The following is a 70577-nucleotide window of genomic DNA, read 5'->3' as shown; positions in this document are numbered from 1 at the left end:
GATCTTCTGGACGCTGCAGTCTTTGCTCAGGACGCACATGGCGTCCTCTGTGGACATAAACTGATTTTGTTTTATTGCAGAATAAAAATAGACAGTTACATTTTTTTTAATTTATATATAAAAGCGACTTTATATTTTGTCTTGCTTCCATAAGTCCCTTAAAAGTAAAATTAAAATTCAAGTAAATGTATTTAGATAAATATGAAATTTAGGATGACAGACAAAAACTTGAAAATGGTCTCTAAATGTATTTGACTTAAAAGTATATAAACCATTTTTGATAAAAACAAGACCTGGAGGGCATTAAACTCATAATGTTTCATCGTGTAGAATAAGCTAAAACTGTTTAGGACATGTCACACTTTACAAGTGATGCATGTTTAAAAAAACATTGAAAGGAATGGAAGAAAATAGGAATAGACTGCTCTGTCTCTTTCTATTATTTCCATTAAGCCAGATTTGAGATTTTCTGCAATAGCGTCTTGATATTTTGGAATGCATTAAGTTCTTTTTAGGAGGTTTTTTTTTGGGGGGGGGGGGTCGGTGCTCCAACAACAACAATCATTAGATGGTTAAACACCCACTCCCATGAAAATAGTGTTTTTAGTGTTGTAACATGTTCTCGTGGAATTTTCCCCATGATAAAGAAAATGAAGCTTAAAATTGTATTTCTGAGTCTTTCTGTTTTAAAGTGGTTGTGATTCAGGAGCAGAAAAAAAAATGCAGTTTGAAAAAGCTTGTAGGTGTGACGTAAAAGCAGCAACAACAACAAGCCACAAGCCCCCTGCTCCACTCCATCCTGATGCATCTACTTGTAGACACTTGCTCTGATATTACTCGCCATTGTTGTTGCACTGGTAATGTTAGCGTGGGGCAGAGCAAATGCATGATGCCAAGTGGGGGCAAGCTTACTCTACACCAGCGGACCTGCCCACAGCTCAGAGGGGAATTTCGAATAAACCACTGCCGTGCAGCAGAAACTATGTCCTTGAAAACGACTCTGGTTTTTAGGTTGTGACTAAAAACGGCACAATCATAACTATCAGACCACTGGAAACGCTTGTACAACTGATCAAAAGATGATCAGGGGGGACTTTAACAAATCAAATGACAATAGTTTGATTGGGGTCAAATCTGCAAGGTTTTGTGCTGCTTCAGATGAAAAGGTTTGACTGAAACATGTGATCCATTCAAAGCAAAAGTAGAACGGTGCTGAAGCAAATCCCAGTTAAATCCAGACGCCACGCAGGCAGACGACTCCGAATAAAAGTCATCTCAGGTGGGTGAGGGATGAGCAAATATTGCAGAGTCATGCTTAGAAACAGACTGAATTCTGATTTTGATATTTAGATCATGTTTACCCCTAGAACACACCAAAGATTTAGTTTGTCTTTACAAGTTTGTTCTGAGCTGAAAAGAAAGAAATGACTTGAGAAAATGTATCTGTGATGGATTATAAGACTCTTTCCTGCCTCATGTGTCACAGCTTTTGCTCTTCCATTTTCTTTTCCGGCTCAGGCACCGTCAGTCCCCCCCCCCCCCCCCCCCCCTCTCTTTAATCCTGCCCCGCCCCTGCAGCACATACTCCCCCACCTCCCTGCACCGCCCCCACACTGGCAGCCTTAATCACGGGGATGACATCTCTCCCTCGCTGTTGCCCTTCATTCCCATCACTAAATCTAATATGATTCAATCAGGGGAAAAAAAAGGAAATCTAATTTCTGATTTCCATGTCATTGCATTACTGGCATGCATGCCGAATATTTAGGAACGGATGAGAGGAAAGGATGTGTGGATCATGAAAGGAACTTGCCTCCTTTTGTATGAACACATGCTTGTTTGAAACTGTGCGTGTTACACCATCCAACAGTGGACTTAGGCCGATGGGATCGTGTGGCGTTATGAACATCGTCCATCAGGATTTAAATCCCCTTATATAAACCATGAACTGGAGCCCAGAGGGCACTGATCCCCAGAACTCTCCATTAACAAATAAGATTCAAAAGGCTTCACCGTTGAAAAAAAAAAAAGATGCATGTTTTGTTTTTTTGTAGAGGTGCGTGGGTCTTAGGGGAATAAAAAGCTGGAAGGCAGCTGTTTCTGTCACAGTTTAATAGCATTACTCTGGATAAATTGCATCTTTAAATTCAGTTGGTTTCTATACAAGCTCTTAAGTAATCTTATTTCTGGAGGAAACCTGGTTACTGGAGAAGCTTTCTGTTGTGGTTTTGGAGAAAGCTGAAGGGAAACTAGCATCTGTCTCTGAAGAGATCTACGAAGCAAGCGCTGACGATTTGAATCGGGCTGATTTGAAGCCAGTTTCATGGCTAAGTCGCCGCCATCTTGGTCAGATTTGATGTCACTAAGCCCTGGCTTTAACACAAACTGTAAGGACTCATGACTCTGACTGATGTTTAAACATGTCATATTAAAGGTGACGATATCAAATCAAAAGATAATTTCACCATTTGTCATGTAGGAGGCTGTCAACATGTGAAATAAGGTAGAAGGAAGTAATGTGAAAACCTACAAAACCTTCAACCTAATTGTATTCACTTCTGTGCTCTGTCATGTAACTTTTATCTACAAAGATGGATGGAAAAATATGTAACTTGTTTCCTGGCTGTGACCCAACATGCAATATTTCAGGGAAGTGTCTCTTATACACCTGCTGTGACTGTTGGGAATCTTTTTATATAATCTGATTTTCGGGGGAGTTTATTCATCTGAATCCATGTTCAGAAAGCTTTTGTCCATCCTTTTTTTTTCAGTCATAATTGTTTTTTTTCTTAGTGGGACAGTTGTATTCAGCCCTGAAGAGAATGACTGGAAAACTGATGCTGTCAGCTGATGCACGGCACTGTTGACAGTAGGAGAACAAGTGAGGCCGGCGCTGCTTCCAGCCTTAGTGGAATGAGTCTGTATTTGACTTGGAGGTGTTCTCTGCCGTTGGTAAACACAGAGTTTACCTCAGAGTCCAGTCCAACCACTTAAAGCAGCAAGGGGAATGGATGTTAACATTGTCCGAGTGCTGTGGGTTGAAGGTGTTCAGGAGATTTACACACAAACTTTTATCTCTGGCATGCGCTATATAACTATTCATGATTCATTTTGCCCCTTTTTTGTTTAAGCGGGTCATACTTCTGTTTGTTTTTGTACCTTGAGCAAATGTTCTGCAGAGGTTTTGCTGTTTCCGCCTAGAAAATTTATAAAAAGCAAGACCTTTTCAAAATAAAAGAAAAGAGATGAGATCCACTTTCTGTAAATTGCCTCTTATATGGATCTCCCACTTTGTATATTAGATATTTTTTCTATTTTTCTAAGTAAACTGAAAACAGAATTTCTATAAAAAATTAAAACGGGAATTGAGAAACATTTTCTTTTAAATGTATTGGTGTAAAAGCAGATGTATTCATAACTAAGATACATTTTCTTCTTGGTTTCTTTCTTTTTGGAGCTATCAAATATATATTGGCAGACGGGTGAACCAATTTTCTGAAATATCATTTTACAGGTAGGTGAGGCTGTTTACTGAGAAACTGAGCTGTAGGGTTTCATTTACAGATCCATGCTGTGGGCTCAGCTGCGACAGTTCTCATCAAACAGGGAGAACTATGAGCCATAGCCCCAGTCATGAGATACACAATCCAATTATCCTGAGATTTTAATTGGAGGAGTGATCTTCACATCTTCAGTTTAGGATCAGGCTAAATGAATAAATGCTGCTTTTATGTTATGTAGCTCAGTTGTCACCATCTTCATTAGGATAGATGCATTTTTACTTTTTAAAAGTATGGAATTCAAGCTGGATGTCAAATTTGAAAACCATTTGTTTTGTGAGAAAGCAGGCAGATTGAACAGTTCTTTAGTAGTTTTGATCTTGTAATACGGAAATCGCCACTAGAGGGCAGCAAAGCTCACTGATGAATAAAAAAAGCACTTGTAGAATTCCTTGTATTTTAATTCTGCAATTTTTACTATTACTGTGGATCTAAAATATTTCTTTTTTGCTTAAATACTTATGTGTTTTCAACAATAATTTAATAATTTAAGTTTGCTGTTGTCATAGGGGAGAAAATGTGTAATCTTCTAGGATATTGAAATTCTCTAAAAGTTTTTTTTTTTAAATTGTGATATAAAAATATAACATAAATGAGGATTATGAATAGTAAAAATAAATGTTATTTAGATGTTGGGGAAAGTGGTTATTTTTATTTTGAAAATATTCAGTTTTACTTTCACGCTGTTGCAGACCTAAACGTAGCACGGGGGGGGGTGCACCCGTGCAGTCGTAAACTTGTGAGAAGAAAAAAACATGAATGGTTTTTAAGTGGGAAAAGAAAACAGCACAAGTGTGTGCGACCCACAATCCACGTAGGGATGTTTAGTGTTTGTTTGTTGTACCCAGGAGCCCCCCCCCCCCCCCCCCCCCCCCCCCCCCCAGGTGCTCCCAAGAGGTTATGGGTCATTATCAACCCGGTGACGAATCTCTCTCGTACGGGGAAAGGTGTGCATGCTCAGAGGGTGTGTGACAATCCACTCACTCATGCCCCCAATCCCCCCCTTTTTTTTTTTTTTTTACATTTTATGCTCTTTGGCCAAAGGTGACATAACAGATCTGGCTTTAAAGACACTAAACGTGTCCAGTTCTTTGTGGATGTGGCTGCAGATTGTCAGTAACATTCCAAACACCTCCTACAAATCATGGCTCACGTGTCAGTGTGTGTCTCCTTTTAATATTCAAACCTTTGCTGCCACACACACACTCCTGGTGAGCTCACAGGCACAGTTGGAGCTCTCAGCCACCTGCAAAGTACAGATGGTGCATCCCGCCTCCACAGACACCTGCTATGGAGCACACTAAATGGCCATTAGTGGAGGGGGGGGTAAGAAAATAACAAAGCAGGCAGTGAAAGTGCGGGCATGTCATATCGTGAGCATTGGCTCAGCCAGATGGTCCGCCTTCTGGATTGAAAGTGACTGTAATCTCTTAATGCGCTGGAGGTGCAGCAAGCGCTTGTGTGTGGATGGATGTGCTGGCCTGGTTTCTTGGTTTCTTAGCACTTTTGACATGAATGTCTTTCTCCACACCTCTTCAAGTTCTGGCCAGCGATGTTGAGTGGATGACAGTAGTCCAAAATGGAGTCACGCTCGCACACTTCTCCTCTTTCTGGGTTTTTGTGCTGTTTCTTTGGGTGACATTTAGCTCTTTGATCACCTCCATTAACAGCGGGCCTCAGGGTCTTTTGTGGATGTAGTGAGTGAGGCACAGTAAAGCCAGGTTTTTGGCTGATGGCTGTTGCCCCCTGGAGTGCTCCTTCCCCTGGCCACACACACACTGTCGATCTTGGTCGCCCTGGAGCCCTCAACTGTCCTGCAGGAATGTGGCTCGCTGTCTGGCCTACAGGGCTATTAAAAGCTCAGAATTGTCCCCCTCCTTTTTTTTTTTTTTTTTACCAGTTTCCCAAACAAACAACAGGCATGGGCACACTCCCTGTCCATGACGTCTGAAGAAAGATTAAGGATATTCTAATACAAGATCAGAAAAACAGAAATGCTTTTCTTTTTGTTCTTGAAATCCTGAATCTTTTCATCCTTAAAGTCCCACTCCAGTTTTTATTGGTGGGGATCTTTTTTAAAAGCATCCCCAGTGGTCGTTTAATTGTGATTATGCTGTTTTAAGCCAAAATGTTTAAACCCTCACACCCCTAATCTAACATTACTGGTTCAACATTGTATTTCATAAGTAACAACAAATTTTGTGTCTGCCCCTGATTCACAACTAATTGAATTAAGAAATACTCAGAAATGCAATGTTTAGTCCAATTTTGATCATACATGTCCTCCATCATGTGAAAATGCCACAAGAACATGTTAAAAACACCATTTTCAGTCAATTCCAAATGTTTCATTTATTGTACTTTTTTCAGGCAAAGTGAAAACTTTCTCTGACCTGGAGGAAGAGATCGATCTCATCGCAAAACAAGAAAAGATCAGGAAGAAACCAACCAAACAGAAACCAGGTAAGAAACACAGTCAGAAAGTCTGTTTTATTAGCAATTAATGCTCAGTTTGTGTAAAAAAAACTTCTTCGGGATTCTTTATAGCCCATAAAACTGCACTTAATGTTGCTGTTACCCATTTATGGATTCTTTTTCTAGTCGCTTGAAATGTGAATCTGTTTTTCTTAAAGGTATTCTGTACCCTGGTTGATCTGTCGTGTACATTTGCTGCTCCTCCTGCAGTTTTCCTCTCCGTTCAAAGAGACCGTGAAGAGGGCTTGACGGACACCTGGAAACTGAAGGACAGACTCTTGGCCGACGTCCTGCTGACCAGCACCGAAGCTCCACGCCACACCACAGCTGACCTTCCAAACAAAACAACTCTTCAGTCCAAGGTCAAGGGGGCCATCGGCCACGGCGGCCCGCATGTCGTGCAGACTTCCAAAAATGACAACATTATCATCAGTGAGTAGAATTATATGTTTGTAGCATAAAGTCAAATCTATTGTTTATCACCTCCTATTTTGTGCCTTCTTAAAGTGTTTCTTCATTTGTAAATGTCACAATTTTCTGAAAGTCTTGCATTATTTTAATGAATACAACACTTATTAACTCAGGGCAACTGCAATTTTGAACCTTTAACTTTGTCTAGCATTAAATTGTAGGATTTCCACACACCTGTAGTTCTGCCTCAAATGTCCTCTTTCTTGTCTACATTTTCCAGTTTTGGTGTCAGTCTTTGTGGTGATGGGCACTGTGGCTGTGATCATGGCTGTCGCCTGTTATGTCAAGTGAGTAAACACTAAAATAAATGAGGATTTATGTAAATATATGAATATTTGTTGGGCTTTAATGTGCATTTTTTGTGGGTTTTGAATTAAAATCTAGATATGCATGTATGTATAATCTAAGAATGCAGCATATAACAGACTGACTGTAAAGATTGCTTTTTGAAATACTTTCAGTAAAAGACTGTTGAATTTGGTGGTTTTAAATTGCATGGGATGTTGTTTTTTGGTGCCCCCTACAGGTTACAAACGGAATCGCGTCTTGCTGAGAAGGTAGATTACCCTGCTTTCAAAGGAACGGGCGTTTCTTCTGCTAAAACCACTGCTACTCCGGTGAGTGACGCACTTTTTTCCACCTGTTGTCCCTTTTAACCTCTTTTTTTTCTTTACACACATGGATATCAGTCCCAACGCGTCCAGGTTTCTGTAAATTTTCTTACTTCCATTTCCTTTTTTATCTGCAGATGGGAGATAACACTCTTGCTAAAAGTGCACAAATGTATCACTATAAACATCAGAAACAACAGATGATCTCCATGGGGAAGTGAGTCCTTTTTCTCCCTTTTGGGTTCCTTGTTTATCTGAATCTTGATACTATAACTTTGTTTTCTGTCTTTAGTAACAAGCCCGAGCAGAAGCCCGTTGACAGTGAATTCACGTCCGATGAGGAGGAAGTGGGAGGTGGCTTCACAGTTTACGAGTGCCCCGGACTTGCCCCGGTGGGTCGACACGCGCCTTCTTGCTCTTTGACGCGCATTTCCGAAACTAACGTGCTTCATTTTCTTCTCCACAGACTGGAGAGATGGAGGTGAAGAACCCTCTGTTTGACGACTCGACTATGGAATATCAGGAGAAGAAAAAGTGAAGACTCAACACTTCACAAATACTACTCACGCACAGACACACATTCATTGAGACACAACATTTGGAAGGAGGGAAGCTCTGTGTTTCACACTGCATGAAATCAAAGATGAAGAGATAGAACGACTGTTTTCTTTCTGTCTTTTAACATATCTGCCCCACTAAAGCTTTTAGGATCACTTCTATAAATCAAGGGTCTCCTGTTAATTTATTTCTCTCACTGTTTTGGAGAAACCCTGTCTTTTAATGTTTATTTGCTCCTGTTACATGTCTTTTGTCGTCTTTCTTGTTTAAATGTTGTGTTTTTCTTTCTTTCTATCTTTTTGCATATTTATGCAGCTGTTTCCAAAGAATGTTATAAAAACCTGACACTCTATATCCCACTGACAAATATAATAGTATTCCTAATTCTTTTTTATTTTTATTCTTATGGCTCAACCACATTCCAAACCAGGAAATATTCCAGATCAAATCTGGAATGCCTTTCTGAAAAAAAAAAGTCCCAATCTCTGCATAAGAATTAGCAAATTCTTGTTGCTGTTTTGCTCCTCCAGAGGTCAGAGGAGCTGCTCCTGAACATTGTAGGATGATAGTTTATTGATGTGTCATTACAGATTAAAATGGAAGTGCTTACTCATGACTGTTGCATGGTTTGACTGTAATATGTTGAAATCATGCCAAAGGAACTATTCTCTATGTGTTGCTTGTATCCTGTCGTACACAGGAACAATATTCAGTAAAGGTGGCTCCTGATGGATGAATGTTTTGCTGTGATCATGTATTACTAACCCCCTTAAATTCTCACTGTCCCCAAGCTATCGTTGTGCTGCAAGATGTACATACAGAAGAGTGATGGTGTTCACTTTTTATAGATATTTGTACATGCAGACTAAAGATTGGAAATAAATTTTTACCACATACGAGTAAAAGAGACTCCAGTTCCTCTTTTGATATATTTATGCGACAGATACAAATATATATGCACCTTCCTTAACATCCAAAGAAAAAAGGAAGATTAAAAAGGTTACTGATTCTTCTTGCTTATGTTGAAGGATATATTTTTTTTTTATCTGCCTCATTTAAAGAAACAGATTAATTCACCTTTTTATTTTTAACGTCACATTTAAGGTCTAAATCTAGTTGGTTTATATAAAAAAAGTACATTTTCATGTGGAAAAATCAGAACATTTAACTGTGGCCAAACTTTTTAAAATGAACTTTTAAAAATGCCCAAAACACATGAGAGGAATTTAATTAATAATCTAGTCGTGACAATTATTTCTCCGAGCTAAAGCAAAATGTGGCACAGTTGAAAAGGAAATCAAGAATAATAAAGCCATCTAACAGATGTTTGCTCCCCGACTTTGTTTTTATTCCAGTAAAACTTTTTCTTTCATGTATTTTACGTCAAATTAGTATTTTCTAGTGTTTGGTGTGGATGCGGTCAGCAGAAACTGCCTTCGTCTTCCTCCGTGTACTTTTGTGAGCTCGTGTGTGCTGGGGAGGGGACGCATCGGCCTTCTGCCCCCATTGAGCCTAATGCCAAAGGCCATTAAAGGCCTTTGTGCTGGCGGACAGTGGAAGGAAGGCAGCCATTGGGCCCCAGTTGAAGACCTGGGTGGGTGGAGTGCCTGTGAAGGTGGGTGTCAAAGGCAGGATCGTTGGGAGCAAAATCAAGAAGCCATCAGACTTGTTTGTGGGGGACGACTGTGCTGCTCTACAGGGGGGGTGGAATTTTGATGTTGGTACTTTATCAGATCAGCTAAAACAAGTGTGTGTGATATGCAATTACATATTATTTACTTTGCCAGCAGACATTACACTTGAACAAAGTTTAAATGTTTTTTTTTTAAATCAAAAATAGTTTTGTTTGAACTAAAATTGACAGTTACAGCTAAACGTACATTTATGGTTAAATTTGTTTTGTTTTTTTTATGTGAGATTTTATACATAACTTTTAAAATCAAGTTGTGTTCCTGCCAACAAAATAAAAACAACAAATTTAAAAAGAAAGTCCTTGTAGGGAATCAGGGCAGAATTCCCCTCATAAATCCTAGGAATTCAAGTGATTTAATTAGGCAGAGAAGTGTGTTTCTGACTATTCCAACCTAAATACATTCATTCTATAACACAATTACTGCAAATGAAAAAGTGTCAAAAAAAGGAGAACATCCAAGTACATGTTGCATTAAGTGTTGTGCTTTAATAGAATAATACAGATTACATTTGTTCAAAAGTAATCGCTCACATTAAAATGTTGCTTTCCCAGATCAGTGTTGACAGTTATAGCTGAATGCTAATATGACACTTGTTGAAATGAAGGGAGGGGACATCATGCTACCAGAGTTACAAACAATACAACATTGGATGGCAGATGGAAAAAGGATTTTCTTGTAATATCACTAAATACCATTAGTCTAGGGCTGTAGGGGGGTGTAGGTCAGCGCCGTTGCCTCATAGTGAGAAGACCCTTGTTCAAATCTGGATTGGGTCCTTGCTGTGTGCAGTTGCATGCTTTTCTTCCGGCATTCTTAAAAAAAAAACATTCATTCATTCACAAACATTGGTGATTCTAAATTGCCCCTACGTGAGAATCCGGCCCTGCAACAGGCAACCTGTCCAGGGTGAACCCTGCCTTTGCCCAAAAGTAGCCAGGGTAGCTCCAGCAACTCCATAACTCCCAAGGAGATTGAGCGAGTTCTGAAGATGGATAGAAGTTGAGTCAGATTTATTAGACAGGTATAAAAGAGTCTGAGTCTGCAAAGCCAAACAGGAAAATTAGTTCAGTCATTTAAGTCAAAATAATAAAAGTTATACTCAGTAAGAGCAAATAAATAGATTTTAACTAATTTATTCATTCATTTTTTTAAATTTATTTTTGTGTGGTAAGTCTGTTATAATACTCTGTACTCAGTGAGAATTGCAAACATTTAAGAAGTAATACTATACACATGCTATGTTACAGCAAAAGCAATCTATTACTGTTAAATCTAGAACTGGTACCACCAGGTCCCCCTTTGGTCTGACTTTCTATCTGAGCTTGAAAAGTTTTCCTCATTTCTGGAAGATCCTCGAAGAAGAGGTCACTTGAAAAGAACAAAAAAAAACCTGCAGAAGACAAGATCTGAGCCATCTGTGGGGGTTTCAGCCAAATCCTCCTCTCAACATCTCCCCCCTGACTGTACCAAAGCCATTCAAAGCTGACCCCCTCCTCCCTTCTTCAGGCTCTGTTGTCCCTTTCTCTCAGGCCCAGCCTGCAGTCTGTATCTCTATTCCCTTTTGCATGACAATTCTTCTCTCAAGTCCATGGCCCAGGATAATGCTTGTGTGGATGGAGTCAGATCTCTGTAAAGCTAGAAGGTTCTCTGCTTGTGAGTCTGGATTTTCGGTGAAGAGAAAAACTCTGGCAGGTTTCAGGAAACCCACCTGAGTTTCCCTTTTGGACATCTCTAATCTGGAATCAACTGCCGTCATGTGGTAAAAATGTGAACAATCCAACACTTTCAGACACATTCCAGAAGACCTGGCTGCGACACCTGCAGAAATGTTGCTCCACAGACCAGTTTTGGACCTTCAGGCCATTTGGGACTGGATGCCAGGGCAGGACCAGAGCGAAACTCCAGTCAGATGGAGAGGGGAGGGGGTAGAGGGGTCGTCGGTGTAGGCCGGAATCAAAGGGTTGAGACTTATTGTTCTGATGTGAAAAGGAGCTAATGGTCGACCATCGCAACTCGGGATCTGAGAGCCACGGGGTGCCCCGGGGCCTCGTCGTACAATGGCACCCCCTCTCCTGTCCCGCAGTGCGTCTTCCTGCCGCAATCTGCGCCCAAGTATTCACGCCGGGGGAGCGCATCTGCACCGCGGCCACGCAGGCCACTGAATGGCTGCCGATCAAAAGGTGAATGAGCTTCACCTGAAAGCAGAAGGGTTTCCGTGATGGTCCATGCCACCAACAGATAATGGAAAAAAACAAAACAGCATGGTAAAAAAAAAAAACAGAGGCTGAAAAGAGACCAACTTTTGTATCAAATGTTTTATTTTAGGAAAAAAACAGGAAAAAAAGCATAAATTTGGGTAAATGAAACCACTATTTAAATAAATGAATGAATGACCTAAGAATTTGGTTAAAGAAATAAAAAGCGTTTGAACAGTGCAAGAATTTAAGCGCCTCAGATATTAATGTATGATTTACCTATTTTTTTGTCACTTTGTAATTTTGTGGCTTTGGTTACTTAAAATAACTAGTGTTTAATAAACAGAAAAATGATTATAGAAAGATAAAAACACATTTAACTTTTATTCTTAGTTTATCTTCAATTTTCAAAATAAAAGCCATTTCCTTCTCCATAAACTTTCTGAGCCAAAACCTCAAATTCCCCACTGGTTATGGCATCTTAACTAATTAGGTAAATGTCTCTGATAACAGGACAATGTTATTATTTAATGGGTTGATTCAGACTAAAGCTCAGACCTGAAGAGATTTTCATTTCAAAGCCATGACAGATGAATAATTTAAACAAACGCATCATTATAATTCATGACAAGGTGAGCAATTTAGTGTTAGAAAATGTATTTATAGAAGTAGGGCCTGTTTAGCAATGTAAATATGTTTTCAAAATGAATTATTAAAGTCTGTGATGTTTGTTCGGTATACATCCCATAAAAAACATTAAAAGATCTGCTCATGAGAAAGATCTCTGGGAGGAATCAAGGTCATTCACAAACTCGTAATCAGCTGTGCGCAATTGTCTGCGTCAGCCAATGAGAGAGGAGAAATGGGGACCTCACGCTCCCTCCGTCCTGATTGGGAAAACCTGTGGGGCCAGAAGCTCAGATGATCATTTGAGCTTGAAGGTGAGCTGCATCTTATGGGCTTAATGGAGTCCGCCGCAGCTTTGGTTATGTCTCACTAAAAAGCTGCGCCATTTTCAGGTATGTTTGTGCGTAATTTTTGCGATTTAAAAAACGGGTAAACACTGAATAATGACAAAGAAAGTTTGTAACATTTTGCTTTTCTGGAATTCTCCTCAGAAACTGCAGGGGAGATGTCTGACAGGCCGCACAGCCCCGGGTCCAAAGTCCGGACCTACGACTTCAGCCGGGCTTGCAACCAGGTTTTGGATCAGGAAAGTTTGGGCAACTCCTCGTCTTTCCACTTCTCTCCTATGCTAACGGATCCGGGCCTGCTCTACAACAAGCCCACTTATGGCGGCATCACGCCCGCATCCACGCAGGGCTTTTTCCCGTTTCCCCACGTCACTAGTGACTACCGGGGATCCGAGCTGCAGGCTGGGGAGTTCGGCCAACCGAAGCATTGGTATCCGTTCGCTGCGCCCGAGTACACTGGCCAGGTACCCGGCGCGACTGCAGCCACCCAGCCCTCTAACCTCAGCCCCCCAATAGCCCAGACCCGAGAACAGATCAAAATGCCCGAAATCAAGATTGAGAAGGACACGGATGAGGAGTATTCAACGGAGATGAGGGTTCAGCAGTACCCCACGTCCTCTGCGCCCATGCCCCATGGGGTCTTCTACCCTGCGGCCTGGAATCCGTCCTTGTGGCCCGGGATCACCCACATTGCGCCACCTGGAAGCAGCAACCAGCTCCCCACGATGTCCTCCATACCCTCCCCATCCATGTCTCCTTCGCCCCCAAACAACGCGGCCCCAGGGGCCCCGGCTTTCTTTGGCGTAAACTCGTCTCAAGGAGCCGCGGAGCCGCAAGCGCAGAACCCAACCTCCACGCGGAGCAGCGGGTCATCCAGTGGGGGCTGCAGCGACTCTGAGGAGGTACAGGTCAATACATACAACTAGTCATGACCAACTTCTGATTATAGGATCATTCTAAAGAGCCAAATCTCTAAAACTCTGTGATTGTCTCGTTTATCAGGAGAACCTTTCAACAGAGGAGCTGGAGCAGTTCGCCAAGGAGCTGAAACACAAAAGGATCACTTTGGGTTTTACGCAAGCAGATGTTGGCCTTGCATTGGGGAATCTATATGGTGGGACCCAGAGTGTTGCTGCTATGTTCCAATCTACAAGCATAAGCTCGAGAATGAGCAGCATCTACACCATTTTTCTGGGGGGAAAATGTGACAATCTTTCCTTTTTTCACAGGTAAGATGTTCAGCCAGACAACAATTTGCCGCTTTGAGGCTTTACAGCTGAGCTTCAAGAACATGTGCAAGCTGAAGCCCCTTCTCCAGAGATGGCTAGATGAAGCAGAGACTTCAGAAAATCCCCAGGACGTAAGTTACTTTTTTTTTGTTTTTGACGCCAGCAAACTAATTTAAAAGACAAGAGAACATGACCAGGCTTGATGGAGCTGGCCTTTTCAAGCTTTGGCTGGCTGAACTTCCAGCTGGGCTAATTCAAATAACCTGTTTTTGTGAAACGCCACCTAGTGGCAAATATATCACAGCTAAAATGCGTGTTTACAATTTTAACTGTTCAATCTGTTTGCTTAGATGTACAAAATTGAGCGCGTATTTGCTGACACCAGGAAGAGGAAGCGGAGGACCAGTCTGGAGGGAGCGGTGCGTTCTGCTCTGGAGGCGTACTTCATCAAGTGCCCTAAACCAAATACTCAGGAGATCACACACATATCAGACGATCTGGGTTTGGAGAGAGACGTAAGAAAATTGATTTCTGCTCAAAACATTCAAAAACTTGCTGCATGTTATTAAAAACGCTGTTCCTGGTAGGTGGTGCGTGTTTGGTTCTGCAACCGGAGACAAAAAGGAAAGCGTTTGGCCTTGCCCCTAGATGAGGAGGGCGATATCCAGTACTATGAGCAGAGTGCGTCTCCACTCAACCTGGCACATTCTCCCATTACCACTCAAGGCTACCCACCGTCTGGCTATCCCGGAGCCCCCCCACAACTCTACATGCCCCAGCTTCACCGACCTGATGTAATGAAACCAGGCCTGCATCCTGGACTGGTAGGTCACCTGACAGGATGATGGGAGACACTGCAGGCCTCCACCCATTCACTCGAGCTGGGAGGGAGACCCGCTTTTAGCTCATACAACACTCGAGGGGGAAAAAAAGAGTGGAAAGATGTTTTAATCGTGGAGCATGAATCAGAAAATATCAGCTGTGACCCACCTCAACACTGCAAAACTCTAAACCATCTGCTTTGATTTAGAACTTTCTCCATAAAAGCACATTTCCTCCCAAAATGTGCTGAATTCAGCTCGTAGTGGGACCGAGGCTGCTTGTGTTCATGCTGTGCAAATCAAGAACATTCCGATTTATTGAAAACAAAAGACTCCTATGCTTTTATTTTTATTTTTTGACAGTTGAGTCAATCTCTGTGCAATACTTGTGTAGCTGCCACAAAACTGAAATAAGATGAAGAAAAAAATTCAGTGACATCACTTTTTAGTGAAGATGTTAAAAATTGTTGGCATATTGATGAATCACTAGTAAAATGTCTGAAAAAACACCATGAGGTGTTTTTATCCTGCAGTATTAGAATTCATTTTAAAGTTTACAAATCTTTACCATTTACTTGCTCCAATCTTTGAAAACGTTAAGTTCAAACTTGTCTCCTTTTATTCAGTATTTCTTGTATTTATAAGAACTTCCACACGTTGCTTACTTGACAACTTGCTGTCAGAGTGCAATCAGAACCGTTACTCTAGCTATTAGTTTGAGATTTTAAAATGGATTATAATATATTGAAATGTAACCACAATATTTTCACTCATTCAAAGCATTAATTCAATTTTGTCATGTATTTTTTTTTTCTTGTTTTGTTTTTTTTTGTACTTGCAAGTGACTAATTATTGCCATCTTTTTAGTAAATGTGTTCAAACTTCATTCCAAGTTTTTGCTGTCATTCGTTTCTGCTTTTCAGTCCTAAACCCTCGGTTTGGCACGCTCTTGGGACTCCTAAAGTTTGGAGAACAAACTTTTTGTGTCTTTTTGTGCATTTGTTGCTCGGTCAAGATAAAACATTTGAATAAACACTTAATCAAATTTACCCGGTTGTGGTGATTTGTGTAAAGTCTTAAGAATAAATTGCAAACCCCAATATTAATGAATCCAGCTTCCCTAGTCATTGGGTAAATTTTCAGTGTCGTCAATTTAGATTTTTTTTTTTCTTTCTTTTGCATACAATGACTTTGGTAAAAACAAAACATTAACATAAATGCATTACATTATTTTTTTATTTTAAAGACATTTAAATCAATCCAACTTATTGCTTCTTAGTGTTAACACTAAACCAGAACTTTCAAAATCTGTTGCTTGAGTAAAATCAGCTACCTAAGTTTATTTTTTCTTCTGTCTGAAACCAAGGCATTACTGTCTTTCAGGACATGATTTCTTAAAAGTTCTCTTTTTATTAAAGAATTTAGCAAGTGTCTTGTACATTTTTTTTTAAACCTTTCCAGTGATCAGTAACGTTCTCTCTTATACTAGTCTATAAATAACTAGTATTGCTGCAGTGGAGTGTCTGTTCCATATAAATCCAGCAAGCAACAATGTACAAATGCTTTTTTTTTTTTTGTTAGAAAAGCACAAGCAGTATTTTTGAAATGCTTATGACAAGATGAAGTTGGTATAAAATTGAACAAGAAGTGAATAATTGTCCTTGGCAAACTTTTCTATTCCTGCTCTGTTCTCTACTGTGTGATGCACATAAAGACGTCCGATCACAAACTTGCTTCTACAGAGTCCGATCAATTGCAGTAGGCTGAAGATGAACCAATCTGTTATTAGATCTGAGACTGCGAGGTCCCCCAGCCATCATGCTCTCCCAGGATTTCTGTTTTTCAGGGCAGCTGCACATTAAAGCAGGATCTAGAGCACAAAAATGAATTACTCAAAACCAAAATTTACCTTTTGGACCTTGATATGGATAAATCTATGGTCACTCGACCCTTTCAGACTTTGTGGTAGGTGTAGGCATATGAAACTTGATGGGATACACGGCAGAACAAATTTACAAATTACATATTTTAGTATATATATATATATATATAATATATATATATATATATATATATATATATATATATATATAATTTATTAAAACAGTAATGAGAGCAACAAGCACAAAAAGTGTAAATGACAACTTAGAGGAAGTGAACGCAGCGTGACTTTCAGGTAACAGACCAAATAGGAAAAGGTAAAGATAATTGATTACAAAGATTGTGTGTTGGAAACTATTCAGTGTTTATTTGAGGAGAGTAATGCAACCAAAAACAAACAAACAAAACAAAAACTGAATGAATAATAAAGTATAAATTACCCATTATTACTTCTATTATAACTTTAATAGATCATGATGACAGAATTACCAATTGAAAAAAAAATAGAGGACTTATGTAAGTTTTAAACTTTTATTTTAAAATGCTTCTAAATTCTCGATTGAAAATTTAATTTAATATTTGATAGTGGAATTTGGAAATGGATCATGTTTGGGTTAGGCCGTTCTTACGTTGTCCTCTAGAGGGCAGCACTTGCTAATGTGCCATGACTAGAGAGAGAAAAAATCTTAAAAATAGCAAATATTTTTGTTTTATGTTGCCTTTAACTTTAACTGTAGGCTTAGTCTTCAATCACTGACCACCTTTATGGTATATTCATCAGATAAAAATAAATAAAATTAGAATGCGCCATATTTTCACAGAAAAAAAAAGCTGAAGCTACAAGCAACATGGCTGAAGAAGATCAATTTGTACTTCATCTTAAATCTTCATCTTTTTGTCCAGTACTTAGAAGATGCAACATACAATTCCAAGCTGTCATAGCACTGAAAGTTGGACCATAACAGTGTCCCTCACTCGGATGGCCTCTCTGTCCAAGCCCATGCAGCGGCTCCTCATCGGTGGTAGCAACCTTCCTCACTGCGGCTGCCTCTTGGGCTGAGAACAAGGTCTTTAACTAGCACTTTTAGGCAGCTGAAGCTTGAAATTGCGCTGACAATGGCACCTTTTTGGTTCCAGAAGTCAAAGTCGGATTTACTTTAGTCATGACTGACTTTTGTGACCTACTTTGTGTTTGGGAAACTGACACAACTGCTTTTGTTCACACAGAAAACAGTGGGAACTTTCTCAAAAAGCCTTTAAAAATACGTTCTTAGTGAATTTGTAAAAAAGTGTTTTCAAAGCGGTTCGCAGGAACTGTGAGCATGAAAGGTGATGGCAGAATGCAAAAATATGTGTGTGAACAATTCAAATAATTTGAAAGGATAAAAATGTTTTGCCAACAGCAAGATTTTCAAAAAGACCATACCTCACCAAGCCCACATTTATTTTAAAATGAGTTAATATTCAATAATATTAATTCAATTTTTCCTGATACAGATAAAATATGGTTGATTTAAAGAATATTGACAATATTATATACAATGTTTATCTACAATATTAACATAAATGTTCTTATATTAGAGGAAAAAATGCTCTCAGCAGTATCTTGTTGATCTTATGTTTTCCCTCACTTTGCATTATAATTTACTCAAAATTCTTGAAATCAGGTAAATTTCAGGATTTGAGCTGGACTGATATGGTTTAAGCACAACTTCCTTTTTGTGTATTATTCTTATTTGATTGCTTGAAATAAACCATTTAAAAAAAAAATCTGTTCGTTCGAAATGAACCAATAGTGGCTATGAATTGGATTGGCAACCACAAATTATGAATCATCACACCCTCACATTAAAATATTACTAATCTTAATTTCAGTTAGGCTTATAGACGTTTTACAAATCTACAAAAAACCTTATAACACCGTCTGATCCAAATATCAAACATCATATCTCAGTTTATCTGTGAAAACTTGCATAAACTAAAGAAATGTTGCTTTCACAATTTATTAGAAAAATGTAAACAGTTCCTGTAATTTCGGGGGTAAAACACATTTTTGTATTTTCCAAATAGAATTTCTAAAGCTCTATGAAAAAAACACTTCTTGTGTCATTTAAATAGAAATAAATGAACATTTTCATTCACTTTTCCTGCTTTCTTATTCTACAGCTACATTTTATAAAAAAAGAAGAAGTCAAGGTTCAGTTTGATCTAATTTTAAACACTGCAAAAACCAGACATGCAGATGACAGAAGGTGTCATCTGCACCAGACAGTAGGTCATTTTGGTCTGTGTCCATGACTTACTTAGTTTCTGGCCTGGCTGGTGGTTTTAAATGAAAAGACTGAAGCTCTGTACAGACCTCCAACCACTTCTTTGTTGCCCAAAAGGCAATAACCTCAGTTTTGTTTTTGTTTAATTGAAAGCAAGTTGTGAAACATTCAGTCATCAATGTTCTCGATGCATTTACCAAGAGCCTGTATGGGGTCTCTGCTGTCATTGTAATATACATCTGCCTGTCATCTGCATAGGTATGGTAACTAATGTTGTTGTTCTTTCTTACCTGGGCCGGTGGGAGCATATAGATATTAAATAGATTTTGGCTGCAGGGAACTCTGCATGCAATTTCTGTTGGCTGCGATGTGAATTTACCAACTGACACAAAACTTTTCCTGTTTTTCATGTACATTTTGAATCAGTTTAGTACTGGCAGGGTGAGACCCACCCAGTTTTCCAGTCGACTGAGTAATATAGCATGCTCAACTGTATCAACAATCACTGAGATCCAATAAAACTAGTACTGGCATATTTCCAGTGTCTGCTCAAACGTAAATCATTAGTCACTTTGGTCAGAGCTGTCTCAGTGCTGTGGTGCTGTCTGAAGCCTGACTGGAAGACATCATTGTAGTTGTTTCTTATCATAAATTCATATTACTGATGGAAAACAGCTTTTTCGATTATCTACCTCAAAAATGGCAGGTTTGATATCGGTCTGTAGTTGCTCATTTGTGTCTTGTCTAGACTCTGCAAAATTTTTTTGAGGAGGGATTTGATTACAGCTGTTTTCAATATTGAGAAACCCCACAATTTATTGCAGCAAGACAACACTGTCAAAGACAGAAATGTGAGCCACAGTCTTGATGGTTAAACCGCAGCATTTCTGTCCAATTCTTGTTCTTTATTTTTTTTTTTTTGAAGATGTGACAAGCACTCGCCATAAGTTCACAAGTTCTTACTGCTGTCTTGTCTAGGTTCCTCTCTGACACATGACCAAAAAATACCATGTATGATAAATCATAGCATTCATAACAAGCTTGTTGTAAAAAAACACTGAGTATTTATTAAAGGAAAAAACAACAACCTTAAGACTTTGATCAATCAAAAGCAATGTAAGTGTTTCTCAGTTACAGAAAATGAACAGGATTTGAACAAGAAAGCCAGCTTACAATGAAGTAAAGAAACAAAACAAACGAAAATCTTTATCCAACTGTCTACTTGATAGTGTCACTCAGTCAGTTTCTGCTGCTGGAAGCATAAAATGCCACACTTGCCTCAATAAATGCTGAAAGAGTCAAGTTTTCTTAGTTGGACAGACATGACCGCGACATACCGCATCCTGAAAAGTGCTGTGTTTTTATAAAAAGCCAGACGGAGGGCTGTCTGCTCCGTATTTTTTTGCACCATAGGGCACACTGAATTGTAAGACGCACCATTGATGAAAAGTTTTATTTTTGAAATTATATAATTGGTGAACCGAACTATAAGGTGCATTAAGTGAGACAAAAGAGTAAAAGATCAATCTGTCAGCCACAGTTTATTAACTGTGTTACAGCCATTCTAAAACTTGTATGTAACATGCTACGAATTAGCCATGATAGCGTATTTACAACAAAATCAAAGCAAACATTTTGCCAGAGCGCCGTGCAGCTCTCAAAACCCCTTTAACTTGAGTAAACACAACCAGAATTCATCCATATATGAGGCACACTGGATTATAAGGGGGGCTGTTTTGAAAAAAACAAAAAAAGACTTTTAAGTGCGCTTCATAGTGTTGAAAATACATGAATTTTTCTGTTAAAATGAAAAAAAGATTGTAAGTTGGCCCTGTCATGATGAACATTGAATAGGATGTTTTCATAAATGTTGAGAATGACCAAATATCCCTTATTATGCCACAGAAATGTGGAAATATTTTCGTAATACCTAAACCTTCTTGTCCCAAGCCTCTAAATCTGAGTAAGTCTTTTTGTATTGTAAAGTGCTGTTTTGAGAACAGATGTTGCAGAGTCTTTCCCTCCAATCTACATAAAGCTTCACCTTCCACCACTGCTTCCAGTTAAAATACTCTGCATAGCGCTTTTTGTCTTTTGCCAGCTCTTGTAAGTATTCTCCCAGCTCTCTTACTGATGCAAACTCATTAACATGGATGAAAGAATGAGGCGGAGCCACAGCTTTGTAGTCTTGTATCGAGGGGCCCAGGACAACGGGCACAGCTCCGGCTTCATAGGAGTTCTTCCACAGCTTTTCAGTGATATAATCTTTGGCCAGTGAGTTCTCAAATGCCAAGTAGAAGAAGCAGCGGGAGATTGTGGGCAGCAGATCTGAGGAGGAAAGAGGTTTACCTGTCCATCGGCCATAAACCTGCACTGGAACGACGGCGCTGAGCTCTTTGTACACCTGAGTTCTTTTATGGTGCCTCATGTAGTTGCTGACCACCCAACAGACCAGGGAGCTCTTATTGACAGTAATGTCCTCTGGCAGTGGGGTTTCTTCCTCCTTAGGGAGCAGTTCTCCATAAGGTATGGTAACATCAGCATCCCTCCTGTAGGAAATGGTCATATTGAAGATGTTTGCAAACGGTTTTAGGTTTCCATTGTGAGCTGGAGATTCCAGGGACATCCAGGCCCACCGCTGGCCTTCTGGTCTTAGGAGGTCAGTGGGCAATTTTTGTCTGCCCTGTATCAGTTCTCTGTTGTGGAACACCACAATGTCCGCAGAAGAGAAATAGGAGCGATCGTCTACCAGCTTACAGTGAGGGATGTGGAAGAGATCCCAGCAAACATCACCTTCCAGGACATAGGACTGAACAAAGGGCCAGTGCCACAGCAGGATGGTTAAACTCCCATTGTTTTTTACATGGCCAAACGTGGTGTAGCTGTCGCTTCTCCACCATCCATGATAAACATACAGCAATGTAGTCAAGAGAGTGCAGATGATGAAGAACTTCTTCAGAAATCTTTTAACGTTGTCACTGCCCTGCAACAGAGGAAGACAAATATTTATAATGTGTTCTAACTGATTGACTTCATTCAAAAAATAGCTGTTTAATCCTGCTCTAAAGCATTTTGATTTTCCAAGAACAATTTAGCATCAAAATTAGTTGCTGAAGAAGATTTCTCAAAGTGTTTTTATTTGACTTAAACCTATATAAATCTTGTTATACCTTTGACCACTCAACCAATACATGATCAGTAAGTCTTCTGCTGGTTATTGCCTTGGGGAGTGGGACGGAATATTAAGGCCACCACAAAAAATAAGTAAATAAACAAGTAAGTAAGTAAGTAAGTAAGTAAGTAAGTAAGTAAGTAAGTAAGTAAGTAAGTAAGTAAATAAATAAATGAGAATAAAGAACAAAACGTGCAAAAATAAAGTTGTAAAATTATGAAAAACCCCACACACACAAAACTTTGCATGAATTAACTGGTATTATTATCAGTAAAAAGTCAATGTTTTATAAGAATATAGTTATAATTTTGTAAGTTTAGAGTTTATAGGATTAAAGACAAATTTATGAGGGGACAGGCTGTTTACTAAGTGAAATAGAAACAACAAAAAGCACTTTGCAAGCGATTACTTTGTTGTTGGTTTCTCAAAAAAGAAAATATGGAGTCTTTTAGTGAGTCAACATGACCTTTTGTGAATATACATACATTGAAAAGAATTTACAGGAAACTGGGCCTCTTTGGAAAAGATTCATGACCCAAAAAGGGTGAACTTCCGGCAAGTGTGGTGTTTGCCCCCTTTAGGAGTGTACTTGCAGAGGTCCGAATGCATTATGGCACACAGATTCCTATGATAAACTAAAACTTTGTGACATTGCCATAAATGGCTGCGTTGATGGATTTTAGTTGGCACATCTTGTAGATGGAGGCTTACACAACAACCTCTTTTTTGTAGGCTTTCTCCTTTTAAAATAATTATTTCTTTTCTTATTAATGTTCAACTTCATTCTCGTAAAATACAACTTTGTTCTCAGAATTTTAAAAATTTATTCTTTTAAAATGTTGACTTTCTTTCTCTTAAATGTACGACTTTATTCTTTAACATTTTTAAGTTTTTCCTCAGACTTTTACAACTTTGTTCTTGTATATTAATTTATTTTTATCTTTCATGGTGGCCCTAATACTCAATCTCAGGGAAGTAATACACACTATAAATGTTTTTAAAAAAATGTTTTTTTTTGTGTGCGCAACCATTTGGTTTGCGTGGCAGATAAATAATTAAAAAGAACACTTTGAAAGCTGACTTTAATAAAAAACAAACTAAAAACATAAACTTTAACACCTTTATTTACCACCAATAAAATGGTATTGTGGAAGCTGTAACATACAGTGGATGGGCATAAAAAAGCTGAAAGGTGTCCAAGAAATTAAAAGTAGTAACTTTCACTAAGGCATCAAATTTCATAACTCTTTCATTTTTATGATGAGACGACATGATTTACGATGGTTAAAACCCATTTTTCTAAAGCCTTGTTCAGATTTCGTAGTGGTTTTTGAAGTTATTTACCAACAAAAGTCCTACAGGATCCTCTAAAGACACATTTTCTTTTCCACAGAAATAAAAGAAAAATGTTATTATTAAATTTTTTTACAATTGTGTACAACTGTTACTCATTCAGTTTAGAAACAGTTCGTTTGCAACAGGGTGACAAAACAAAAAAACCTAAACATAAACTATAACACAATGCAGTTAACTACATGATAAATTTCTGAATTTGCTTGAAAAACCAAAAGAACGACTCTGACGAAGACGGAAGACATCCATCGAAACCTGTCAGGTATGTGGAAAAAAAAAATAAGAACCTACGAAGTCAGTTAATAACACAGACACTATGAACTTTTTTGAACTATCCAAAAAAAAGTATTATTTATAATTATGCTATTCAGTCCAAGATATTTTCAGCCGTAACAGTAAACTCACCATCATGCGCTGCGGCTCTGGGTATGTTTTCCAGTTATTTGCTTCCTTTTTTTTAACAGGAAAGTTAAAAAAGGGAAATTATGAAAAGTACCTGCTTGTTCTGTTGCGACATTTAAATGGTATTTGGGGCCCTATTTTTACACTTGTTGCTCTGGTAAGTACATATTTACAAAAAGCTGTAAAATTAATTTCATGAGCCAGTTTGATGAAGATTCAACATGAAAGTTTGATAAAACGACAGCACTAAACAGAAAATTTATCAATACTTTGATAAGTGTCTAATTTAACTGAATCCAAAGCTTGTCTGTTGTCAAAGCAAAGTATGCAGAGCACAGATTGTTACAGTGCAAAACAGCTCACTTGTACTGCAGCGCTGTGGTTTTTTCAGACAGGTGTCAAAGGCTGCTTGCAGCTCAAGCTCTTTTTTTTTCTTTGACCACAGAAGTGCAGGGCAAAGACGGGTGCCGTATGGTACACCCAGTGGAAAAATGATGCAACACTATCTGTTTACGACTAATTCGTGCGAAATGACCCAGATATTTCATCTTGAACTCAATGCATATGTTCAGAGACCACAATATTTCAGGAACTGCCAATGCTAGTCATGAGAAGTAAAACATCTACTAGACGAACCTCTAAAGTCCAGCTGCCCTGAAGAGCAGAATCTTTTGATAACATCACCCATATAAATAAGAACAGATGCATTGTGAAGATGTTCTCTCCTTTTGTGAACCCATTCTCAAAAACGGCTTCAATGTAACACTTCAGATCAAATTTCAAGGGATCATCTGCGTACCTGATTTTTCACTTCATCCATCTCTGAAGAAACGGGCAACACCACAAAGCAGTTTTCCTCCTCTCTGGTTTCAGCCTCTTGTCCAGAGTTGCAATTTCATTTGAGTGTTCTGATAGACAGCAGACCTCTGAATTATATGGAAAGAATGATTCATTATTGATGAAGACAAACAGTGGGAGTGACATCCTCTATAATGCTTTCCAGCAGATAGCAGACATCCTGGCATTCTGTAATTGCATTATTTGTGCAAGAGCCCTCTCCATTAGGACCATGTCTATTCTGTATATAACAGAAACGCTGAACAACAAATACAGTACTTTGTACTAAGCTGAGTCTAAAAGCAAGGCGTGTAAAGTGCCGTGAGCCTCAAATACATGAGTGTGTTTAATGCCTTGCAGCAGCTGAGATGAAAACGTCACATGGTGTCGTGACACTGCCACCAAAATAGCAGTTGGGTCTCTGGGTCAGGGGTGTCGTTGGACTAGTTCGTGAAGTTTTAAAGACTGAAAGGTCAACCTCATCATGTATTCTGAATTTAAAAAAAAAACAAGAGGAACCATTTCAAGTAAAGTAAATCCTGTTAATCCTACAGACGTAGGTCTGAAGTAACTAACAGGATTCAGCGATAATTCACGATTACGACAATTTAGGGTTGGGACTTCTTCTTTCTCATGTGCCTTTCCTTTACTGTGAGTCTTGTGTCACTTTTAGGATGTGCTGTTTGGTCAAACACCAGTTTTATTTGATAGTTCCTATGGTTTAGCAAACAATCAGAGCCTGGTCTGACAAAGAAGGCATTGGTTCACATGCAAGCGAGCCCTGATGAATGCAAAAGGGGAATTAGTTTATCAATTAACTTTATTTCTATAGCACTTCTTGTATACACATACAGCAGAATGCACCGTACATGATTCAAGTTAAAAAAAATAAAAACTGTGTAAATGAAACATAAATAATGAGAATTAAATGTGATGAAATTAATATATGTTTTCAATTAAAATCACCACAGAGTAAGGACACAGTGGTGATCAAACAATTAAAATTAGTAATGATAAAAACATTTAAAAATTAGTTTGAAAACAAGGATGTGGATATATATTAGTAAAAAATTCAAGGATGTAGGTTAATGTTGTTTAAATTTAAACATATAGCATCTTTTAAAAAAAATAAAATTATATAGATAAAAATTTCTTGCAAATCCCCCAAAAAATTAATTGCTAAAATTCAGTAATTAAAATGTACATTTAAAAGATAGACCTTTAACTTTTATAATTCCAGCTGAAGCAAGTCTCTCTCTCTCTCTCTCTCTCTCTCTCTCTCTCTCTCTCTCTCTCTCTATATATATATATATATATATATATATATAAACAAAGGAGATTAAAGTGAAATGTGAAAAACAAATGCCAATAAACAAATCTAGAGAAGTGCAAATAAAGAAAAAGTCTTTATCCCCAGGGCACACCTGGAATTTTTGCAATTTCAGAGATTTACTGATGCCAATTTGGGGATGACAGGCAATATGATTTTCTACCTTTATGTCTGTTCTTTCTTTTAACAGTTTACCCTGGAATATACACAGTTGTTGTGAGTGTAAATTGTTAGCTTTGGGTAGTTGCGTGTGTTTGCAAACCAAAGAAAGGTGTGAGATTTTTCTGCACTTCCTGTAAAAATTAACCAAGACTATATGACTTTTCTGGTCTAAAAGTATCCTTTGAAGCCAAAAGGGAAAATATAGTCGCGGTATATGATACACCCACAGTTTTCAACAAATGCGTAGGCCAGGATCAGAATTTCAGGTTAGTTTCAGGGAAGGGGTTGAACTTAATGTAGACTAATGCAGAACTATGTGATACATATTATAGACATGATGTCAAAGATTTAGTACTCAGAAAAGTAATTCCAGTGTTAAGATGTAAACGTTCAAGAGTTCAATTCCAAGCTTGAGCCAAGTTTGAGAAAGTCTAGTTAAAATCAACCAAAATCGTAAAAGTGTGTTAGTTTTGTGTGTTAGGCCTTTGTCACATGCACCCGTATAGGTGTATTGAGGTTTTTTGCATTGTCCGTGCCTATGGAGGGTTGTAGAAAGGAGTGATCACATCTTAAAGAGAGCGTATGTGTGTCTAGCAATTCCCTTGAGGTTTGTACGTATCAACACCTCAAGCGACGCCTTTAAAAATGGAACTTACGATTGTCGTGCGTGCGGTAATGCAATGCATGGTGAAGTAATTGTAAGGATAAAGTAAGCTGCATGCACTTACTGGTGATGCTTCCCAAACACAGCACCAAAGGTTTTTTGGACGAAAAGTAACGTTCCTGATTAAAAGTTTATTGCAATCATTTCCGAAAATGACAAACTAAAAACTTACTTTTTATAGAACAAAAACAGAGAAATAAAAATCTGTAAAAAGGAACACAGCTTTTGAGTCACATATAATGGGAACAAGGAAAAACTATATTAAGGTGAAGCAAAACTCTATATACCGTAAATATTTATTTGCATTAATTTTTTTCCATATGATCAAAGAAGAACAAAACACTGTGAAAATATAAGTTGTAAAGATTGCTAAAGTCAATTCCACTCGATTTACTAAAAGTGTAAATATATTTAAAGACAACACTCTTTACTGAACATGTATGTAAATGTGATATCAAGCTCAGTTTGAAACGGACAAATTATGTGAGATTTGACCAAAGTTTAAACAAGTAAAACAAATAAAACAGAAAAAAAAATTTCTCTGACGAGACTTTTGCAGAATAAAAAAATACTGAATGACATGAAATGTAAAATTCAGACTGGCCCCTTTCATAGCTCCTCTGTATTTCATCTTTCCTTTATTAGTGTGTTAAGGTTGATGAAAGCTTGTCTGTCTTTGACTGGTATTCATATAATTTTACCCAAGCTTTCTGTGTTTTACAACTATAGTAAAAAGCGCAGATGCTATCCATTTTGTTTTTTTTCCTAGTTTATAGGAAATACTCTATATTTGCACATGACTTGATATTTTTACTTAGCTTCCAGTCATTTTTGTGCCAGTCCTCTGCAGAGCCTTTTAAACCTGAAATACTTAAAAAAAAAGAAAAAAAAAGGGAAGCATCGGGACTGAAATTTTTTTTACTTAGCATACCACCAAACATTCTAAAGTAGACAACACTTTAAAATAAAGATCAGTGTATCTGTAAATACAAACTTCCTGTTTTCCATCCTATTTCTGTAACAGTATTCTTAAAGACAACCATTAAATGTGTTTATAGGCAGGATACAGGTTTATATTTCACCTTTGATTTTGCTGACTGAAGCTCTAAAACATCTAAATTTGACAATGTAAGTAATTCTGTATTCCAAGAATATTGTTACACATAAGAATTTAGTTCTAAATTTAATTTAGTTGCTCTATGGTTCAGCAAGAGCTCAGGAAAACAAAAGTTTTACCTTAGTGGAGTAGAAGAAGCTCCTTGATGCATTACATTTTGAGACGTGTAAAAGGAAATGAGAACATGTTATGTAGGACGAGGTAAGTGGGAGGACAGGAAATGAAGGACACTTCTCTCTCTTTTAAAAAGTTCAAAAATTCATTTTGGACTTTGAACAAAGTGTCTTAATATTTAAATACATAATCTGGACTTTGAAATGGCCTGGACATATTGACTGCTTTCTCTACCCAAACCCCTAACATGTCAAAATCCATTGATTTGGCAGAACTGCATAAACGGAAGGTGTGATGAGACCAACAAAACCATCTGCCAATCAAAAAAACATGCTGGTAACTATGTAGATCTTTGAAAATCCACACGACTAATTAAAAATAAGAAAAAAATTCACAGCGCTCCATTGAAAAAAATCTATGAAACCAGAATATACACATACTTTTTTGTATAAAATCTGATCTTTCAACTTTAAAATCATTCATTCATTTTCTATTCCGTTTTGTCCCTTTCGGGGTCCCAGGGCTGCCGGAGCCTATCCCGGCCACTTGTGGGCGAAGGCAGGGGACGCCCTGGACAGGTGGCCAGTCTGTCGCAGGGTAGAATCAATAGAGATAATAATCAGATTTGTCCCCCTTGGGCCTGTCACAATGTGATGTGACAAGAGTGGCCTGGTTTACGTAGGAGGCAGATTACTTTTAAGTTCAGGGCCAGGTTTTTATTTGCTGATCTCACACCTTGGCTGCACAGCTCACACACACTCTCTCCTTTACACTGAGCTCCTCCTCTTTTATGGGCTCCAGTTAGTTGGCTGGCCGCGCCCAGGAAGGAAGCCACTTTTTAACAAACAATAAAGAAAATATACAACAAAAGATAGAAATGTTCTGCAAATCATACAGTTAAAGTCCTGCAAATAAATACAAACATAAATAAACAAACAAACAAGTCAAATCATTTGCAACAAAAAGTATGTACAAAGATATCCAAATTTTTCCACTTCCTGTGCCCAACTATTAAACAGGAAGCAAAGGCCTTGGCTACCATTTTGTTCCTTGTGCACCAGGAAGAGAAGGTGAGAAACATGACAAAAATCAAACCAGTCTTAAACATTTGGTGGTTGTGCATGAAGTGTCTAAAGGTGATGAGCTATGACAGGCAGGTGACAATTAGATACAACTACTTTGTCACAGGGACCAACATTTTGTAAAACAACACAACACAGGAAACCAAAATATAGGTTTCCTGGTGTCATTTCCTTAGTAAGTAAAATGGAACTTAAAACCAAGAGTTACCAGTACTGAAATGTAGACACGTAAAGAGAGGAGTATCGAAAATAAATTCCCTGATTAAGAAAATGCTGACAGGTTGAAAGGTTGAAAGGTTAAAAAGCAACTTGCAGTTCAGAATTAAAACAACACTTACTGCTCAACAATGAAGTTATCAAGAGCTTTTTGGAGACATAAATCAGTTGTAACATGGATGTGTTGTTGCACAAAGACGTGGGCTTTAAACGTTAAACTTTTTCAACTTTATTCAGATAAAAACAATTGAAAAGGGCCAGAACGTTTGTGACTTTTTTATTTTCATCAATTCAACACAGGGATTCTTGTTCATAAAAAAAATAATTAAACAAAACTACAACTTAAAAAAAATGCATTTTGTATTTCATTTTTAACTGTTAAAAATTATAGGTTTATCAGTGCAGAATTGTTCAAATATATAAGTACTATTTCATAACCATATTCCATAAGCTCAAAATTGTATAAAATGAAAGAAAATATGAATTTAAGCTCTTAAAAGGGTTGTAAGTGTATAGAATACATTATCTATGAGTCAAAATTTTTGCCAACATAGTTTGCGTTTACAACAATTATTGTTGTTAGCAGAGTTTTTATTCATGCATTGGTCCTGGCGTGTACCCAGTATCCGACTCAAAAACGGAGGAAAAATAAAGAGACTTCTCCAATTTAGATGAACTCCAACTTTTCACACACAACTTTATTTCTCAACTGCTTCCTCTTACAGATGACATGATCATGACAGAGCCTCTCATTGCCAAACGTCACAAATCATCACTCATCACTAATGACTGATTATTACAACTGAGAGCAAAACAATCTACAGTTTTCCCAATCCCTTATCAATTATAAAAGTATAAAGTGTAAAAGTAGATGGGATTAATCAGAAAAAGGAAATTTGCTGAAGCTTTTAATCAATTAGGTTGGCCATCATCTTCAGATTGAACATACCAAATGAGAGGTTTGAGGGTGTTGCATTAATAGTTAAAGCAGCTGAAGTTAGAGATCATGAAAATATAATTTGATCCTAAAGAAATCTCATAGGTGGGAATCATGTTAATGGCACACTTTTATCACAACCTATTATGATGAAGACATGCAACTAATCACCTAATTGTATGCAGATATATGTTTTGCTTTGCAGCTTCATCATTCATTTAAGGCTAACATAATTGCCATGGTAGCATAATTTAATAGGCAGGTTTATCACACCTGGGTATGTTATATTTGTGACTATTTTTTCCATCAAGACATTTTTTTGAAATACAGAGAAAAAGGTAGTGGATCTTTTTTTAGAAATGAAAAGCTTCGTGTGTCCCTGCTTGATACTTGATTGAAGTTCCACTGCTCTCAGATCATGTCTCTTCCTGAAATTTTGTGTTATTTCCACAGAAACATGTATTTAGCCTGTATGCTGAAATCTAAATGAAAAAAAATCATCTTAATTCAATTATGAGGCACCATGCATATAAATCAGCTATATTTTTCTTGTACTGTCATAATGGTCATAAAGTGTTGAATAATGTTAGTAATGAATTGGTACATTTGTATTACTGACCTTCAGTGAAAGTTTCTGTCATCTACAGTAAGGTTGAGCTTGAGGAAAAGTGTTCATCTAAAATTGGAATTAGGGCTGCACGATATGAGGAAAACTCGCGATATGCGATATTGGTGATTAATATTGCGATAACGATATAATTTGCGGTATATAAACAAATATCAAACCAACCAAAAACATAATTTCCATTTCAATGCAACAGTATAAAAATTATACTCCAAATGACCCTTGTCGACATAGGAGGCAAACATCAAACATAGAAGGGCTCATCTGATTGATCAACAACGTAAACGGGTCCTTCCGATTGGATAAATGCATAAAGGGATTTATTTCATTTATTCAATATTTCAAGCTGCCATGAGTTTGTTTTAGCACATTTAACCCTTGGAAATAACTGTTGGGTTTCACTTTGGGCAAAGCCATGAATAACGACTATAAATCAGTAGCGATTGACAAGTTACTTCTCAAACAGGATGTGAGAAACAGAGAACTTGCAGGTCCCCTCTGCAAGTTATAACTTGGTTTGTCCGTTCAATTGCAAATTAGTAGAAAAAGGGGGATAAAAGATCTGCAGACATTTTATATTATGACATACTATTTAAAGTCCCACTCCAACTATATTTTTATCTATTATAAAGGCGTTCCCAGTGGTCTTTTCATTATGATTATGCAGTTTTCACCCCAAATATACAGAGGTGGACAAAATTGTTGGTATCCTTCAGTTTAAGAAAGTCCACAATACTCACTGGAATGACTTGAAATGTTTAAAAGTAACAAATTAAAATGTATTTAAAATTAAATAATCAAAATCTGCCATTACTTTTGAGTTGTTGATTAACAGAATTATTTAAAAAACAAACTACCGGTAATGAAATAGGGCTGGACAAAAATGATGGTACTTCCATGTAAGTGTCACTGAAAAGGTTACAAAATTAGTTAATTTTTGGTTTAAAGGAAGAAATACCTTTGGTTGAAAATTGTGTTATTAAAATGTGTAAATTGTGTTTTATTTGATTTTATGCTGTTTAGTACTGTTATATTACAATGTTATATGAAGTTGTGTATAACGCTAATAACGCGAGAGTTCCTGAGAACTCGCGTGATTTGATGTTGGGCTGAGGAGTTTATTCTCACATCATTATAGACTTTGAACCAAGATCCATGCAAAAGGGCAGCTTGGAAAAGGAGTCAACAAGCTGTGAAAAGTTGAATACAGACTGGTTATTCATCAAAGACCTCCGAAGTGACAGGCAGCCACGAGGTAGTTAACTTGTTATGTATTTTTTGGTGAAACTGTAAATGTCAAGTCTAACGGTATTTGTACAACTCTGTTATGTAGTTTTCACGGCGTTACATGGAGTGAAGACATTAAAATGCGCCTGTTCTCGAGAATACCGTGTCCAGCACTGTCATTGAGGAGGAACAGTGAAGAAAACTCTACATTCCATATAAGACTGAGAACTAATTGCCCAGGGGGTCATGATGAACTCCGGTGTGTCCTTTAATTGACATCACAGCTGTTTTCAAACCCATAATCAGTCAGTCTGCCTATTTAAACGCAGTCAAATAGTCACGTTGCTGTATGGTGAAAAGGTGTGTACCACACTGAACATGGACAACAGAAAGCCAAGGAGAGAATCGTCCCAGGACATTAGAAACAAAATTATAGACAAACATCGTAAAAGTAAAGGGTATGAAACCATCTCTAAGCAGCTTGACGTTCCTGTGACAACAGTGGCACATATTTTTTAGAAGTTTAAGACCCACGAGACAGTAACCAACCTCCCTGGACGTGGCCGGAAGAGGAAAACTGATGACAAATTGAGGAGACTGATGGTTGGAACTGTATCCAAAGAGCCTGAACAACCTCCAGAGAAATTAAAGGTGAACTCCTAGATCAAGGTACATCAGTATCAGATCGCACCATTCGTCGATGTTTGAGCCAAAGTGGACTTCATGGGAGACGACCAAGGAGGACACCACTGTTGAAAGGAAATCAGAAAAAAGCCAGACTGGAATTTGCAAAAATGCATGTTGACGAGCCACAAAGCTTCTGGGAAAATGTCCTTTGGACAGATGAGACAAAACTGGAGCTTTTTGGTAAGGCACATCAGCTCTATGTTCGTAGACTCAAAAATGAAGCATACAATGAAAAGAACACTGTCCCTACTGTGAAACATGGAGGAGGCTCAGTTCTGTTTTGGGGCTGCTTTGCTGCATCTGGCACAGGGTGTCTTGAAGTTGTGCAAAGTAAAATTAAATCTCAAGATTATCGAGGCATTCTGGATAGAAATGTGCTGCCTAGTGTCAGAAAGCTTGGTCTCAGGTCACGGGTCTTCCAACAGGACAACGATCCAAAACACAGCCAAAAACCCCCAAGAATGGCTAAGAGAAAAGCGTTGGACTATTCTGAAGTGGCCTTCTATGAGCCCAGATCTGAATCCCATTGAACATCTGTGGAAGGAGCTGAAACATGCCATTTGGAGAAGACACCCGTCAAACCTGAGACAACTGGAGCAGTTTGCTCATGAGGAGTGGGCCAAAATACCTGTGGACAGGTGCAGAAGGCTCATTGACAAATACAGAAACTGTTTAATGGCAGTGCTTGCCTTAAAAGGTTTTGCAACAAAAATATTAAGTTATGGGTACCATCATTTTTGTCCAGCCCTATTTCACTAGTTTTTTTTTTAAATAATTGCGTTAATCAACAACTCAAAAGTAATGGCTGATTTTTATTATTTAATTGTCAATACATTTTAATTTATTGTTACTTTTGAACGTTTTAAGATGGGACGAGGTTAGCAAAGAATCCACCAGAAGCAGCTAAATCATTCCGGTCATGATTTCAGCCCTTAACACTCAATTTTCCTATTTGTTTTATTAAAGTTCCAAATATTTTCACACTGATACTGGCTATGCATTTGCAGAATGCATTTAAATAAAAGAGAAAACAAGAACGCAGCCACAGATAAAATCCAGGGTTTTCTACTGACCTGAACGTGAGATGTCCATCTATTCCTCAGTCCAAACCAACGGCATGTATGGTAGCTGCTGCAAGCAAAAGGGCTGCAGTGAAATGTGCAAAAAATGTGAGCTTTTTAAAGAAACTGACTTCCCTGACAGTTTGTTGATGATATTCCAAACTCGCTGCGCTGCTCATGGGAAGGGCAAGTATGTGTGGTGGTACATGGCACACCCATGGTGGCTGTTCGTTTCACTTTAACACACAAGGAAAAAGAGGAAGTGTCACCTATGACTAAAAAAAGTTGTGGGTTTCACAAGCGAACATTTAAATTTTACAAAGGCTAAACTGCAACATCATTGAGACAGAAAAAAAAAAGTATTTTAAAGATTTAGGAAAAAGACATTAGCAACAGCTGTGAGATTACTTTTTGTACATAAGTGTAGTTGGTTTTTTATTTTTCAAAACGTTTGTCTGCCACTTTTAGAGGGTGGGGTGACTCTTTGACACTTTAAAAGAGGCGTCTTTTGAAATCAAGGCTCCGGTTTGATTCTTTCTACTTCTGAGAACAGGAAAGGCAGACTGTTGCAAAAACAGCAGAGAAAAATAGTAACGTTAGAGCCGACTAATTCTTTTTTGTAAACAAATATTAAAAAAGAGGTTACTAAGTTATATATTGTTACAATTTAATCAACGACAACATTGACAACATAAAACATTAGACTGGGAAAAAATGTTAGAAAATCTCAACACTTTTTTCTATGTCTTTAACACCAAACAAAAATTTTGGTGTTAAAGAACATATATTCTGCTTTGTTTTGCTTCTTTTAAGACAAAGAAAGGTTCAGCTACAGATACACACCTGGGGTTTTTATCATCTAGACGTTTGAGCAGTTGAGTATTAAACGTTCAGAAAAAAATCATCATGCTCTCTCCTTATCACAGCAATTTTGTTCCTGGTTGTTACTATAGAATTTCCAGTTATAATTGTTTTTGAAAATATTTTGCCCTTTTTATTTATCCTGCTGCTTCAGTTCCACATAACGCACCCGCACCTTCTGACTGTATCCTACCTTTACTGATTCATTCCACAAAGTAATGTAGCTGAAAAATGGTGCAGTTTGAAGTTTTTTGGGGCGGCTATGGTGCAGAGGTACAGTGGTTGACCTCTGATCGGAAGATTGCAGGTTTGGTTCCCTACTTACAGGCTCATGTGTCGAAGTGTCCTTGGGAAACTGAACCCCACATTGCTCATGGTGGTTATAGTTTGGCGCGAGTGTTAGGCAGTGGAGCTGCCATCAGTGTGTCATCGTGTGTGTGGGTGAATGGGTCTGTGACTGTAAACCATATTGTGCCTTCAAAGACGTTAGAAAGTCTTAAAGAAGTATACACCGTTAATTATTATTCAGACAAGGATTCATCCCATTGTAGGAAGATCTGATAAGGCATTTAGGCCTATTCATTTGTCTGCCGGAAGTCCTTTACAATCATTTCTAATCTACAGATGGACTTATTATATTAGGAGATCAATAAAGTGCTATTTTATTCCATATATTCTGAAATCAGAAGATTTTTTCTTTTATGGGGACCAGATGAGTTTGGTTAAACTTTGTTTATTTTTATTACAGTACTAAAATGACATTTAATGCTTTTACTGAAAATAACAAAATTTTATAATAATAAAAAAGGATTTATTCAAGTTATAAAATGTGAATTGAGTGAATAAATGCGTCTTCAATCGTTTGAGACTCAAGGCTGATCAGTTCTTTTTGTAGCACATCATGTGTGCAATGTAACACAAATGGTCTGTAGCAACAACAGAGCAGCAGTGGCAAAAATATCTTCTTTAGAGTTGATTCTTAGTGTTTTCATTAGCATGTACTAAGAAAATAAATAGAGTAAACATACATGAAGGTTATATCAAATGTTTCAGCGATTTATTTCACCTGCCTCCCCTGACTGCTCATTCCTGCACGTAACTGAGGGCCTTCTCACAATACATCAGTTGACCTCTGTCCCCTGACAGGCCTTCTTCAGGAGGGTTGATTGTTTGTTGTCCCTGGCTCCATTCTTAAACTTCTTTCCCTGTCAGTGCCCAAGCACTGGTAACATGCATGTTAATACAGTAGGGGGCAGCATCTACTCTAATAGTTCCTGCCAGACACTTCACGGTTTGTGTATGCACCGTTAACTCAAAAAACGACCCTACATGCTTAAGGTCTACCCTCTCACGTTCTTCAGGATTTGCGCTCATCACCTCACCGCTATCCCATCCTTGAGTCCAAGGGCCAGTGTGCAAGGAAAGCCAGGAGGGTCAGCAACAGAGCAATCACAGCTAACAAAACAGCCTTACTTTAATTTAAACTGGTGTAATTTTGGTTCTGGGGCCACATTTAACCCATATGATCCCAAGTGGGCCAGACAAGTAACATAAAAGCAAAAAACTGTTTTTTTTTTTTTTTTTTTGGTAGCCTAATCACTTATTATTACACATTCATTGACAGAGACCAATGGATCTCAAATAAAATGCATTTCACTTAAAAAAAAAGGGTTTATTCAATTTTATACAGACTGAATATTTTACATCTCGCACTAAAGCAATCCCAATAATAAAATCAAGAGGGCCTACGAGGGTCGACCTCTTGGCCTCTGCACCACTGATGCCACAAACACGCTATGCTCAGTTTGTGAGGCTTTTAGATTCCATTTTACAAGATTATTTATACTACAAGTCCTTTATGAATATCTATAACCCCTGGACTTATGGTCATATATTGCATTGACCCATAGACTATTGTCTATTTTGTCTTAATTGTCTCAAAGTCAGTCTATATATGTTGCATCTTCACACTGTCTTGTGCTGTTTCTCGGTGCACTTATTTGTTTAGGTGTTGTAATGATGTCCTACACTTTGCTTATAGATATATAATAGCTTAAATCCTTAATTGTCACGTTTTAAATCAAGATGTCATTGTAATTTGTTTATCTCTATGTTTAGATCTGTGTCTGTCTGTACTGCATCTGCTATCTGATTGAAAGGACAAAAAATAGTTTTTCAATTTGACCTTGAATACAGAAAAACACTGTTTGAGTGGTAAACTTTCTCTGTTTAGCATTAAAACTGATTTCAAAGTTAACACAGCTCGTAAAGACCTTCATAAAATCCATTCTTTGAACAATAAATGAGAGAACTTCCTGTCTGTGTGAGCAAACAAACAATGCTTCATGATCAGACGTCAAAAACATCAACACAAATACATTTACATTTTTCACACATCGCTGCACTGACAGGAAGTCAGTCTGTTTCAGAATTTGTCACCACTTTTTGCTCCTATCAAGCTGAGACTGTCATTCCCTCTCATGTGAGAACATTATTTTGTTTTACAACGCTTTACCAACAAAATACTTTTGAAAGAAATATAACTCCTCAGTTCCTGCTCAGGTCTGCACACCTGTACTTCATCTTTACTCTCTTCTTGAAAGTTATTCATGAAGATCACAGCCTTAGAAGTGCTCGATTATCACGGATGATACAACAGCTGGAGTGACATGAATTATAAACATAACCTTATGCCTCATTGACTTTTATTAACCTTTTGTGTTTCTCCTGCCTTCTCCTGCCTCCTGCAAGGGGCACTAGAGAGGGAAAACAAATAACTAGGTCAGGAAGGACAGACCTGTCAGGTATTACCGGAGAAAGTTTCCACTGACAAGTAGCTGAAGGTGGCTGATCCACCTCCCCCAAACTCCAAAGCTAAAATCACCTTCACTGATGACTAGAGTTGATGTCCCATATCAAATCACAGTTAGCTTTTTCAAGCTATAATTGTATTTTGTTTTCTATACATTTTAACTGGTTCTTTTCCTTAAGTTTCAGCTGCAGAGTGGCTGCTACTGGTCTGTCTGCAGTCACGTCATCCAACATTTGTCTGTTTTGAAACTCTTATCTCGCTCCTTTCGGTGTACGGCCTGCTTTCCCTTTGTGTCACCCTGTCTCGGGGCTCTTCCCTGATTCCGCCTCCTAACAAAACAAGCATACAAGCCTCAAGTGAATACCTGCAACGTGAGAACAGACTTTCATTAGACACAAAAAGATGGCAAAACGAGGAGGAAACAAATGAGAAGTGAAAGATTCTTGAAATGAGAAAAAAGTATGAAAGCGCTTCCCCTGCTTTATATTTATTTGCTTTTCTTTTCATATATCTAAAGTTATGATCACATTTTATGAAACGTGCAGCCCTATAAAGTTTCTTTCCAACCATCTTTTGATTCACTGTAAAAGTGTTCTCATTGGTTCATCATTTTTTAATGCTATTTTTAGTAAAAATCTAAGAATTTTTGTTGTTTCCTAGAACATGGTTTCTGCAGAGTGGCAGGAGTTTACTAGAAATTTGCTTGAGTTGTGGACCCTTTGCGCTACTGCTTAGCTATGTAATAATAGGGGGCCCCAAGTCTGGGTACCCCTGTGCTGGTCCCCAGCCCGGATAAAATTGTTGTGTCAGGAAGGGCATCTGGTGTTAAAATCTCTGCCAAACAACCAGTACAAATCAGTGAAAGCAAGTGGTGCAACAAAAATGGCGAGTAATATTGAAGTTTTCCAGCCATAGTTTTGAGCCAGATGCCAGCTTAGATGAGAAATGAAGACATACATAGATCTAGTCATCTACAACTGGCCGCATCAGAAGGTATTGGAGCAAAGAGCTTGTAGGTCAACATCACACCAAGATTTTTCCAACAGCATTATTTTCATCTGCTTCTGATTCCCAAGAATTTGAATGAAGAAAAAATCAGAAATTCTGATTCTCATCACAGGCCCTGGTTCAAATTCTAGCTGGGACCTGTCCGTGTGAATTCTCCACCTTCTCTCCCACAGTCCAAAAACATACTTCATAGGCTAAATGGTGAACCTAAATTGTCCCTAGGTCATATTGAGTTTGTTTTGTTGTGTGGCAGTTTACTGGCAACCTGTTAACTGCGATGGCAGTGATTTGTACACTGAGCCTGGAGAAAGGGTATTTGGAACAAGGGTGGGTTTGCATCTTATTTTTGATTTTAATTTTTTGTAATTGTTTTTAACTTTTGTTGGAAAAAGAAGAAGAGGGAGGAAGAGAGAGGGATGTTAAAGAGGGGGTGGTGGTGGTAAGGGCGCAAAAGAAAGGGGGGGAAAAGTGGGTTTTAGGAAATATGAGGATGTTTTGTTAAAAGGATGGGATCATAAAGACAAAAAACATCTGGAAGTTTATAATCATTACTGTCAGGCGTAAATGTCAGTCAAAAAGAGGCGGAGCCTGTCCACACACACACTCAATTGTAATAAACATACCTGTTGGCTCCAAAAATCTTCACAAAACATGTCAACATGTACACATTACAAATACAGTTCACACGCACACACTTATACATACAAACCAACACATGTAAAGCATTTCATTCTGTCATGCACGCTATTTGTGTAATGGTGAGCTGACACCTGTGCCAGAGTGAGTGTTTATGTTCTGCTGGGGTGGATAATGGAATGTAAGAAAAGAGGGAGAGTTCCCGGTCATCCCCACACAAAGACCCCCACATGAGCAGCAGTGGTAGCCAGGACTTTCAGACACCCCCACGGTATAGTAGATAGAGGAAATCCACCTGCTAGGCAATCATATCTGCCACCCAGACCAGGGCCTGCAGGATCGCCACAGGGGCCCCCACCCCAACCCCTGGCACAGGCTAGGGCCCTCCACCAGGGATGGGGTAAGGGCTAGAATATCAGAGGTCCCACCTTCCTGGTATAATATATTTGTTGTTTCTAAGCTATTCTAGGCTGTTTCTAAGATATTTTCAAGTCTTTTGGCAAGATTGTTTGTCTGAAAAAAAACCCACACACACCAAAAAAGCATACTTATTTATTTTTATTGAAAGGGCAGGGCAGAAAAGTATGGTTGACAAGCTGGAAGAGCAATATCATTTTGCAGAGGTTGCGCTTTGAGGCACAAATGACACATATCCTGATTTGCTGGTTAGACTGGTAGGGCTGGAGCAAAGCAAAATAGGTGTGGTGAGACACAAAACACAGAAACAGGTGTGTAGAGAGGCAGTAGAAAGAGAGGAAACGACGTACAATTATTTAGGGATACGGCTAAAGCCTGGAAATGAGCAAGCAACGTGAGTCAGTCCCTTCACCAGCTGTTTTATTTCTTTAAAAAGTACAGAAGTATTGTGTTGGAAAACACATTTATAAAACCCAGTTTTTCTATCTTTTTGTAAACAGACCCAGCAGACAACAGAGAGGAGAAAAAAGGGATGGGTGATGAACCAAATATTGAGCTCTTTGTTAAGGTAAGAGATAAACATATATTTGTCCCTTGTTAAAACAAAGGAAATAATGTTTATTTTAAAGATTTTAGTTGCAGAAACACATTTTAGTGCACTACTTTGGTACGGTCATTACTTGCAATCATTATACAAATACATGAAAAATTTTCCTTTACCTTCTTTGCAGTGAGTTTTTCTTTTTTTTTCTTTCTCTAAAAAAACCCTCCTGAAAACAGATAAAGATTTTTTTATGTCTTTGGCTTTGTTCATACTTTATCTTTCTGGATTCAAAATTCTCTGACTCATATTTAATACTACACAGCATGGAAGGGAATTTTATTTTTAATGACAATTTCTTGCCAAAAGTAAACCAAAGGTTTTAATTTCGTACGCTGCTGCTTGAGACCTGTCAAAGCCGAGCAGGCTGCTCAAGAATGTCTGCGTGGGTGTTCAAGATTTTTATCACTCATCAGAGATTGCCATTTTAAAGGAAATCACTTTATCACAATTTGAGTTCCTTTATGAATATTTTCCCTCAAAGTGTTTGGAATGTGATGTATTTGTCTGACAGGCAAGTCTTGATGCTGAAAGTGTGGGGAACTGTCCTTTCTGCCAGAGGCTCTTCATGATTTTGTGGTTGAAGAGGGCAGAGTTTGTTCTCACCACTGTAGACATGAAGAGGTGAGTCTGCTGATTTGCTTTCACTATAAGCCAACTTTGCTGCCACGTTTGAGGTTTTAGTCCTGGTTTTTCTGGTTATTGTTCTTGTGTTTTGTTAAGCTCCTGTTTTGCCTCTTTTGTGCTTTCTTTTTAAAAAATTTTATTTTGAAATTCATTTCTTGGCTATATTGACTTCACATCCTGTACGTCCTGTCCCTAGGAATAGTATGTCTTTCAGTTAATTTATTGAACTTTTATTATATTTCCCCAAACTTGCTGCCTATATGTGTATATATGTGTGTACAACACTCGTGACAATGGTGAAAATCCTCACACGCCAACTTTCAGGGTCACATCACAGCTCAGACATGCCAACATCTAAGCCCATAACCTGCTGACATTTGTTTTTGCTCAGCAAGTTCTTGGACCTAACGGGGGAGAAAAAAATCATATGCACACCGCTGTGCCATTTTTGTCTGTAAGAGAAATCATTTTTTTGGTGTCTATACAAGAATGCCTCTGTCACCAACTCCTCACCTTTAAGATAAAAAGCAAACAAATTTCAGAACATACTTGTGAATCACAACAGTCAACAGAAATCATTTATGCCCAATTTAAATGTCTAAGTTAATCTCTTTTTAATGTGAATGTAAAAAAGATTTTCCATCAACTTTTCTCTTCCCTGCTAAATTCAAAGACTGAAACAAGTTGAGTTTCGGAATTGAACTGGAAAATAACTTCCACATTTTTGTTTTAAACAGGATGCATCAGGCATCTCTAAGTTCATTAACAAAAAACACGCTCACTAAAATTGTAGAGAAAGGTGGCTAGAGGATGTTTTGACATACCGGTACTCTAATGCTTTGTGCTCGTTTGAAGCTGGTTTACAGCTCCATTGTTGTTAGTCATCTTGGCAGGACATGGGTGAATGGATTAAAGGCCAGAACAAACCAGCCGGTGGTTTTTGGGGCATGGCCAGTAGGGCTGTACTAGAACGCAGGTTTCAACTGCCACTTGTCAATCAAGGGAACACACCACCACATTTGAAAATGTAATCTTACCTATAGCATAAAGTGATGGTACTAATTCAATTCAATTCAATTCAATTCAATTCAATTTGATTCAATTCAATTCAATTCAATTCAATTCAATTCAATTCAATTCAATTTTATTTGTATAGCCCAAATTCACAACAACAGTAGTCTCGATGGGCTTCGAACATTTTTCCTCACTACGATTCTGACTTAAAATAAATCCTAATTATTGAAGTGAAAAATATTTTGCAACCAAGCTGTTCGTGCACTTTTTTGGTTTTAAATTTGCACCATTTCACCTTATGCTACGTTTACACAGGGCATTTGATGCACACTAAAAGTGCGTTCTTGAATGCTCGTTTAGCTTATGGTGTCTACACCGGGCGAACAGGGAAGGGCTTCTTCTTCCTTTTCTTATTCTACTGTTTACTAGTGCATTTCCACCATCTACAGTTGGAAGAGGCTTGGTGCAAAATGTTGAAGCGTTGTAAATCTTGTGAATCTTTCACCAGGCTTTTGCTTTTAAAGCTCTATTCCCATGTCTGAAAGACTAGGTTTTTCATAATTCCAGCTGGACAAAAACCGCAATAATTAAATTCTCTTCCATGATCAATTTTCAAATGGTTGGCACTTCAGTGAATTAAAGGGGATACGATCCATACGTCACAACCAAATCTGAGACCCAGATCGATCAAAGTTCGACCCGGTTTAACTTTTTACACGTGTTAAATGGTCACGTGTTTGTAAGTAGACCCTGAAAACAGTTGTAGATAGTTGCATAGAGATAAGTGAATGCAAGAGTTTTAAACATGGAAGCCCAAAACACGCATGCACATGTGTAAACACAGACCTTTCGTTGAAAATGAGCGCTTGAATACACATTGCTGAGGTGTGAATGTAGTCTCAGATGTGAAGACCTTCTTTCCTGCACAAACATGCACTTATTATCACCTTTAATTTTATACAGAGGATATGATAGGGTGATATATGACAAGTTTATCATTTTGCCTGTTGAGTGAAATGCACAGCACCACAATTGATGAAACAAGGAAATGCAACTCTGGAATGGGTAATTTCTAGTGATTTTTTTTCACAAACGACAAATCCTTTTTTGATCAATATTCTTGCAGGGCTCCTGAAGTGCTAAAAGCTCTTGCTCCAGGATCCCAGCCTCCTTTCCTCATCTTCAATGGTGAAGTCAAAACAGACACTAACAAGATCGAAGAATTCCTGGAGGAGAAACTGGCCCCACCACGGTGAGCAAATGGTGAGCAAAGATAACAGGTCAACCATACGCTTCAATACTTATGTTCGCCAAAACAGGTATCCAAAACTGTGCTGTACCTACAAAGAATCAAATTTGGCTGGAGAGGACATATTCCGCAAATTTTCAGCCTACATTAAGAATCCCAATCCTGGGCTAAATATCAGTGAGTTCCTTTTGTAAGAATTTCTTTACATTGTTTGATCTCCTGATATCAGAGATTGTGATCGTTTTGCTCTCTCCTGCTGTCCAGTGCTAGAGAAGCAGTTTCTTTCAACTCTGGTGAAGCTGAACATGTACCTTGAGACGCCTCTTCCTCATGAGCTGGAGCGTAATCCGGATGCAAATGAGTCTTCACGCTTGTATCTGGATGGTAACGCCTTCACCCTGGCAGACTGTAACCTGCTTCCAAAACTCAACATTGTAAAGGTGAAAACAACAGCTTCTTTTCTAAAAACAAAAACAAAAAAGGGTTATCTCTGAAGATCTAAATATTGTAATTGCTAAAAATTCAGAGCCCATAAAGCTTATTGCTCCTGATGTTGATCAGATTTTTTTTCCCTCAGGTGGTGTGCAAAAAGTACCGTAATTTTGACATTCCTACAGAACTGAAAGGTCTGACACGGTACCTGGACAATGCCTACAAACAGGATGAGTTTCGCCACACCTGCCCACAAGACGAAGAGATTCTTCTTGCCTACAAATCTGTTGCCAAGTATCTGACCAGTTAGAAACATGCATGTGAAAAAGCGAATATACGAAAAATAGGAAAGAACAGCAACATCCTAAAATGGCAAATTTGGCATGCTTGTGTAATAATTAAAAAGTTGAGTGGAAAAATGTTTACAACTGCATATATTTTCAACTGATTTTTTGAAATGCTGAACTGTCTATATTGGTCCTATACCACCTGTTATATTAAAACAAAATCTTTTTCAGACCAGAAAAGAAGAAAAATGTGTACAAAACTTAATTCCTCTTGAAAAATTAATGTGTATAAGATATATAGAAAATGGGTTTTAATTCATGTCAGTATTTTTGTCCTAACCCTTACATTCATTTAATTTAGTTTTTCAGTGGGATTTGTCTGTGTCACAGCTTTGAGAAACTTCCAATTTAAGTTTTCTGTCAGGTTTCTACATGATAGACCCGGAGGGGGGGGGATCACGTGAAAATAAATGACTGCATTATTAAAAGCAATAAAGGATTCCCACGGAAGCAGTTTTGTGCTCTGGATACTGTCAACAGTCAACAGAAATTGACTGTTACAATTACGAGATCTATATGAACTCAAATGACATCCACTTTGCTTTTTATTTAGTCACTCTATTTTTTTGCAATCAGAACAACTTAATCTATTCTATAACAAATGTCCACATGGATTAGGGGTGGGTTATTTTATTTGTTAAGTCAGATACTTAGGCTCTAATCAATCCCTATGGTCAAAATTCTGCAGTTCTTTCACACCAAACTGTCTCATCCATGTCTTATAAACGTTCCTATGTGCACTGGTGCATTGATCTTTTGGGACGGAAAGTAACATTTCCAAATTGTTTCCTCAAAGTTGGGAGGATATTAAATGTTGGTTAACATTAAAAGTTGAAATAAGACCACAGAAACCACAGGAAGTGGAATTCACGAATGGGCTTTGACATGGTGCAAATAAGACATGCTTTTTCTCTTGAGCTCAGTTATTGTATGTATATCTTGATCACCCTGTAAAAAATATGAGATGTTTAATTGAGATTAGGTTTGCTAATTTAGTTGATGTTTTGCTTTGCTGTGGATTGTGTTTTAGTGAATTTATATATTTTAAAAGGTCCAGTCTTTTACTTGGTCCTCTTTAAATGTAATTTTTTGGATTTCCTAAGAGTATTTTTTCTGGCTATTAAACGTTTTTTCTTTTCAGTAGAAACGTGTGCTCTTGTGTCTTTTACTGCTTAGTCCCAATCACATTTGACTCTTTAAGAGGGCACTATCTGGTGGACGTTATTCTACCAAAGTGTGGTAGCATAAGGGTTTCCTGGAGGCAGGGAAGTCATTCAAAGAGCCAACCTGAAGCCAATTATGGTTTTGATTATGGTTATAGAATGATTATAAAGTAAATTTCATTTTTTTAGAATATACAATACAATTTTTGATGTGCTGTGTCATGAGTACAAACCTAATACTTCAACATCAGCTAATTTGGAACTTTATTTGGGGTGTAACAATTAATGTTAACAACAATTTATAATTCGTGATTTACAGTCAATATTGGTTGATTTTAAACAATCTGATCTGATTCACTGACCTAAAAATCGATCCAGGACATCTTTGGCCAAAATTCAACCAGTGTGACTCAGAGATAAATATCTGGGCACTGAACAGTGCCAGTGAAGTTGTATTTCTTGCAATACAATAAAGGATAAATTATGCGTACAAACAAGAAAAACAAGAATTAATGGCGGCGACACTGCTGGCACAGAGTGAGCCTTCCCTAATTTCCCATAATATCTTTGTTTACACACTCTCCCGTTGGCTTACAGCGCCTCACATCCTAAACCTTACATTACCAGTGCAACAAAAAATGCCAAGCACTATTGATGCTATCCAGTCAGATGCAGCTCAGACAGGGAAATCAAAAAAGTACATGAATCTAGTCATCTACAAGTGGATGAATGAAGCGTAAGGGAGCTTGTGGCCTGCCAAGTGTTGAATCTACGTCACTGTTACAGGTTTTTTCTGATTGCACTTTTTTGTCTGCTCCTGATTCACAATGATTTGTCAAAAATGCAATTTTAAGCTTCATTTTCTTTGCGTATGTCCTACATCATGACAAAACTTCCACAGGATGAACACAGTTTTTATTCTTTAACTTGCCACAGGGTGATTGATCAGGTGGGTCGTAAAAATTTAAATTGATTCATTGATTAAGTCAGTTAATCATTACAACTCTAAACTTTTATCTAATAATACAAATCAGAACTGGGGAAAAAAACTGAAATTTTATTCAGGTTTAAATGTGAATATGCAGTCCTGCACATGTCCCTGCTGTAATCTAGTTCAGTCCAATTTAATTTATTAAAATCTGATCCCTAGATCTGTACAATTGGAAACACCTGGGACTTTGGAAATCAGTTGTTTTTATTATTATTTTTAAATATTATTATTTGGTCTGTAAACGTGGACATTGTGATACGTTTGCTTGGTTTGTTTGATTCACAAGATGTTAAATTCAGAAGTCAGTTACTTCCAGTGTCACCCTTGACTTCCTCGTTTTTGATTGGACGAGCAGCTACGTGATAACAAGACATGGGCGGGGCTAACCAAATGACAGCATAAAGAAAACTTTATTAGCTAGCTGCTAACTTCATCGTCTCTCTCATGATGTAATTTGACAGAATCGGCAGACTTCGAACCCACACAAGGTACGTTTTGTTTTCTACCTTACGTATAAAAATGTTTATATCTAATTTGAAGTTAATTAGGTCAATTTTACCCCCAAAAGGTTTACGTCAAAAGAATGCTAGCTCATATTGATTGAAGCTAAAAGTGTTGCATAGAAAGCAGACGTTATTCGTTTATTTAACTAGCTACAGCAGCTGTCAGTCACGCTGTTTCACGTTATTAAAATTGTATTTTTATGCCACCGATGTGCTTCTTATGTTATACTGGAAAGGCAGTCGACGGCAGGCAGCTGACTGTTGCTAATATATCCAAACATCCAGGTTCCTCTTCTCAGATTTTCAGGAAAAAAACAGCTCCAGACGTTTCCGCTCGGTTTGAAATAACGAAGTAAAACACCGTTGACGCATTTTGTTTGTTGTTTTGCCTTATACTAGGATCATGGACCAAGAAGAAGATGATGCAAACGTGTGTCAGTGGCCCAGTTCAGTAAGCGACTTGATGTGTTTTTCTGACCTACCGTGAATGAAAAAAGCCCTAAAGTTATAGTGAAAACGTGACCACTTCAGGATCACGAACGTAATCGGTATAAAGGCTTATCTACCAGATCTATGAGCGACTTCCTAACCTGATTGGAATTGTTTAGGTGCTGCTGAACAGCAGGAATGTCCTGAAGGCAAGAGTGCAGCAGTTTGTAGAAGAGAGGATGCAAACCACAATGGTATGATTGACATTATTATCAATGTTTCTTTTTTAGGTCAAGTATTAAACAATTTCATAACCTTTTTAAAAAGTTGTGATTTTATTGACAAATGTCTGAAGGTTTTATTTTTGCTTTATTGTATTATTTTAGAATATATTAGTACTATTACAAAATCAGTGGGATTGTTTTATTTATTTATTTATTTATTTTGCACAATTAAATAACAATAGCTTTCATGCAACCATGATCTTATTCTTACTTATTCTTCAGCTTACAGGTATAGTCATTGGAGCCGCTGTTGTCGTTTCTTTCATTGGCATCGTGGTGCTATTCCTTTACAAGAGATACAGACTTTCTCGTAAGTCACCCAACTATATCCTTAACTTCATATTTGAGTATTTAAAACATACTTTGTGAAGTGATTCTGTATTCTATTTAAGTTTTTTTTGCATTTATCTCTTGTATAAATTTCTGCCAGGTGTTATTTTTATCCACATTCTGTTTCCTTTCTGCTATAAGATCAACAGCAACCAGGCGTTCCTCAGTATCGCTTCAGAAAACGTGACAAAGTGCTCTTCTATGGAAGGAAGATCATGCGAAAGGTTGCCTATTGTCTTTGCTTCTTTTGGCATGTTTAAATGGAGAAATACATTGCTGGAGTGTCGTCAGTGATTTAAAAACGGAAAAAAGACTTGTACTCAATGTAAAATTTTCTCGACCTTCTTTTCTAAGGTCCAAACGCTGTCTTCAACTCCTCCCTCATCCTCTACATCAGTGTCAAAACAACCACAGCGCACACGCAAAAGGACGAAAGTTCTTAGCATAGCTCGCAAGTATGCACTTTGATTGTTTAAGCTGTATTTAAATAAGTTTTGTGTAATAGTGGCTTTTAAATGCTTTTTAAAAATGTAAACAGAATCCTGAGAATCCGCAAAGACCCCCCTACCCTGCAGCCCAAAGAACCCCCTCCCTCCTTGCTGGAGGCTGATTTAACCGAGTTTGAAGTGCAGAGCTCAAATCTGCCGTCAGAGGTTCTCTATATGCTTAAAAATGTTAGGTAAGCAAGAGCAGAACATATGGCACATTTAGTAGGAATTTGTTATTATTCTAAATGTAATCATACTGTTTCCAACTTCATGTAGGGTTTTGGGTCATTTCGAGAAACCTCTGTTTCTGGAACTGTGCCGCCACATGGTGTTGATTGAGCTTCAGGAGGGCGAGGTTCTCTTTAAGCCAGGAGATGACGATGACAGCATCTATGTGGTCCAGGATGGTCGGCTTGAACTCTGCATCCAAGAGAACGTATGTGCCTGCCATCAATGAGCAACCTTTTAAGGAAAAATAATACAAACACAAGGAAAAATACTCAGAGTTTTGTCTTATTTTATGAATACCATCGCACGTTTTACGTTGTTTCCTACATAAACATTAAGCGGAAAAAACAGCATAAATTTAGTCAATGGTGGTTTCAATAGTCTTTTATTTATCTATACACTGTGAAGAAAAGTCCCACTTGAACAGTAAAATGTCTTAGTTTTCACTTCCTGAAAAAAAAAAAGTTTACATAACATGACAGAAATTTCAGCAGCAGAGGGCGCCATCGCAACATTTAAACCATTCAATACAATTTGTGAAACTGTACCTTTTTAACTGGTACATTGAAATGAAACACTCTAAATGTAAATGTGTACTTTTATTTATTTAGAATATATTTTTTATTATTTAGAATATATTTCAATTCATTTTTTTTTCTATTTTAAGGATGGAACTGAGCCTGTGGTGAAAGATGTCCTTCCAGGAGACAGTGTCCACAGTCTGCTCAGTATTTTGGACATCATCACCGTGAGCAAATACTCATTATGTCATCGCATATCCAACTCCTGTTGGTTCTCACTTGCACTCCAATCTGAACAATCCCATTTGTTATTTTTTGCTCCGTTTAAATTATCTTTTATGATTGTTTCTGATCACAGCTTTTATTTCGAAGAAGCATCTAAATCATGGGTCATATAATTTTTCATATATTTTGCTACAAATGTAAACAGACATGCTTTGATAGTATCTTGCTTACTTTGAAATAAATGTTTACAATGTTAAAATTATTTTTTCATATATTTTTAATTCCACGTGTCACTCCAAGTATCTTTAATAAGATCCTGACCATTTTCAATATCAAATCTAAAGAGAATGGTTAAGATTACTGTGTAATGACTCTGTATGCTTTCTTTTGTATGTTAGGGTTACCCAGCTCCTTATAAGACCGTATCGGCCCGTGCTGCGACTCGTTCCATCATCTTGCGTTTACCTGCATCAGCCTTTGAATCCGTTTTTAAGAAATACCCAGAGACACTTGTGCGTGTGATTCAGGTGAGAAATTCTCCAGAAGATGTAGCATTTTCATGGATTTACTATATCTGATAGGATTTGTCTTCTGCAACATTTCATCTGTTTGATTTTGTTTACGTTGCAGATAATCATGGTGCGCCTTCAGAGAGTCACCTTTTTGGCTTTGCACAACTATCTAGGCCTCACAACGGAGCTTTTCAACCCGGTAGGAGGGAAAACCAGTCACATTGCACATAAGAAAACAGACAAGACACATTCACACACGTAAAAACTTACAGTAAGATGCTGGTAGATATGACCCCAAACATTCAGCAACAAGGGAATCAAGCAGTTTGGTGTCTCTGTTTTGTCTCTTACATTATTTTGTTTGAACAACTTTGATTTATTTATAGCTTTAGTGTTTCCAAGAGGCCTCAAGTAGAAATTATTGTGAAGAAATTTTAAGAATATAAGAACCAAAAGGTTTACAAGAAGAAAGGAAAATTTCTCCTGAAAGCAACTCCTAAAGTAAAGTTGTCCTAAAATACATCCATCTTTGGATAATTTTATTTACTTACACAATTACAAATCCTCACATGTATCCTCCTAAGTCATACGGCAGGTGGATATAAAGTTGCTGCGCTGTATGTGTGTTATCCCATTTGTAATTTTTCTCCAAATAATTAACATTTATAAGGATCACTCTAAGGCCTAACCATAACTTATTTTTTTGTCTTGTTCCTGCTTTTCTGTTGAAAGGAGAGTCAGGCTGTGCCTTTGTCTAATTTAAACAGCGTGATGACTGAGGCAAGTTCTGGAAAACTGACTCGGCGTCTCCACTTCCAGGAGGACTTGGCTTCTGGGGCAAGTGAGAGCTCTGGAGAACAAGGTCTGACACATGCATGCTTACCCGTATTCCAAATGTACATGTGGTTATGAAGAGGTTTAGAGTTTACTTACCCGTATTCCAAATGTACATGTGGTTATGAAGAGGTTTAAAGTTTACTTGCAGCCAACATTGCCCTGGAAACCAATCAAGAAATTTGGCAAAAGATGTTTCACTGTTTTATGGTTTCTTCGATCTATTTATAAACTGAGTACTATGCTACCAAAATCTGACTTGGAGCTGATCATACATAAAGGTTAATGCCTGACGACGATGTGTCCATTATCAGAAATAAACAGACAATGCAGAAGCCTTCTGCTTTCGCCAAGTCTCCATCCATCCATCTTCCTCCGCTTAGCCGGGACCGGGTCGCGGGGGCAGCAGTCTAAGCCCATCACCCCATCTCTAAGGGAGATTTTAATTTTAACCTGTAGAGCTTCTGATGGACATGGCCCCAGATATATTTCAGAATTGTTGACTCCCTACACCTCTAATCACCCCTAGTCGGGCCCAAACCTACTTGATGTCCCAAGAAGTCTGTTTAAAACTTGTGGAGGCCTGTCTTTCCAAGCAGTACCTTTGACCTTCCATGTGGTTCATTAATAAAAAGAAAAAAAGCCTCTAAAGACATTTTTATTCAGACAGACTTTTAATTTTGAAACTACCTGCTTCGTGATTGTTTTGAATTGGAACTTTTATTGAATTTTATTTGTACATTGTAAACCACTTTGTGATTTATTTATTTTTTTATCTGTAAAAAGAAACAGACGGTGTAAAGGACAGCCCTTTAAACAAGAGGCTGCGATCTATCTCAATGCCAGCTGATATTACAGGTGGGCCACTGTTTAATTTTAACAACATTAATTTGCTTGTGGTAATTATCCAGTCTATAGTCATTAGTGTTACTAACTAATGCAGCAGGGCTGTCAGACTCTTAATAATTGTTGTCATTTTATCTTAGTGACAGGAAATGACCTGAACATGGCTTGTGAACGAGCTCGAGTCACAATAGAGGAGACTCCATCCAGTCCCGCCACTCACAAAGTAGGACTTTCCTGTTGTGCTTCTGCATCCTTTTAAACTGAGGTTGACATGAATGTCACACTGCGTAAATGTTTTATCTCTATTCAGTTATCTGCTGCGCCCAATGCTGTTTACTAATCGTGTCCTTCCGTGTTTATTATGCTCTTGTCCTTTTAGTCTAGTCTGAAAAAGAATGTCACAATGCAGCACACGCCGTCTGAAGTGTTTCATTACACTGACAGTGGAGGGCAGTCTGACGCCATCCACCTCAGTAAGAGCAACACAATTCTCCAGGCTGCCAAGAAAGACTTGCAAGGCATCATCCAACTGCAGGTAAATATGTCCTTAATTCTTCCACTATTTTCCATTACCTAAAAAACAAAACAAAAAAAAACCACTCCTGATGGTTGATTGCTAAGAAAAGTGTAGAGGAAGGTACTGGATTGTTTGATTTATTTTCACGATGATGTTCTTAGTTGGTGCTCGTCCCTCACTTTCCTCTTCTAGGACCCTGGTCTGCTTGAAAGAAGAGTCACTCTCCATCATGTTAAAGCTGGTTCTGTGATTGCTCGTCAAGGAGACCAGGTTAGAACAACACTGCTACACTTACAGCTTTCTTTCTCGTCTCCATAATCCATGATCTTCTAAGACTGAGCACCACAGAAGGTCTTTCCTTCCTGTAGCAATGAGATTATACAACTCTTCCTTGAAAATCTGTGTAATTCATAAAACCACCTGACAGCCTTATTTATACATTTAATTTTGAAACGCTGCTAATTTGCACGGCACTGTTTTTTGTCACATAGGTGGTTTTTTTTTTCTGGCCATGTTAAAATTTGGTGATCAGAGATATGGTGAAAATGCCATTTTTCCCACCTGGGATAAATAAAGTACCAGCATTCTGATTCTGATCAAATTTGTTGTTGACTTGATAACTAAAATGACTAAGGTTGTTTCTGAATTCCCTCACTACTTAGTGCACTATACAGGGTATTCTCCTTCTTCTCGGTATGTCTGAATCTACAGTTCCAAAATCCAGTGCCTTAGAAATTTCCCTGAAATCTCTGCGAAAAACTAGTGTGCATCAATGCTCATTAGACTGAAAAATATAGACCACAATGCATTGCATTTGAACAAATCGTCATTAAAAAATATATTTAAATTTGTTTTAATAAATAAACTAAGTTTTCACCATCAGAACACAGTTGATTTATAAATAATTTAGGTAAAATGCTTATTTGGGTTTTACTTCGGCAAGTGGGTGACATCATATTTGCCGTCTACAAAAAAAAAAATAGCGAGCATGTCTCTGGGTTGCGTTAAAATCCATGGCACTAGATAGTCCAGCACTGTATAGTCTTTCAGGGATTAGGAAGTAGGGAGGGAATTCAGGCACAACCTTAGTCCAGCTGCTTTCCAGCAAATAAAAAGTGGTATTACACTGAGTTGAATAAAATTGAAGAAAACTTTGCATATAAATTGCTTTTGATGCTTTCATCTGTGTGGAGCCTTCTTACATTTATGTATTGAAACAAACCTTGGGAATTAAAAACCAGGCAGACTGCAAGGTTTGCTTACAGAAAAACCTTAAATCCCCGTATTTGTTTTGCCCACATATTAATAAATAAATTCTAAAATGATAGGTTGTAGTGCAACCCTTAGTTTTTTTCAACCCTCAGACAGTCATCATCATCATACTCCTAAGTGTCTTCCCCCCCCCCCCCCTTTAATGTGTGGCTCCTCTGTCCTTTAGGAGGTGAGCATCCAGTTTGTGATTTCGGGCCTCCTTCATGTGTACCAGCGCATGATTGACCGTGAAGAAGACACACGGCTGTTTGTGACTCATCCCGGAGAGCTTGTTGGTCAGCTTGCAGTTTTGACTGGAGAGCCTCTCATATTTACTGTGCGGGCCCAGAGAGACTGCAGCTTCCTCTCAATTTCCAAAACCCACTTTTATGAGTGAGTCACGTCGACACCATGACGATCCACACAGCAACAAATAGTCTTTTCAGATTAAACAGGTTTAGGCAGTTTATCATGAAACAATAACTTTTTATATTCCAACTTGTCTTAAAATTTTTGCTCTTGCAGTCCATATAAACAAATGCCAGAGGTAAGTAGTTGCATAAAAAGGCTGAAATGCCCAACAAATATTGACGTACAGAGCCAGATTTGGTTCCTAAATCCTCCCATGTAACACATTTGAATCCTGGATTTGGCAATCTACTTGTGATCATCACTGCAAGATAATACCAGAGGAGTGTTGATGAAGGAGATGAAACTACACATTTCCAATTCTCCTTCCCATGAAATCTCATGGTTTCTGTTCAAAAGGGACTAAGAATATTAGAACCAAATATTTAGGAGGCTGTGCATGTATGTGATGGTTATCCCAAAGCAAAGATCTCCTTTGATGGAGGAATCTGGATAACCTTTGGCTGCTTATTTAAGAAGGAGCTGCACAATTTTGAAGAACCTGGTTTTCATAAGTGATGAAATGTTTATTAAAGAGCAACAACCTTTTTGAAAAATAAATTCATGGAAATCTTTGGTATAAGAGAGCTGGATTATTGCTCGTACATAGCACATTCAACTACAAACTGTCAGCTGCTGAGTTTGGTGGCATCATTTAAAGTATTACACACAAAGACAAATGATCTGTAATATAATTTTTTTTAATGTTAGTGTGGATCAGTGGAATCAAAACCAACTCCATTGTTCTGTCCCCCCCCCCAATCTTCTTTAAGCTGTTTTAAAATCTCGTTTAGCTTTCCGAGAAAAGAGGCTTCCCTGACTCAAAGATAAGAGCACTGCTTTTTTTCAACAAGTGATGTTATGTAATCATAATATTACACATCTTTTATTTTATATATATATATATATATATATATATATATATATATATATATATATATATATATATATATATATATATATATATATATATATATATATATATATATATATATATATATAATATAAATTTTTTTTTTAACAAAAGAACAAATCTTGCAACACAAACATCATAAGCAATCTTTTCAAACGACAAAAGGGGAATTCAATGGTCCTTCTGTAATCATTCAGATTTTCCCACTAAGACCAGAATTGTCCGAGTTGGTATGAAATGACTTTAAATAATGTCGTCATTCTGCCTAAGTTTGGAAGCGGTGATTCAGTAAACATTCTATCAAAATGTTTTCATCAAATTTGAAGTTGGTTTTCTATTTATTGATCAATTTTGACAATTGAGTGATTAAGTGGATGAAATTTTAAAGTGTGCTTGCATTAGTAAAGGCAGACGTTATTTCTTTATTGTTATTTTTTTTATCACAGATTGAAATGTATAATTGATTTTCTTTTTTCTTATTGTTTTAGGATAATGCGTGTGGAACCAAAAGTGGTTCTGACTGTGGCTCACACAGTTTCTAGGCGGATGTCCTCTTTTGTTCGGCAGATAGACTTTGCTCTGGATTGGATGGCAGTGGAAGCCGGCCGAGCCGTATACAGGTATTTAAGTTATCAAGATGCTTTTAAAGAAAGGCAACTGTTTGTTCATGCATTTGTTTCTTTTTCAGGCAAGGAGAAAAATCTGACAGCACTTTCATCGTGCTGAGCGGTCGACTGCGCTCCGTCATCATGAAGGAAGACGGCAAAAAGGAATTGATTGGAGAATATGGACGTGGCGACCTGATCGGAGTGGTAAGTCCTCTGACAGCAAGGGACCGATTTCACAGGAGGAGAACAACGGAGAGTTCCCGTAAAGTTCGTCAATAAATTCTGTGTCTAACTGGTAACTCGGACGTCGATACATTTATGACAAATTTTGTGTGTTTTTGGGATCCATAAAAATAGGCTACCTTTGTTCTTCTCAGGATAAACAAGGGTAAATCTTTAGGAACAGTCAATGAAACGAAACTGAATTTGGATAATAAATTCTCAGTAAAAATAAATATACTTACCGTAGCTGCATATTTACCATAACAAACAGTTTTTTTTTTCTTTTGCCACAAAATATTTCTCCAACTCTTCATGGTGTTGGCTTATTGTCAGCCATAACTTTTGTTATTGAAGTCAAACCAGTTGAATTTACACATCCATCTTCCACTTTTCTACGGTTTGGACCAGATATTTATCTAACCATTTAACCCTGTGGATAGCATATTCTCAGTTCTGTTACTGTTGACTGAAAGCTAAAACTGAGTTTAAGTTTTGAAGTGTGTGTATGTATATTTAGACATTTTTTTACTCGTCAATAAAATGTTTGAATGTTTTAAGATACATACCAGGGATTGTGCTAAAACAGTCAGAGTAAACTTTATAGAACTTGAGAAATTTTAGATTTAGCAGATTATACATTTCTTTAAAAGTCGTGTCAAAAGAATATGGCATTAGTATTTTTCTTACAACTAAGTTATCAATTCAGGACTTCTCTTTTAGTACTGTTTTCGACTTTTAACATGTTTAAGTTTTCTTATCTGACACAGAAAAGCTGAGCTTTACTTCTATTTGGTGACTGAGTAGTTATTATCCAAAAAGCTTTTCTTTTTCATTTGAATGTTTAAGCTTTAAAAGTTGGTTTTCTTGTGTGGTTGCTTTTTTTTTTGCCACATTGTTTCTAAGAATAACTGGGCTGATGGATGCTATGGTTACTGTTACTTGGAGGAGGGAAGCTGTCATTGCAGCTGCTGTGATGGTGGGAATAAGATTATACAGAGGTGTCAAACACTCAGAGATGTATTTAGTCGTGATGGGGAGGAGAAAGTTAGGAATGTCTTATTCATAGCTCACTTTTTTCCTCATCTTCTTTTTCCTGAAAACACTCTTAAACATTTTAAAAGATACCGAAAATACAACAAATTTTTTAAACTAATTTTCTTTTTCTTTTGTCGTATTTGTTTTCTTTTACCATGCCAACTTTGCAAACGTCCATGGAAATCTACTTATATTTCTCTTTCTGCACATATAGTTGCAAAGGTTTGGCCCCTAAAATAGTAACAGTACATTTCCTCAGAATTACAATTTTTCTCACTGGACTCTTGCTTCATGATTCTTTTCCAAACATTAGTAAGCCTATAAAGTGCATTATGTTGCACTCTTAATAACCAGATGTTTTTCTTTGCCTTCAGGTGGAGGCCTTGACTCATCAGAATAGAGCCACCACGGTCCACGCTGTACGCGACTCCGAACTGGCAAAGTTGCCTGAAGGAGCTCTGAGCTCCATTAAAAGAAAGTTCCCACAGGTATTTTGATTCTAAGCTTTAACTGGTGTTTTAAGTAAATTAGAGCATTCTTCACATTAGGCACAAGTAAAATGCTTTGCTGCAGTTGTTATGGAAACCACAGAACTCAAAGAAAGTAATATAGATTCTTTCTTTCTTAGGTTGTCACCAGATTGATCCATTTACTTGGGCAGAAAATTCTCCAGCAGGTGAACGGTCCTTTGACAGGTCTGTGCTTTGTCTATTATTTTTAACTCTGCCTTATTATTCTTTCAGAAGGCTTTTATTTTTTATTTTTTTTTAAGTTGCTTTCTGGTGGAGCTTCATGTTTAATGCATCTCCAGCTCGTAGTTTAGCCCTCAAATCTCCAGGAAGCAAGTGGGATGCAGGGAATCCGGCCTCAAACCTTTCAACGGTGGCAGTGCTGCCTGTATCTGAAGAGGTGCCTTTGACAGCCTTCACTCTGGAGCTACAGCACGCGCTCATCGCTATAGGTATGAAAAAAAACCAACTCAAGTTTGCTTAAAATTTCCATCCAAGTTATAAAAGAGCAAACATGAAGTTGTACTTTTTAATTTGCACATTTGTCATAAAAAATTCAACCAGGTTGCTACTAAACCGTTGTGTTACACTGTACTTTTTGAAATTATTTACACATTTGGGCAAAATTGTTGGTAGTCCCTGTTAATGGCGGGAAAAAAAACCCTACCAGAACGGGTCACTAACAAAAGTAAATAAATCAAGCAACAAGAATCTGACATTCATTTGAAATTTTTGATCAGCTTTTTTGTTTCTAAGATAGAGTTTGTGCATGACAGCCACTCTTGCTGTGATCTGATCTCATGCAGGACCCACACTTTTGCTGACCAGTGACATCATTAAACAGAGGCTTGGAGCTGCAGCTTTAGACAGGTATCATTTTCGTGTTTTAGCTTTAAAGCTTCAATTTATGACCTATCACATTCATTTTAGCAAAGTTAAACTAATCTCTGTCTGTTACTTCTGGGTTGCCAGTCGGGGATTTTTCTTTGCTTTGGGCTTTCTGTCTTTCTAACTTGCTTTATTAGATTCTGCTCAGGCATGATTTATCGACAGAACAGAAAAATTGATCAGTGCGTTGGTCATTAATAGACTCCTTACCTCTTTAGTGTCCATGAGTACCGTTTATCCAGCTGGCTGGGCCAACAGGAAGACATCCATCGTATAGTTCTCTACCAGACCGACTACACGCTGACCCCATGGACACAGCGCTGCATTCGTCAGGCTGACTGCATCATTATCGTGGGATTAGGAGAGCAAGACCCAGCTGTCGGAGAGGTAAGATGGCATGTCGGGGTAGCAGATGGTGAGAGGTGAAAATGCTGTAACCCCCCCTTTTTTATTTTTACACACAAGCCAAGGATTCATTAAAGTTCTCCTTTTTATTACAGATTGGAGTTTAGAATTACACATGAACAAATCTTAACAATTATGGTTAGCAGACCATAAACTCTTATCAACTCATCGTCCTGTAAATATTTCCAGCTCAAGATTAATTCTAGTCCCAAAACAGCAACAGTTCTATCAGAATATTTTGAGTTTTAATAGAGAAGATTCAGCTGTGCAAATGTTTTCTCAGTGAGTAGAAAAATACATTTTATAGCCATTTAAACATACTGCATTGTATTGATGCAGCAAAGACTTATAGATGCTCCTGAGTAAAGGGGTGTCTGTTTAATAGGAGGTGAAGTTTATATTTAGCTTCAGCATTTAAAGTCCCACTGCCATCATTGTTTAATCTGTAATAGGTGGTCCCAGTGGTGTTTTAATTATTATTATTATGCAGTTTTTAGCCATAATCAAAAAAACCTGTCATTTTCTAGGACATAGTTTCTGCAGATCGGAAGTAGTTTATATGGAATTTGCCTCTGAGTTCTGGGTGGGACAACCCCGACAACCCCGCCCCCTCTTCCCCTTCCTGTTGGTGAGAGCTCTCTGTTAACGCGCTCACCCTTTAGCTTACAGTCCCTCACAACCCCAACCTAACATTACCGGTGCAACAAATAGGGCAAGCAATGTTAGAGCTGTTCAGTGGTACAGTTTTGACCCAGATGCCAGCTCTGACAAAAAATAGATAAATACAAAGACGTACGTGGATCTACCGGTAATCGTCTATACGCAGATCCATCAGGATGGAGCGCTGCAGGGAGCTTGTGGCCCACCCAGTGTATTTTCTACATAACAAATACAATCTTCAAACTGTATTATTTTTATCTGCTTCCAATTCGCAACTATTTGAATGAAGAAATGATCAGAAAGGTAATTTTGAGGCTTATTTTCTTTATACATGTCCTCCATCATTAGAAAAATTGGAAACTGCTCATTTAAAAAATAAATTCAGCGTCTTTGGGTTAATACTCTGTAAACTATTCAGCATTTAGAAAACTGTACCCAGATTTCAAACCAGCATCCATTGAACAGCCTTAAAATTCACTTGGGAAGAAAGGATAAATGCAAAAAAACTAAAAAACAAATGGATGTGTGGGAGCGTGTCCTAAAGGTGGTGTCCCCATTTTGTTTTAAATGGAGAGAAAAATGAAAAGGGAGATCAATATTTGCTTGACTCAGAATGAGTCATTGCTCTGGTCGAATTTTTATATCTTCTGACACACAAGGTAGGACGATCTCTCACCTTTCTCACACACTTTGGCTTTTTATAGAGGTAGACAGAGCTCACAGACCACTACATGATTGTTCTTTGAGATTTTGTTTTTTAGCTGTGAACAATTACTCAAAATTAAAAATGCCTTTTTCTTGTAATTTTCCAAACATCTATTCTTACCATGATTTCACTCCTAAATTGCACTGCAATAAGGTTGCAATCCATTTTCACAAGTAAACCAGCTTCTTAATTTGGAATGTTTTTGTGACTGGAGTCGGGGATTAGGAGAACCTGGCATTGTGGAAGTCAGATTATTGCTGTGCATGTTAATGGACAAAATCAGGCCTTGTGAGACCAGAATTCCCCTAAAACCCCCAACAGTGTTGCACTCAATTAGAATGAAAACTTCCTGTCTTAAAGATCCACGTTTGACAAAGTCCGATTACTGGTTCTATGTTTTCAATGCCAGAAAATGAAGGAGTCGAGTCCATCCAGGTGTAGATGGCTCTAACATTCATGCTCTTAATCCTTGCATCAATCACAGCAACATAGAATTGAAAATGGACAAAACTCTGGTATGGACCGTATCACATCAACTTCTTTTGGTGAAATAGAAGCTGTAAAGCAAAAGTCGTTTACAGTTCAAAGTTATCATTTACAAAAAAGAAAACCCGGCAGGATTAAGATGTTTTGTTTTGTCATTTACGAGTGTCACTGAACACAACGTTATTAGAGTGTTGTGAAGGTTTGTCAATCATTACTGTTGCCATAGCACCAGCTTTCCAGACTTATAGAAATATTGTTTGAGGCAGCAGAGGCGTGGGGTTTCTGAATAATTCTACATTTCTTCCACTTCTCTGGATTGGGTCTGCATGGTGGTGTAGTGAATAGCACTCTTGAATCCCAGTTGGAACCTTTCTGTGCTAAGTTTGCATGATCTGCTTGTGTGTTCGTAGGGATTTTTCAGAGCACTTTAGGGGAATAAAAAAACCCCATCAAAAAAATACATCCTCCGGTGGATGAACTGTTGATAGTTGGCATTTGGAGATGTTTATCTTTAAAGTAACATTTTTACAAATATTGGCAAAGTAGGATTACTGGTTCATGTGAACCTGTTAAATGAGTGGGAGAAAGCTACATTATAATAGCGGAAAATTAAAAAAATAAAAATAAAGTGGACCTTTGTTTAGTGGCAGTTGCATTTTAAAAGTAAAATGTGATCTGTGAAATCCATGAACTACTAAACGTAATCTTTAACAATGAATATAGATGTTCTAAGGCTGCAAATACCCTTAATACACACTTTATACACTTGTCAGACAGATGTGAATTTTGTTTTGCACTTGTCTGTCATTGTTTAAAGTTCAAACTTTGTAGATCTATTATTATAGAATGAGAACAACTACAAAAGGTGAACTGCGGTGTAGCGATGGACTAGTGTTGGAAAAAGTCTCCATATATTACTGAGTGTTTTTTTTTTTTTTTTTAACTTGTGGATATTTTCTCTTAAATATTTTTTTTATCGTTTATCTAAGATTACATTAAAAAATTACAGTGTAAGAACATTTTTTGCAAAATAGCAAAAACAAGCTCACAGAGTCTCACAGAGCATTCAACTTTTGTTAGCAAAGACGGCTATAATAAATCCCAATGATGGGTTCAGCTTTCTCTGGATCAAACTAACCTATAAATCTTAATTCAACCAACATTAAGCTGCTTTGGTGCTACTGAGTTTGGGCTAATGTTATGTTAGAAGTTTATAATCCCAATACAATATTTACATATATTTACAATACAAATTTACATGATAACTAGGCTGGGCTTAAAGCTTAGCCAGGTAAACTAGAAAATCCCATCATAATTGCTGTCTTCTAAATGTAAACACAGTCGATGAACTCTTGAATTATTTCCATCCATTCTGAATGTTTTTCTGACATGATGTAACCTGCCTTGAGTGTTAAATTTGATTATTTTTCAGGGGGGAAAAAAAACCCCACAATGTATTTCATGTGTGAAAGCACCACAGCGGAGAAGCTGAATTCAAAAATGGAAAACCTTGCCAAACATCTGCGCCCTGTGCTCTATTCCTAGCTGGAGCGCATGTTGGAAGGAAGTGCCGTCCGTGCCCAGAAGCAGCTGGTGCTGCTGCACAGAGAAGACGGGCCTCCCCCGCAAGGAACTGTGGAATGGCTGAACATGAGAAGCTGGATTTCCAGACATCTCCACCTCTCCTGTCCCCGAAGGGTCTTCTCTAAAAGAAGTCTCCCTAAGCTGGTAAGAACACTTATTTTTGTCCTTTCAAATCTGCAGCAAGCTGCTTTACTTTGTCCTATTTGGCAGAGTGAAGGCTGTAATGTTTTTCATCCATTCCTTTGGAGTTTTTGACCTTTTTAGATTTCTAATTTTCTTAAGAGCAAGTCATCTTGTGGCTCCTTGTGTTTATTGCATTTTTTTTTTTTTGCAGTTGGAGCTTTACCAGCGTGTGTTTGAGAAGCCTGCAGACCGCCACTCTGACTTCTCCCGTTTGGCTCGCGTTCTCACAGGAAACGCCATTGCTCTCATCCTCGGAGGAGGGGGCGCAAGGTGTGTTCCAGTAATCCACATTTGCAAAACTTTTTCTTAAAATTAATCTTGTTTGCATTTAAAATCTAACATTTTAAACATTAGACGCTTGTCTTATAGTGGAATCTGGTTCTCATCAATGTATTTTTCCACCTTACTATTAAGGGGTTGCTCCCAAGTGGGGATAATGCGAGCACTCAGCGAGGCGGGCATCCCAGTGGACCTGATTGGTGGGACGTCGATCGGTTCCCTGATGGGCGCTCTGTATGCCGAGGACCGCAGCCACAGTCGCATGAGGGTCAGGGCTAGAGAATGGGCAATGGTGAGTCGTGTTCTGTCAACACTAATGACAAAATGTGTATTAGGTAGATATCTTATTGAAAGAGCTGGAGGACTTTCAACCTATAAAATCCCTCATAAAGTCAAAATTGTCTTTAACCAGTTTATGACCTTGTTTTAGGTTATTACTTGAATAGAAGAGAATATTTTTACTCTTTAAAAAGGGGACAACGTGAAGGTGACAGATGTTGAATTTCAAAAGATTGGCTCAAATCTCCCAGGATAATTGTTCTGTTTTCACCCTGGATTCATCTCACATCAACCATATATCTGAATGACCTTCATCCAAACTACTAAATACGGTTTGCAGCCCGCATGACTTTTGGTATGTTGTTTCAAACACCAGCAGTGACTTGTAGAGATTCTTACAGATGCTGGTTAGAGCTTGGGAAGCTACAAGTTGTTGTTTTTTATTTTGATAGGTTATTCTTTATAAATGTATTTATTCATGCGTTTTTCTCAATTGTGCACTAGATGTAGTTTTAGTTTTTGTATGTATTTAATTATTTCCATTCCTGGCAGAGTGAAGGTTGTAATGTTTACAACCAAGAAAATGACAATTTTCTTGGTCCTAAACTGTGATTTTAATTTAAAAAAATCATTTAAAGTTATTTTGATTAAGCTAATACATTTTTAGTGGCAAATTTGACTGTTTTTATTAAAAAATCTTTACATGCACCTCAAGGTTTTTTGTACATGTTACGAACAGCATGGAAACACCGATGGTCACAAGCTCTGGGTCATGACTGATGGAACGAGGTCCCGAATACAAGCGGCTGAACTGAGCTTCCTCTGTTGGGTGGCTGGGCGCTCCCTTAGAGATGGGGTGAGAAGCTCAGTCACCCGCCGAGAGCTCTGAGTAGAACCGCTTCTCTTTCACATTGAGAGGGGTCGGTGGAGGTGGCTCGGGCATCTGGTCCGGATGCCTCCTGGATGGCTCCCTGGAGAGGTGTTCCGGCCATATCCCACTGAACGGAGGCCCCGGGGAAGACCCATGACACGCTGGAGAGACCATGTCTCCTGGCTGGCCTGGGAACGCCTCGGGGTCCCCCCCAGAGGAGCTGGGGGAAGTAGCCGGAGAGAGGGAAGTCTGAGCATCTTTGCTTGGACTGCTGCCCCTACGGCCTGGTCCCAGATGAGCGAGAGATGGATGGATGGATGGGACATGGAAACAATTTATCAAATGTTTTTGTACCTGCTTGGATGATTTGTTCTTGCTTTATTTTGAGGATAATGACTGTTTCTGGGTTTTTTTCCAAAGGAAATGACCTCTGTTTATAAGAAGTTTCTGGATTTGACTTATCCCGTTACGTCCATGTTTTCCGGGTCATCATTTAACTCGAGCATCAACAATGTCTTCAAAAGCAAGCAGATCGAGGTGAGTTATTTTAACAGTTCCCCATCAAAAAGGAATCAGAATCAGACTTTGTTCTTACTTTTCTGATTGATTTTATATGTAATATGAACAGGACCTTTGGATCCCGTATTTTAATATTACAACAGACATCACTGCATCTGCCATGAGAGTGCACACTGATGGTATGTACTGACGAATAAAGTGACAGTGTTGTGTGCTCATTCTGCTTCTGAAGGAATGTCAATCCTTTTGTGCTTTCAGGTTCTCTTTGGCGGTACGTTCGTGCCAGCATGACCCTGTCTGGATATCTGCCTCCCCTCTGCGACCCGAAAGATGGACACCTGCTGATGGATGGGGGCTACATTAACAACCTGCCTGGTATTTAAAATTCTTCCTTAATAGATCATCAGATGTGATGTAAAGTTGGCAAAGGTTTTTTGTTGTTGTTTTTTTTGCGGTGGAAATTACATTTGCAATTAACGATCCTCTGTTCTTATCTTATTCCCTTCCAGCTGATGTTGCACGCTCCATGGGGGCCAAGGTGGTGATAGCTATCGACGTGGGCAGCCGGGATGAAACCAACCTCACTAATTACGGCGACTCGCTCTCTGGCTGGTGGCTGCTATGGAAACGCTTCAACCCCCTTGCTGAGAAAGTGAAGGTGATGAATTGATTAACAAAGAACACATAAACTGGTGGAGAAGGTTTCCACCATAAGTCTGAACCAAGGTGCAGGTGTTGGGCAGGAGATGTTTTTCCACTGACCCATGAGTTCATTTCAAAAGGTGTTGAACATGGCAGAGATTCAGACACGCCTGGCCTACGTGTGCTGTGTGAGGCACCTGGAGTCCGTTAAGAGCAGCGACTACTGCGAGTACATTCGGCCTCCAATCGACAGATACCGCACTCTGGAGTTTGGCAAGTTTGATGAGATTGCCGTAAGTTTGAGAAAAAGTACCTATAACTTTTTTTAAAATTTAATTCCTAATTTTCTTTAAGTTTGTAGTTGAGAAATTAAGGTTATTATACAAGTGTTCCCTTTTTAGGAAGTGGGATACCAACATGGGAAGACTGTGTTTGATGTGTGGAGCCGCAGTGGCGTCGTCGAGAAAATGCTGAAAGACCGACACCAGGAGGAGTTCCACAACACCCAAAATAAGAACGTAAGAGCTAAGTACCGGTACATGACTGATGTTTTATTTTTTCCATTTATTTTAGAAAAAATCAAGTTTATCATTTAGATTAAAAATGTTCTGTAATAAATGTTGAATAACTTCTTTTTCCATTCATTCAGTCCATACATTTTCTTATTAGCTTGCAGATTATATACATGACATAATAAAGACTGGGTGCAGGGAGGGGAAGAGATTATGACATGACATCATCATTTAGGGGTAAATTGGTCGGTCCAGTTTATGTTTAGCATCGCTAAGTGCCCTAAAATGAGACCAGCCTGCTACCTGAGAATAGAATGAGAGCACTGTTAGAAACATTCAATCTATATTTTCTTGCAAGACCAACAACTACATTACATTCCAAAATTCAATACAGGGTTGTCCTTTAGCCTCAGAAGCATGTTCCCATCTGTCTGGCAGTTTAAGAAATATTGATAACTGATAATAAAAATGTTGGATGATTTTTCTCTAGAAAGGCACAGAAAACAATTCATCCTCTTCCAAATGTGCTTCTAAACAATGTCAATGAAAGATGACGCACCTACACAGCAGTTAATGGGGAAAATAATAATAGAAAATATGTGTGATGATTCTGAGCAATAACATAAGGACGGTTCGGGGAAAGGATTGAGAAAGTAGGATGAATGTGGAAGGAATGTGTGAACCCTAAATCCTCAGAACTGCACTCACACCAGAAAGGTTTGGCTCAGGGGGTGCATTCATTTTGTATGGGCAATTACCATTTACCATGATAGCTTTTGGTGTCAGTCTTTCACAAAAAATAAAATAAACACAGTCGGTGATTTAAAATTGCTTGCTGCTCGAGAATACAACTCAAGAGAATGGATTTCATTGGAAAAATGCAATGAAAAGCAAGATAGGGAAAAAACGCCTCCACAGAAGCAAATTTAAATAAAAACTTTGTTAGAAACACAAAGTGTTGCACTCTGTGTCACCCGCCTTAGATCCTTCCTTTGCTGATAGTCAGTGCACAGGAAAAAACTTTTAGTCAGTCAAAAAAAAAATCCTATTATAAAGTAAGAAAAGTTCTTAAAAATGCTTTTATTTTAACATGAAAGTATAGAACGAAAGTATTTCATAACCCACTGTTTTTAACGTGGCATTTTTCTGATAATGGAGGACATGTATACAGAATGTATGTGGACCTGGCGTCCACATACGAGTACATTACTGTACATTTAGTGTTTTATTACCTCTGTAGTTGACCTGAGGCTACTGTGCCTACTAAAAATAAAAAAAAACAGGCATATCAAACAAGAGCTTGGGTCTCAAAAGGTTAAAATTGCATTTCTGAATATTTTTTTTAATTCAATTTGTTATGAATCAGGAGCAGACGAAAATGAACCGTTGGAAAATGATTGTATTTGGGACGTCAAAAATCTGGTGGGTGAACCACAAGCTCCCCGCTCCACTCTACAACGGGGAGGGGAAGGGGGCCAGGGTTGCTCCACATCAACTGTGGAATTTGTGCATTATATAGTATTAAGTTGTTAATATAGTTTTGTTTTTTTCAGGCCCTTTTTTGTCATCAGATTATATTTAAAAAACAACTCAGAGGCTGGAATTTCTAATGACACAGTTTCTAGGACATCGCTTCTGCCGCTCTGCTGAGAAGATGTCCTAGAAAGTCCCCATGGTTTTTTGATTTTTGCTTTAAAAGACGTAATCATAATGAAAAAGACCATTGGGAACACTTTTACATTAGATCCAAAGATGATCGGAGTGGAACTTCAACATTTTTTATTCTTAGATCAAATGGGTTGTAAGATTTGGGACAGTTTGAATTAATAAATGAGCACTAATGGAAACGGGTGTAATCTTTTCATACATGTCTGGATATAAAAACTCAAATGCTGAGTCAGTTTTTTGTTTAAAAATCTGTTTAGTTTGTTAGCTGCTTCATTTGGCTCATCTTTCATGCAGACTCTAAGGCTTGTGTCTTCTCTCAGGTGGTGACGTGTCCAAACGCTTCCTTCACTGACCTGGCAGAAATCGTGTCCCGCATTGAGCCGGTCAAACTTCCACTGGCAGACGGTAAAACTCCCCTCACTCCAACACTACGGTTTGAACCAGACCCTTTGTGGAGTTTGTGATGCCAGACATAGACCACATCAAAGTGAAAGATGCATTTTAACGGCTTACATTTTTCATAAAAGAATCATTTCTGCTCCAGTCATTCTGTGTTTTTACACTTCAGAATGTAATTACAAATACAGATGTAAGGAACAACTATGGAATTGGACAATCTGTTTGAATGAATTTTCATAAATGGCAATTATCTCCCATTTCCCCTTGTAGCTTTTTCTTCACAGTTTGACTTCTTAAAGGTGTTGCACTTTTTTCTGTTCTGCTTCACTTGTGTTTTTCACCTCTTCCACATTTCATTTTCCCTACTTTTTCACTCTCTGTGTTTCTGTGCATCTGGTCCTCCACTGTTTACCTTCAGAGGAGTCAGAGTACCATACTGACTATGAAGAGGAGGCATTGGAGAGTGCTCTGTCAGACATGGAGGGCTACAGTCACTATAGCGAGCACACTGAAGGGGAAGAGACTGCAGACACGGTGTGAACATTTGGGTAAACACTCCAGGGTTTTCCCCTTAAAGGCTGGGTTTTTATTCCTTATTTGAATTATTTATTGTTAATGTTAAAGGTTTACTATTGGGAGTAAATTTAGCCTTTTAACTTTTACCAGATCAATAAGATCAAACTAGATGTTGGTTTGAATAAATATTTTATTAAACTGGAAAATCTTTCTACATTTATTGATTTTATACATTACACAAATAAAATTATACTTATTTATTACTTACTTATCTAAAATACAGTCCTTAATTAACATTTCTAGGGCTGCCGTTTGAATTGAAACCAAATTTGGGGTCAGAGTGCTCAATATAACAAGTTATTTAATTAACCCTTGTGCTATCTTAGATGACCCCACTCTTACTTTGACATGTTCTCCCTACCATGACAAAGATGGATAAAGGTGGAAAGATTTCATGTAATCCATGGACACCAGTGAAGATCACAAATCATTGAAGAAAGAAGGTTCAGAGCACTGTCTAGTGGGTCAAGATGACCCAACTCCCAATGTTAAAGTGCCTAGGATAGCACAAGGGTTACAGTAATAAGAGTAAACTGCAGCAGCATAAACAAAATGGGGCCTTCAATGGTCCCAAAAAAAGAAAATGCTGCAGACCCCTGGTCATATAAACATTTGTACATATTTTACTTCATGATTCCAGCTTAAATTTGCTGCCCTCTATACTCAAACCAGGTATTCAAAGGTTAAACATCAAACTTTTTAAATGTTACTGTACTGAGCTGATAGATATTATGTTAATCTATGTTTTAGTCTCTCAAAAGTTGCTCGATTATCTTTAATACCAAAATAAAGCGTCACTCATTTATTTTTAGGATGAAGAGATGGAGGGTAGAGAAGAATGTCCAACTCCTTCGCTCACCAGCAGCGTCTCTTCAGCTGACCCTGACAGTCCACCGAAAGAGCAGACAAACCAGCAAGTGCATTCCAAACATTAAACTCGACAAAAGCTGCCTTCAGTCACCAGTGTTTCCTTCTACCCGTCACCTTTATTTTAGAAGCACTGACCTTTCTGATTCTTGTTTCAATTTGACGTTGGCAGTGTAGACAAAACAAATGAACTGTCTTTATAACAGCACATCAGTAATGCATCAGTAACACTCGTGTATTCAGCAGCTCCAAGCCTTATCGTTTCTCATATTGAGATAGCTGAAAGGACTTCTTAGAGTGCTACATAAATCACTTCTGTCCATTGGATCATAAAAACACAAAAACAGGGCAAGAAAACCTTATTTCCATGAAATAATCTGACTTTACACCTAAAGCTGTTTAGTCACTGACTAAATGGAGTTGATTAACAAATCTTTTACAATATTGAAGACACTTTAAAGGTTAGTTCACTTTATTTAAAAAAAATCCAATTTTCCTTTGCGTTTCTTAAGACAAGTTAAAGCAACATGAAGGATTTCAGCATTTTTCTCAGATATCTGCACCACTGTCAGTTCAAGTAATACTTTGACCAATGTTGCATTTTTTTGCACTTCTTGTAAACTTTGCATTGTTGACATTCACCTCTGTTCTAGTTACATAAAATGTTAACTTCAGGAGTCTTCTGTTGTTTTTCTCATGAAGCCAAGTAAAGGGCTCAGTGAAAAGGAAAGAGAATTCAGTCCAAGTTAAGAGTGTTCAGATTATCTGATACATGTAGTCTTCGTTTACAGTATTTACATTATATATAAAAAAAAAAAAACAATTGACATTTTAAAAACTGATTTAATGTAGAAACATTATACCAAGCTGCTGTTACATAAATAAATGTGGAAAGGATTTTTTGGGAAGAGAAAGTTAAATTATTAGTTATTCTTTTATATTTGTGTCAAAACTAACAAATGAAGGAGGGCAAATTTTGGTTTCTAACATTTGAGACTAAAAGCTGCGAGTTAGTCCTGTACCCTGTCCTGCTGGAGGGATCCTTACTTTTGTCTTTAACAGGAAGTAAAGCCGGAACAGAAAGGCTTCAGATTTTGCCTTGACTGCATCAGTCTTTATCGAAGCGGCTCCGCAGAACAAAAAAAAGCACAAAATGAACACTTCTGACTCTTTGCCCCTTCAACCTTCTTCTAAACTGATTTACTGACTAGATTATAAACTGTTTCAAAAATGAAAATTCCTCTGTGTAGGGATTTTTCTGTGGTTGGCTTGCCAAAAAAAAACAAAAGTGAGGAGACAAAGTGCAGAATAAGCATAGCATATGCTTTTGCTGTTCCTGTCAGCAGAGGCCTGTCTTTTTCATTGAGCCACAGAGATGCAGGGAGTTGATGATCGCAGTCCACTTCAAAGCTCCTGATTTTTCCCTCGTGGCTGACGAGTCTCCACCAATCTGTTCTGCACATTGAAACCTTCTAATCAGCATAGTTGGGCTGCAGCGTTTAGGCTGTCGCATGAATGTCGTAACAAACTATTAAGATTATCAGCTTTTATTTATTTTTTTGCCCAAAGTGTCTTGTCTGTATTTGTATTTGGCCTTTTTACTGGTCGTGGATTTTTTTTTTTTTTTTTAATAATCTGATGACAAAAAGGGCCTAAAAAAACGAACTATATAAACAATACACAAATTCCAGATTTATGGTAAAATCTCGGCTGTTGTGGATTTTCTATAATAATCATCTGTACTAACTGAAAACATATTCAGAACTGTAAAATGTGGTGTAAAAGTGGCTTTTTTGTCTAATCAACAATGAAATATTCAAATAAAGGTATTCTTGCATTTTTGATCATTTTACTTTGTTTTGCTGATTGGATATTGGCTGCAATCAGAAGTAGAATTTATGGAAAAATCATTTACCTGCTTTATGACAAATAGTCACAGAATTTTGATTTTGAAATGCTCAGAAAAATTATGGGTACACAGAAAAATGCTGTTTGTGAGGTTACTTTGTTTTTGTTTTTATTCTCCACAATGGAATGATGTCATCTGACAGAATGAACGAGTGGCTGCTTTAATAAAAGGGTCACGTTGATGAATGAAGTGCTGATGTAATGGATGAAGCTGTGCCACAAACTTAATATATGAAAGCCTTAGGTGAGTGATGTATGAGATGCAATCTGTGCCCTCATTTGACGCTCATTTGGATTATTGCATTGTATAAAAATGTTTACCATTAAGATTTCCACTTATGATTCTGTTTTTTATTTATTTATCAATAAAGCTGTTAAAAATTTCAGTCACATTCTCATTTCCCTGTTTTATGTACAAACAATAAAAGGCCGCAGTCGTTCAGCATTTGCTGTAAAATGAACTGATTGCTTTCAAATGAATCCATTACGCTTCCAACACTTGTTTACATTTTATAGGAATATTCATTGAAAACAAATAAAAATGTCGTATCTTAGAGCTGGAGACAGTGAATCTCCAATGGATCACATCTACCTCTGAT

At 37.9% G+C, this 70577-nt stretch overlaps 5 protein-coding genes across 12 annotated transcripts in view; 4 read left to right on the top strand and 1 right to left on the bottom strand.

Annotated features, from left to right (window-relative positions):
• npdc1a (neural proliferation, differentiation and control, 1a) overlaps window positions 1-8580 on the top strand; it is a 21095-nt gene extending 12515 nt beyond the window's left edge. Inside the window, exons 3-9 of the mRNA XM_004074967.5 lie at window positions 5931-6023; window positions 6246-6467; window positions 6727-6793; window positions 7033-7123; window positions 7255-7334; window positions 7410-7509; window positions 7584-8580. Of these exons, the coding sequence (XP_004075015.1) occupies window positions 5931-6023; window positions 6246-6467; window positions 6727-6793; window positions 7033-7123; window positions 7255-7334; window positions 7410-7509; window positions 7584-7655 (725 nt within the window). The 3' untranslated portion in view covers window positions 7656-8580. The remainder of the gene's footprint in view (window positions 1-5930; window positions 6024-6245; window positions 6468-6726; window positions 6794-7032; window positions 7124-7254; window positions 7335-7409; window positions 7510-7583) is intronic.
• A 3806-nt stretch (window positions 8581-12386) lies between these two features.
• Window positions 12387-15474, top strand: pou5f3 (POU domain, class 5, transcription factor 3). Of its 2 annotated transcripts, none has more exons than XM_011481698.4 (6): window positions 12387-12583; window positions 12683-13446; window positions 13541-13652; window positions 13768-13898; window positions 14118-14282; window positions 14355-15474. In XM_011481698.4, exons 2-6 carry the CDS (start codon window positions 12697-12699, stop codon window positions 14610-14612), a joined length of 1416 nt encoding a protein of 471 aa, XP_011480000.1. In that variant the 5' UTR covers window positions 12387-12583; window positions 12683-12696; the 3' UTR covers window positions 14613-15474.
• Window positions 15475-19780: 4306 nt separating this feature from the next.
• On the bottom strand, window positions 19781-35047 carry LOC100049474 (fucosyltransferase 7 (alpha (1,3) fucosyltransferase)). 3 transcript variants are annotated; one of them, XM_011481696.4, is made up of 4 exons: window positions 34912-35047; window positions 33738-33961; window positions 24466-24592; window positions 19781-21722 (listed from the first exon to the last, which is right to left on the bottom strand). In XM_011481696.4, exons 3-4 carry the CDS (start codon window positions 24484-24486, stop codon window positions 20670-20672), a joined length of 1074 nt encoding a protein of 357 aa, XP_011479998.1. In that variant the 5' UTR covers window positions 24487-24592; window positions 33738-33961; window positions 34912-35047; the 3' UTR covers window positions 19781-20669.
• clic3 (chloride intracellular channel 3) lies at window positions 28917-44876 on the top strand. Of its 3 annotated transcripts, none has more exons than XM_078955792.1 (7): window positions 28917-28960; window positions 39960-40027; window positions 40575-40684; window positions 42828-42953; window positions 43021-43127; window positions 43215-43390; window positions 43528-44876. In XM_078955792.1, exons 2-7 carry the CDS (start codon window positions 39992-39994, stop codon window positions 43690-43692), a joined length of 720 nt encoding a protein of 239 aa, XP_078811918.1. In that variant the 5' UTR covers window positions 28917-28960; window positions 39960-39991; the 3' UTR covers window positions 43693-44876. The 3 variants fall into 3 exon arrangements, with proteins under 3 accessions (XP_078811918.1, XP_078811917.1, XP_020563415.2); XM_078955791.1 differs by lacking the exon at window positions 28917-28960 and adding an exon at window positions 31689-32005; XM_020707756.3 differs by lacking the exon at window positions 28917-28960 and adding an exon at window positions 39732-39853.
• A 1355-nt stretch (window positions 44877-46231) lies between these two features.
• pnpla7a (patatin-like phospholipase domain containing 7a) lies at window positions 46232-70364 on the top strand. Of its 3 annotated transcripts, none has more exons than XM_011481896.4 (36): window positions 46232-46371; window positions 46786-46837; window positions 46995-47069; window positions 47322-47409; window positions 47571-47653; window positions 47784-47884; window positions 47968-48108; window positions 48194-48353; window positions 48813-48893; window positions 49290-49418; window positions 49522-49602; window positions 50136-50265; window positions 51024-51095; window positions 51224-51306; window positions 51463-51618; window positions 51793-51870; window positions 53039-53244; window positions 54661-54792; window positions 54861-54984; window positions 56412-56525; window positions 56666-56732; window positions 56849-56998; window positions 57353-57416; window positions 57653-57821; window positions 61237-61419; window positions 61610-61728; window positions 61873-62029; window positions 63308-63424; window positions 63516-63585; window positions 63665-63781; window positions 63916-64064; window positions 64189-64341; window positions 64450-64566; window positions 66549-66633; window positions 67046-67161; window positions 68016-70364. In XM_011481896.4, the coding sequence occupies exons 2-36, from the start codon at window positions 46790-46792 to the stop codon at window positions 68136-68138; spliced, it is 4038 nt and encodes a 1345-aa protein (XP_011480198.1). In that variant the 5' UTR covers window positions 46232-46371; window positions 46786-46789; the 3' UTR covers window positions 68139-70364. The 3 variants fall into 3 exon arrangements, with proteins under 3 accessions (XP_011480198.1, XP_011480199.1, XP_011480200.1); XM_011481897.4 differs by having other exon boundaries at window positions 67046-67175; XM_011481898.4 differs by lacking the exon at window positions 67046-67161.
• Window positions 70365-70577: the final 213 nt, after the last annotated feature.

Source organism: Oryzias latipes, chromosome 12 (assembly GCF_053564925.1).
Source record: "Oryzias latipes strain Hd-rR chromosome 12, Olatipes_Hd-rR_3.1".
NCBI classification, from domain to species: Eukaryota; Metazoa; Chordata; class Actinopteri; order Beloniformes; family Adrianichthyidae; genus Oryzias; species Oryzias latipes.
This window is presented reverse-complemented; position numbering and strand designations above follow the sequence as displayed.

Coding starts and splice junctions, on each gene's coding strand:
- pnpla7a (XM_011481896.4), top strand. CDS start 46,790: ATGGACCAAGAAGAAGATGATGCAAACGTGTGTCAGTGGCCCAGTTCA. Junction 49,603..50,135: donor CAACGGAGCTTTTCAACCCG/GTAGGAGGGAAA, acceptor TTCTGTTGAAAG/GAGAGTCAGGCTGTGCCTTT. Junction 56,999..57,352: donor GCACGCGCTCATCGCTATAG/GTATGAAAAAAA, acceptor GATCTCATGCAG/GACCCACACTTTTGCTGACC.
- LOC100049474 (XM_011481696.4), bottom strand. CDS start 24,486: ATGGATGAAGTGAAAAATCAG. Junction 21,723..24,465: donor TGGATGAAGTGAAAAATCAG/GTACGCAGATGA, acceptor CCTCTGTTGCAG/GGCAGTGACAACGTTAAAAG.
- clic3 (XM_078955791.1), top strand. CDS start 31,906: ATGCAAAAGGGCAGCTTGGAAAAGGAGTCAACAAGCTGTGAAAAGTTG. Junction 40,685..42,827: donor ACCACTGTAGACATGAAGAG/GTGAGTCTGCTG, acceptor ATATTCTTGCAG/GGCTCCTGAAGTGCTAAAAG. Junction 43,128..43,214: donor CAATCCTGGGCTAAATATCA/GTGAGTTCCTTT, acceptor CCTGCTGTCCAG/TGCTAGAGAAGCAGTTTCTT.
- pou5f3 (XM_011481698.4), top strand. CDS start 12,697: ATGTCTGACAGGCCGCACAGCCCCGGGTCCAAAGTCCGGACCTACGAC. Junction 13,899..14,117: donor CTTCAGAAAATCCCCAGGAC/GTAAGTTACTTT, acceptor CTGTTTGCTTAG/ATGTACAAAATTGAGCGCGT. Junction 14,283..14,354: donor ATCTGGGTTTGGAGAGAGAC/GTAAGAAAATTG, acceptor TGTTCCTGGTAG/GTGGTGCGTGTTTGGTTCTG.